Genomic DNA, 72,089 nt, shown 5'->3' with positions numbered 1-72,089 from the left:
TCAACATTTCAAAAAAAAAACCCTTAACAGAAAAAAAAAAAAAAAAAAAAAAAAAAAAAAAAAAAAAACATGAGAAGAAAACATAGCATGTACACATATATATAAACAGAAGGCTGCTAAGTCTTGCCTCATTCCACATATGTCAATAGGAGGGGTTTAGGTGGAACCAAAAGGAAACGTATAATTCACATAAGACAAAAGAAATCATATATATATATAGTCAAGTGAAATCTAGAGGAAACATAGACAATTGAAACAAAGATGGCAATGATTGCATCTACGTATGCTAATCCAAAATATCTCTCGTTCCGCCAACAATAAAATAAACGAGGGGGTCTCGCTGGTATCAAGGCTGAGGAGGTGGTGGTGGAAACACGGATCGGAGGTAAGCCATCATGTCCTCATGCTGACTCTCCTGGCGATCAAGCCTCTGGAGGATATGCTCAAACGTAGCCTACTGTTGATCCATGCGATCCTCAATACTCTGAAATCTCTGCTGCATACACTGGAATTGATCGATGAAGCCTGTTTGATAATGATCCATGCGATCCTCCATAGAGTAGAATCGCGTAGCGTTGACAACTGCAAGCTCCTCCATCCGAGTGCCAAGTGAGTTGATTTGAGCACCTAAATCCATCCAAGGCGCCTGACTAGGGCCGTATAGAGCTTGATGAGGTGATGTATGTGCGTGAGGTGGCTCAGTGAATGATGGCTGCGAAGATATTCCCACTATGTGCACTGCCTCAGACGTCATCCCTCCTGATAAAGTCACCCCCAACTGGCAACCCTCAGACTGCTGTGGATGGATATCAAACTCAATCTGTGTATGCTCATAATCTCTCTGAGGGGCGACCCCACCCTCCATCTCCCGAATCTCGGCCTCCTCCTCAACGGCAGGATGCACCTCTCTCTGTCCCCTAGGATGTGCTACTAGTCGCTCCACTTTCTTAATCCATGATCCATCGGGGCCCTTCTCAAACTTCATACGGCCCAACGATTGCTCATCATATGTATCATAACTACTCGTGGCCTCAAAGTCCTGCTCCCTACTCAAATCAACCCCCGCATCCTTAAATACTCGTGTCAAAAAGCATCCATAGGGGAGAACGCGTGTGGAACTCTCGCAGCATGCCATCATGTGCATCATCATCACATATCCAACGTCAATTCGTCTCCCCGTCATAATAGAATCAATGAGAAATGCCTCGAGATAGGAGAACTCATCTCGGTGGCCACCTTGTGGCAAGAGAATGTACAGGATCATGTGGTGAAGGATGCGACATCTCACTATTGGGCTATGTGCTGATGGTTTGCCCATCCCTTGCGCATCATCAAGGCCGCACATCCTCTATATTGCCTCTCTAGGCTCGAAACCCGCCAGAGTGGGCCAAGCCTTAGACTCATAGACCTTGAGTCCTACTTGAGCGATGTCTAAAATGCAGCATATGTTTTCCGGGTCAAGCTTGATCTGCACACCTCTAACGGTCGAAACAATCGGACCTCCATGTCCATATGTCACTCGTGAATAGAATGCCCTCACTAATGTCGAAAATATCGACTCTGAAATAGTCACTAAGGGCAGCCACCCCATACGTGCGAATAGTCCGTCAAAGCCGAAATGTTGTAGTTGGGAGAAATTAATATTTCTCCCTGGAACAACCTTCCTTTGGGCAAACTTCTGCTTGTACCTTAGATATTCCTCCATGGAAGTGAAAAGGTCGGTGTCAAACCTCGCCTTTCGACGAGCCTCCGCCTCACCGGGCTTAGATGGCTCAACAGGCCGCTTGCCCTGTCCCATAGAGGCAGTCGTATCTCTCCTAGGCGCCATTAGAGAGTCAAACTAAAGGGGACGAGGGTGGTAGAGAAATAAAGAAGCATATCAAAGTGATAACAAACCCAAGCTAAGCGGATTGGCGCGCGGGAACATGTGAGAAACCGCCTATGACGTGCATTGAATGAGGAGGCCTTCCAATACACACAACCGACATCCCAAATATCAGTCTGCACCCTTCGAAACCCACTCCGAATCCATGAAATAGTTACAATGTCGTTGAAAGTAGGTTTCCCAAGCTGAATACCCAAAACCCTTGAAGCCTAAGATTGTCAAAATATTGTGCAGGGTATTGCAAAAGACAACCCCACCAATAGCTCGACTGGTCCACCAGTGGTTGACTGCCTCTGTAAGTCACAAGCCGAACAGTCGCTTTGGCTTGAAAATTGTGAGAGTTGATTTGTCTATTGGAATTCATATAATCTATAACAATTAAATGAAAATGAATTTAACTTTCATTTGTAATTGATTTGTTTTCAATTGATGGTAACATTTTATTTTGCAATTAAAATTATGATTTGCCTCATGTAAAAATGGTGAGCTTAACTTTATTTTTTTTAGGTATAGAAACTTAATATTTTAGCAAATATGACACCTCTCAAGACATAATCAAACAAGTCTAATTAAATTAAATTATTTGGACAAATAATTTTAACTTATTTGATAAAACAGGTTATTATAAAAAATAGAAAAGAAAAAAACAGAGAAGATATTAATACAAAAAAATCATAGAAAATATGCTTTTATTCTTATTAAAAGTAAGGGGGAAATGGTATCTTCCACTAAAACCATCAACTAAAGAAACTGACATACAATTTAATATTATTTATATACGTAATTTTAAAATTGTATGGACTTCATTATGACAATTTATTTAAAAAATAAATTTGTTAAGAATTTATTAAAAGTAATAAAACTCTAATATTCAAAGAAAATTAACAAAAATATTAGCATAACAAAATATATTTTTTTAAAAAAATTGGAAGTTATGAGAGCGATGAAAAAGATTAGTATAAAAAAGTGATTAATTTTCAAATATGATATTCTAAAGTTTTGTTTTTTAGTTTGACTTTTAAACTTTTAGTGTAATAAAATAAAATTTCAAGTATGAATTGAAACACCTTGATAAGTGTTGTACTTAATCATGCTTCATATACAAAAATGAACAGCATGGTAAGCAGCACCATTTGGAGGGGAAGAAAGTGGGGTTCCTTTGGCTGAAATGAACAGTTTTAATAATATATACGAATTACTATTATGTTCTAATTTTTAAAAATAAACAATAAAAATTGGAAAAAAAAATATTCAACTAAACTATTCACTTTGAAAATTTATATATTTTGCGATTATTTAAACTTTACATTCAAAATTAACATAATTTTGCGAATAATTTATTAAATTTAAAAATAAATAATATATATAGAGGCAAAATAGCAAAAAAGAAGTAAATAAAACAAATTAAATTTAATAAATTATTTAGCTGATACTTAAATAATTTAAATATATATCAAATTTAAATTAATTTTAATTATATTTTTTTTTAACCATAATTTTATATTACAAAACTCAACTTGTGAAAATGATTTTACCTTATTATATTTTTTAAAATTGTATACTTATATAATTAGTTCTTTAAATAATAAAAACAAGTCCATTATTACAGAGAGTATGTGATTTGGACAAATTAGGTCGACTGGTCGAAGGTCCGCGCGACCGGTTGTTTAACCGGTCGACTGGATCACTTCGACCGGTTGACCATCGGTCGAAGAGTGCTCATCATACTCTCTCTCTCTCTCTCCCAATGGCTGTTTGTTCCCGGTCGAGGACGCAGGTCTCCCGATCGTGTGACGGTCGACAACCAGTCAAATATCGGTTGAGATAGTGTTTTTTACACACTCTCTCTCCCAATGGTTGTTTGTTCCAGGTCAAGGACGCAGGTCTACCAGTCGTGTGCCGGTCGCAAACCGGTCAAATACAGGTCGAGAGTGTGTTTTTACACTCTCTCTCATCCAATGGTTGTTTGTTCCCGATCGAGTGCACCCCCTGGCCGGTAATGGTTCAGTCAATAACCGGTTGACTACTGGTCGAGTGCATGTTCTATAACACAGGTCGACCGGGAAATGGTTTATGAACCGTTCAACCAGGTACTCTTTCCCGATCATTAACCGGTCGATCTCCGGGCGACGTGCCTTTACCATAAAATAGCTAACTGTGACCTCTATGGCCACTCAATGTACCATGCAGACCGGTGAAGGAATATGGAGGATGTGTTCGAAATAAGATGTGATTTAAGTAAAAAATGTAAACTGAAGTAGCAATGTTTGATCCATGCAATGACCAATCAAAGTACGACTCCTATTCTTATGCAATTTTGTATAATGTATATATTTGAAGTATCAATCCCAATTTCATTTGTGAATACTTTTGAAGTCAAGGGCTTTTGAATGCTTAACTTGTTTGGTCTAAACATGAATCGTACTGTTGTTAACCTTAGATGTGAATTCATCACTAACTTTTATATGCAATACATTGAAAATAGTTAGGTTTGACAAAATAATGTACAATCAATTGAAAATATCCTTGGCACAACCAATTTAATAGTGTCCATCAATCCACGAGAAAGCGATGTCGATGTGCATTATGTGAGGAAAGCAACAATCTCCCCTATATCTTCAATCTATACTTCTTAATCTTGCCCTGCATTCATTAATGTTTAAAAGGCATATTAGGAAATGTTAAATATTTTGGCCATGGAATGCAACTTTGATATAATCATGGTATATTAAAACTGTGTACGGACATACCACATCGATGGATTTCTAGAGTCCTCCATTTGACCAGTTGTTCATGAATTTCATAACAACTCCGCAGTCATTGCTAACACACAAAGTAACGGGTAATTATTTATTAGGTGTGACATGGCAACGATAATATACATAAATTGACTTGCAATCAAATTTAAATCTAGTCACGGATTGCAAAGTAAACACTAACTCATTTGGTTGACTTGGTACATCTGGCATGACAAAACAGAACATCTTCAAGTCTACATCCACCATTTGTTTCTTGTAGGCAACAAGCCATAGAACAACCTTGGCCTTAAATAATGAATGTAGATGCATTCAAACTTCCCATCTTAGGTACAATGGAAGCAATAAAGATTACGGAACTAACAACTACTTTACCAAATTTTGTTGTATCCCACTCATCCAGCTCCTTCTCCTTCCTGGTCGAGAATCCAAGAGCTGGATTCGTTTGTTAGGCAAGTCATAAACATAAAGCGTCCAATGGTTTTTGAGAAAAACCGGTAAGTAGACCTGCATGATGCCACTCAGAATGGATTACAACATATATTGGGTGAAGGAGATGACAAGTGTAGAAACCTCGAACAATGCATTTAAGCTGGCCTCATTAACATTTTGATACGAAACATCTAAGGGATACAAATATGCCTCAAAACGGCCAATTACTACATCGTGCATCAAATGTTTGGCATTGGAACGCATGACCATTTCCTGCATATGATATGAAAAAAGTTTAAGCTTTAAAGGGTAGGGAAACTTCTTAACATGTTATAACAACAAATAATTGAATTGTAGTGTCCATCAAAGCCCTCCATTATAGCTATGTATGGCGAAAGAAAGAGTTTGGTCCTTGATACATCGTCGAATTGCAACATTCTACAATACGCATCCACGGCCTAAGACAAGAAGTGATTAATATGTAAGCAATATTCAAAGCCACTAATGACAAGATTCTGCATGAATATTAAATTAAAAATATTGCAAAGTAATGGAGAAATTGATATATTAACATGATTGCCAATCCAGTTGTCTCCTTAGAAAGAGGCGAGGTTGTCTATGCTTAAACTTGTGTCATGCATTGAAACAAGTTCCTCACTGTCAACAAAACCATAAATATTAGGGTAATACCAAATATGTGGAGGTGAATACATTTGAAAGTGGCGTATTATATGCTATGTCAAACCTTAGGTCCAAGTCCCCATCAAAAACAATTGCAGCTGCTTGTTTGAGGTCCATCTTGATGGCAGACTGACGGGTTTGTGGTTGCACTATGAATGGCGACAATAGATTAGGAGCCAACCGACACACTCTTCGTGGCCTCCCACTCCTATCAGATGGGGCCACAACCATAGAACACAAAGGCAACTGTTCAAAAACGACTTCTTCTTCATCAGCTGTTAGTTTGGAGTAACAACAGTTAATTCGTAATGAAGAGTAATATAATATGAGTTATTATGTACACATTCATGCAGTAATGAATGTCCCCCATACTATTACCAATAACTGATGGATGCCGAATTGGTGTGTCAGGTACGTCTTCACTCTTCAGTGCCATGGGATGACATGTCATCTCTGCCATAGTATGAATGCGGTTCGGGCTCCGAAAATTCATGGGTTGCATAGCTTGAGTGACTAGCAGCAGACGAAGGTCAACTTCATTCTTTTCGGCCATCCAATGTATGCATCAAACCATGCATGATGCCAAGCTGTTGTTGAATGCCCTTTTGATATGCATTTATTGCGTGTTCTGCTGCATAGTATTTCTCCAATAGTTCCTGTGACATGTTAACGAATAGCTTGCACATAAATTACAATAAAAATATTGAAGAAAATATTTATAACCAATGATTTAAAACAATGTAGTCAGTAAACCTAATTGTAATGGCATTCAGACGGTGTTAATTCGTAAAGTAACAAACAGTATCCGTACATGACTACTTGTGGGGCCACTCTCAGACTCCACATGTGTACGGGGCGGTGACGAATTATCAAACCCCTACAATTGATTTCATGACGCAAATTAAGATCGTATAAACCTTCAAGGTATTCAATTTCCATGTCATCAAATTACATAACAAAATGAATGTAGAGTAAATGGCTACCTCGCCATGTCCGAAACTACCAAACTAACTGATCTTAGCAGCTAAGCGCTCATTTATCAACTCATCTGACCATGCGAAGAGGAGGGGCACTGTCATGGGAACATGAACCGAAGGAATCTTGAATTTAATTACGTAGTGGAGCTGCACAATGGAAATAAACATATGTGGATTCGTTACTTGATGGTAGTGATGTGAACAATTTAAAAGTGACCAAGTTATCAATGTAAAAGAAGGGCAATACCTGGAGGAAGAGGATGCAAGCATGTACCCAAACACTATTCCGTTGTTTAAATCGTCTAATACCCTCAACCAGCTGGTCAACAACAAATTGGCCCCAGTTGACATCGTTTCGAAAACCATCTTCATGGATGGTATGCCATAAGTTTCGGCATCCAACTATCCTTGACATTGGCGCCAATATTATCGCACATGCGTAGTAAAGGAAGCATCTACGGAACTCCTCCCCGACAAGTAAGTTGAGGAGCCTCTCCTCACAAGTGTTGAGTGTACCGAACGGATGCTCAGACGGGGTTGATGCAATTTGTAGAATCCGTCCGCTTGTTGGGAGGCCAAATACAAGGCCAACATCTGCAGTAGTCAAATCATAGCTTTTGTCGGATGATATGTCTATGCGTCTGAAGCCAACGTTAAAATGGTCGATCAGCCATAGACATATATTATGTCGTATCTCCTTGCAATTTAAGTTGAGAAGACCTCCAAACTGAAGGTTCGAACAACTTCCAATTTATCAACTGGCAGCCTATTGCATAGTTTTAAGAATCTCGAAGATGAACAACATGTGAATAATCTTGTGGGCTGCATTAAAAGTGTATGACATAATTACTATCTTACACATGCATTTTAGTAATCAACATAAAAATAACAAAGACAATATGAATACATAAACGTGGTGCAAAAAGAAATACAATTGAATGAACTAACAAACAAAATAATGTGGATGAATAATTTACAACTGGATGTTTCTGTGATAATGAATATGTAAGACCCATAACAAGTAATTGTGTTAAGTAGGTTAAAATATCAAGTATCCAAAATAAGTTATGAAAAATAATAACGAAGAAATAATGCAATACCTCCATAGTGGCCATTAAAGAATGAATTTATTGTTGGAGGTTTGAACCTTAGAATAACCGGTAACTTCCAAAGGGTGCTATAGTATCGATGACCTGGAGAGACTAATAATAAAGGGAAAGGTCATTTCACTATTCGTACCATTAATCAGTTGGATAAATTTGGTAAGGTTATACCATATTCAGATGTATAAGGTAAAAATAAATAAAATAAATAAAAAAACCATTTGAGGAAAGCGCTAACAGTTTGGGTGCAACACGTGTGTGAAGTACTATGCTACTACCAACAGATCATATAAATTACAAGATAATAACTGCAATGCTTACAATGTGTGTAACAAGTATATCTCATTGAAGACAAATAGAAAGACATTTTTTAGTAGGTGGAACCACAAATGCTTGATAATATAGACATACTGAAGGAATTAAATAACAACTTAAAATAAACCACATTCAAATTGCACTTTCAATTAAGTAGGTTAAGCAAAGCAACTATAAATCATGAAAATAACAAGATAGTGCATCATGCCTATAACCAGGCCAATACATAGGAACGAAAAACAATAATACCATACCATATACCCTACAATAGAATGTATGGGCTGATACAAAGTATGAGAATCGTACAAGCAAAAAAAAAAGCCACATGTCACGACAACGGATTATTGCATTTAGAGCGGTTGTGACCTATGCCATTGCATCGAGAGCAATGAATTGCTCTCTTATGAGTAAACTGTGACTCAATGTGTCTTTGGCGGGGTCTTCCTGGAGGACGTCTCACATGAGGGGGTTGGAGAGCAAAAAAGAAGTTGTCGGCATATTGTTGCAAACTCCCATCCTCACAAACTTTCGGCATATTGTGTGTTGGTAATGGTTGAAACTGGCCTGAGTAAATAAAATGTTGGGTGGAGACATTTAAACATGGGTCAATATAGTCATACACATCGTGTCTGAGTGTGCGGATGACAACACATACGTGTGAACATGGCAAGCCGAACATTTGCCATGTCATGCAAGTACACGTATGTTGATTGATATCGACAACCAAATTAACCTCCCCGGTAAACACCTTAAACGTCCCCCTCAAATATGGCAACACACTAATCGGACCAGACCTCATGATATTTGACATTAGCTTCTCTTCGGTTTTTGGTCCAACCACGCTCTTCCACTTTTGTGTACCACGCATATGGGTGTCCAACATGGCTACAAGCTTATCCATGTGCATTAACAATAACGTATAAATTGTTTAGTGACGCTCATCTCTTAACCACGCATTGAAGGACTCTACAATGTTACTTGTCATTTTATCCCATCGTTTTTTTAGAAACTTTGACATTGCCCAATGTTCCGGATTGTTTTCCGCAACCCATTTACCGAGGTTGTCATTGAAGCGCACAAGTTTTTCAAATGCCTCGTTGTAGTCTATCTCCAACCTAGCATATGCAATGCTGTCTAGAAGTAACAAAGCATCTTCTTTCCCTTTCTTTCCTCTAATGTTTTACTTATTCAAGAAGCTAGAAAAGTTTTCCTTAACATGTCGATAACAATATGCATGATTTCCTATCCCGAACAACTCGGAAACACTACGTAAGATTCCTTGATGTCTATCAGATATAATAACAACTTCTTTACCATCTAAGACCCCCTTTTGATTTCTCCAAAAACCAATACCAATCCTCATAATTTTCTGAACTGACCACACCAAGGGCAAGAGGGAACATTCCATCATCTGCATCATATGCAATGGCGGAAAAAAGAGCTCCCTTATATGGTCCGCTTAGATGGCAAGAATCAATAGCCAATACTGATCGACACCCCTTGATGAACCCTTGAATTGAAAATGCATGGGCAATGAACAATTGCATGAAGTGACCTTGATCGGAAGTGTACTCTTCAATTGTGTCGGGGTTGATTTCCCTTAGCCTATGGCATAACCAAGGGACAAACGTGTAAGACTCACGTGGAGCTCCATATATGCACTCTTTTGCCTTCTCTTTAAGGTGCCATGCTTGGTTATATGTCAATTGAACTCCATGATCACGTTCAAAATCCTTACAAATTTGATGGGGAAGATAGTTTGGAGTGGTTCTAAACACATCTTCAACAACAGTCGCGTCTCTCTTTGAAGAAACCTTGACCTTAGATGAACACTCATCCTGAGCTATATGATTATGATTCACTTGGTAAGTATGAACTCGCAAGATGACATTTCCCTGTACAACGTGAGTTGTTATCTTCCAAGGACAACCTCAACCGTAGGGGAATTTTTCTTGTACTTGTATTGAAACCTTCCACCTAATGACATCTGGTAAATTGCGTTGCGAAACTCCTTAGCATTTTTAAATGTATGTCCCGACCCTAATATTGCCTCATGAAAACGAATCGATTCCAAAGAGGTGTACTCACTATCTGCATAACGCGACGCAAAACCTCTTGATAGCATCATAGTATTAGGAATTGCATCGCATGATGCATTAGAGGAAGGAAACGGCGTAGATGGACCTTTGCATTTACATACATTAACATAATTAAACTACGTGATGCGTAAAAGTGATATTCACAATATTTTAAACAGACATTCATGTTAAAGTCCATTACCCAATTGCCAATTTTGTATTGCTTCAATGGCTTCCACACAGGGTAAGTCTACTAGGTATACATTTGCAAAGTCATCACTGTGGGAAACCACGTTATCCAAGTCATCCTCATCTTCTAAATCTTGGATGACTCTGGGGTTGAACTTGAGGGTGTAGTGCATCTTCATTGCATAAAAGGAGATGTCGAATTTCTCTAAGATATTTTTGGTGAATTCTTCAAATGACATTCCTTTATATATGTGAATACCTTTGCTTCTTCCACCCACGTATTCCCATTGCCCATCATTTTTTTGGACAAGTTTGCCTCCCACAAAAATGTAACAATATATCATATTAGTTGCGTCCATCAACCTATACAAACATAGCACAAATTTCATATTATAGAACAATCAATTATGCATATTATAGAAAATGGGGTTGATCTTCTCTCCCATGTGGCCTTTGGCTTTGAAGTTGACATTATTATTAGTCGCCATGTCAAGTATATAATAAATCATTTATACATATACTTTTCCTTTTGTTACTTCACTTATTATTTTTTTTTCACAAATTGGTTGACTCTTTCTCTATTTTTGCATACTGCTATGACCCTCTGAATCCCAATGGGAACATAACAGTTACTTTTGACACTCATAAATGGACATATGATGGCTATGTGGTTAGTGTTTTGAATCAATTCAACTGATTTGTTTCTTTATTTACCACTTATATTCATGTTAGCTACAGATTTCATGAAGTTGGAAATGATAATCTATCTACACATACTAAGTAGCCCACAATATCTCATACTATAGGGTCACCATAACTTGGGTTTTATTGAAGAAAGTTAACATACGAACTATCGTACTTAACTAGACTGCCACACGATGAAGTTAATATAATGCTGAAAGATTTGATTTCAACCAACGGAGGAAAAATATGTCTGCACTAATGCAAGGGGAAAAAAATAGAAAAAATATAACCAGTAAACATATGTTGCTTTTTGACCTCTTATTGGGCAAAGACAAGGAGGCGGTGGTGAGAAAAGCAATCATACTTATGATTTCTCACTAATGCTTCTAGTCCAATAGGACTCTTTACTTTTATCTTTCTTTTATAGGCAGTCCAATATGACTTGTATAACAGTATCAACGGCTTCATAATTTCTCATTTTTCTCTCTTTCAATGGAGCTTGAAGAAGGTGGTTGGGCAGGAAAGGAAGGAGAAGGAACATAAACCTCTAGTACCCACCGCTCAGTGTCCTCTATCCATGGCAAATGGCTTCCACTCTTTGCAGGCTCCTGCTCAGGGGTCATTTTGTCAGCAGAGCGATAAATTGGATCATCTCCCTTTTTTCTATAACTACTTGATTAGCCCCAGTTACACAACTATGCCAAGCTCTGACTGGTTGGTTTATTTTGTTTATCAACAGAGTTGAGAATATAATTGTCAATACCCAGTTTCTATATCCTATTTTCTTCTATTTTTATCAGGTTAATTGAATTTGTTGGTAACTGTCACGTACACATGCTAGGCTAGTATATTTGTGTCTATATTGTAGTAGATAAAGCTTTTAAGAAAGTAACTTAACATCATATCATGGGTGACCCTCACAAGGGAGTATACCTTATAGGTTTTGATCCTAATCTGGTTTGAAATAACGCTAAATATATATCTCAAAACGTTTTACCTTATGCTTAGAGAACCTCCCTCCTCAATTCAGACAGCAATGCCACCTCCACAAAGTCCCACCTAACATCAAATATCCAACAATGCTCACCACAGAGGGCACCGCTGGTGGGGATCGATCAGGGCATAATATATGGCAAACTGAAATGGCGAGATAAATTAGGGCAATGTATTTGGGCTGAAATCAAATGGTCCGGATAGCCGAAATGAAGCATAAAATGAAATTGATCAACCTACTAACCTCACCTATCAACTACTTTGCCACAGAGCCCAAATCCAGTTGTGATCGTCGACGCTAATGGATCAATAGAGATGAAAAACTCCATTGCCTACACCTAAAATCAGAAGGCCGGGAAACACGAGCTCGAGAGATAACAAGATTGGGACTGAGGATTAGGGCATTCTTTGGGCGGAAGTGAGGGACGAAGTTGGGAATGTGAAAACGACTCCAATTTGGGGAAAACAAAGGGAAATCCAACATGGATTTCAGGTTTTTTTAAAAAAAAAATTACCTAGCAAAAGGCATTTCCAGTATATTATAAATGTGATATCCTTCTTATCAATTTTGAGACTTTACTTGGGTGATGGGCTTAATTTTGTTAGATATATGGAACATTAGAAAGAGATTTATATATATTTTATTCATATCATTGATAGGAAATCAACGAAGTGAGACGTAATTCAATACTAATGGCAGTAAAAATAGAAAAGAGAGGTTGGTGTAGAAATATATTTTATATGATTGATTATGGCCTCCTCATAATGACCTTTCATCATAGCAAAAGTCAGTGGCAGTTGCAAATGGTTGGTGATATTTCTGACGTGGTGCCTAAATGGTGGTGACTGGTGAGTGAGTGTGTAGGCGCGGATGGTTCACTCATCCGACTTTTAGGCCCTGGTGGGGGCCTCCTAAAGACTAAAGGACCCTCGTCTTAATGTGACATTTTTGTGAGAGGACCTCACTTAACAAGAATAATAAAATTTCAAATATAAAAATTAAAAACCACAACTTCCCTCACAAGTTTTGGAAGCGGATTGGTCTTCAATTTTAAATTGTTTTTCTTTAGGATTGTACGTACGTCAGAAATATCACCAACCATTTGCAAATCTGGTGCGGATATTAGGTATACCGACTAAGGCCTTATCATGTCATTTTCCTATATTTTATAGCCTTAATAATGATATCAGAGAGAAAAGAGATGTGCAGATCTTTTATATGATTGGCTACGTCCACATAAAATAATTTCCTTATATTTTGATGAACTTTAGCTTTATCTCATTCACTGTACATGTTTATCTATATCTATATCATATTATAAAAGTCCGAGAGCTTATAAAACATTTCTGCCCAAAAATATCCTATAAAGAATTTAATTTCCATTTATAATGTGGAAGATGCCTATTCATATACTATGTAAATAAAATTTAATTTCCTTTCATTAGGTTGATGATACCTTTCTCAAATACTACATACATATCCATTATTCTACATTTATAATCTTTTCACATTTATAATGTAGAAGATGTCTTTTCATACGCGAACTTCCTACCTATTTTGTGCATTGACTTTTCTTATAACCTTCCTTTAAATGACCTTCCATGTCTCTTTTTTTTGTTTTTTTTTATATTAATTTCCTTTCGTGAAGACACCTTTTTGAAATACTACTTACCTACTAAGGTTTGTTATTCTACATTTCTACATTAGCTTTTCATTCTCCTGCTATATAATGGTCATTACCTTCTTTTAAGTGTCTTCTTATAAGTTGCCTTCTTTGTCTCCCTTTTTGTATGAGAGTAATGCTTTCTTATTAGTAGCCTTATGGGTCTCTCTTTTTGTACAAGAGAAATCTACTTTATCCCAACAAGTGGTCGTGGTCTTTATTTATTGTCCAAACCTCACTCTTTTCCTTCCCACTTTAGCAATAACAAGAAATTACAATATCTATGTTTTTTTTTTTTTTTTGTAATGTGTTCAAAGTCTATTTGGATGCCTAGAAAATAAGGGAAAAGAAAAGAAACCAAAAGTTTATTATCATTTGATTATCATTGTTTGTTTTTGTTTGATATTTTTTTTATTATTATATTGGAAACAAAAGGATTCAAAATTTTGTTTTCTTTATTTTATGATAGTTTCTAAGGAGTCAAATAGGGGTTTCAATGTTGGTAGGTCTCAAACAGAGTTCAATCATTCGATGCTCAAACTATTCTTATGACCCAAGGAGAAATGCAAATTTGAGAAAACAAATTTTACTTATTGAGATTATTTTTCTGTTTTTCCCATTACAATCTCTTTATATTATATAGACTACTAAATAAAAATAGAAATTGAATAAAATATAAATTAAATTAAATAAAATAGAAACTAATCTTAAGGATCATTTATTCTCTAAACTAAATAGAAACTAATTAGATATATAAATTAAGGCTGAGAGATCCTATGGATCCTTTAATTGGGACATAACATTCCCTTCTCCATCAAACGAAGCATTATCCTTAAGGCTAAGACTGAAATTTTTGTTGAATCTTGTAAGCATCTTTCCATGTTGCATCTTATGGAAACGAGTTGGACCAATGTAAGAGACATTAAATAATTGCCCTATTGTTTTTCAACTCTATTTTCCTCATTCCCTTGTATAGAGAAAATTTGAACTGTAAACCTAGAAAAAAATCTAAACTAAGAATAGGAATTTTTGACGAAGGTGTCGAGGATCATTATTATTTCGACACAAGAAAGGGATGTGGAAAATTCCTTTCTTGTGTGGAAGACTAGGAAGACGAATAACCCTTCCTAGAATCATTTGTTTCCCTCATTTCATTTATCCTTTGCTTTATATTCTACGCTTACTTATGTCTAGTATCTAGTCGAATTGGATTCTATTATTCTAATAGAAAACTATTAATGCATTCTATGACATTGACATTTAAATCTGGCAATAGTGACACAGTCACACCACTCCAATTTAGATTGAAAAAAAAAAAAGAGAAGGGGTAAAGTCAAATAATCTTCTTCACAATATACATACTATGTATAGGAATGCGGTACAATTAATTCCCGACATCTGGTAGAAAAAGAATATAAAGAAGAAAAAGGCTTTTCATAATTTTTTTTTTTTTTGATCATACATAATTGCCAACAAGAATTTGGTTCTTTTTACGAACTTGATGTTGATAAATCCGCGGATCTAGAAATTCATTTCGGACAATTGAACCTTCTCAAACTGTTTCTTTTTAAGAACCAAAAAGATTTGTGCCAAAATAACAGAAGACAAGAAGAACAAAAGGCCTTGAATACGTAATGGATAAATCCTTTTGAATTTGATATGTTGAAACTAACTTGGTGGGACCTATAATCGCACCTCATAACATGAATTTCCTTCCATCAACAATAAATTTCATTATCAAATTCTTGAAATCCCATAATATGGGTCCCAATTCAGCTAGCCATTGAATTCCTAATACCATATCACATTCACCTAAAGGTATGAGCCTCAAATTTTCATAAAATTCCTTCCTTTACATGTTCCATGTCAATTGCTTACAACTTGCATCACTAGTAATTCTAGTTCCATCTGCCACTACCACTTTCATGGGGTTAGTAGTTTATATTGAGCATCTTGTTCTTTTGGCCACTATAGGATCAAGGAAGTTATGGGTGCTTCTTGAGTCAATTAGTTTAGTTACAAGCTTCTTCTTGATGTTGCCATGGATCCTCATGGTCTAATGAGACACTGAACTAAATATGGCATTAATTAAGACCACAAGATCTTCCTCCCTGATATCATTTTTTTGCTTCACATGTCGCTTCCCCTTAACTTTCATTAGAGTCCTTGACTTCCTTAAGAATTGCCTCCATTGTCCCTTCCTACAACAAGGCTAACCCGATGGTTTAGGTTAGTGTGTTCGGTCGAAACATTGTGACTTGATTTTTAATTACCTCTTCTAAGCCACTAATAAAACATTAAATAAATTTTTTTTCAACAACCCATTAGTTTTGGTCATCAATGCTTCAAACTGCTCTTGGTATTGCTATTGGTATGCCCTTACCATAGAAACCTATTTCAATTCGGTTATTTTCTTAATAGTGTTATCATAAATACTAGGGACAAACCTAGAAACAACATCTATAGAAAACTCTATCCAATTGATTTCCTTATTACTAGAGTTGTACCCTTGAAACCATTACAAGGCCTTTCCTTCTAAATATAAGGAAGATAATATTACCTTCTCCAGATCCCCAATTCCATTAATTTTAAAGAATTTGTCACATTTGTAAATCCACCTTCTATGATTCTCACCATCAAATTTTGGAAAATTGATTTTGGAATACTTGGATTTAAAGAAGTTTGTACTGTGAGAGTGATAGCTTGTTATCTTCTATTGATTGAAGCACTGTCCCCATTACTTGACTCCTCTATTCTGGAAGTCATGTGCTTAAATTATATATTTATGGTTGCAACTATTTTCGAAAGTTTTGATATGGTAGCTACTTGTTTATCTTATGAGTCCAACTATTTAATAGTATCTTTAAGTCTACCTTTCCGTCATTAATATTGGTGCTAAGACCATGCTCTAATGCCAATTCTTATGACCTAAGGAGAAAATGTAAATTTAAGGGAACAAGTTTTTCTTATTGAGATTATTTTTTCATGTCTTTTCCATTACACTCTCCTTATTTTATATAAGCTACTAAATAGAAATAGAAATTGAATAAAATAGAAACTAAATAAAATAGAAACCTTTATTCCCTAAACTAAATAGAAATAGAAACTAATTCTAAAGATCCTTTATTCCCTAAACTAAATGAAAACTAATTAGAAATAGAAATTAAGATTGAGAGATCTTATGGATCCTTTAATTGGGCCATAACAACTACTTTTGGTTTAATACAAAACTTAGTATTATCTTTATTTCCTTTAGGTTTTGTTACAATTTTTTTATTGGTTATTTTTATTTTATCCCCTTTTCTCAAAATCTTTTGCAAAAATTTTTAGCTAACAACAAAAGCTAGACTTTTTTATTTTCTTAGGTGGCGATTTTGTTATGTTCAAATTACATCCCAGTTTGCAATTTATGAAAGGATTAATTAAATTTCAAATGGTGATTCCAACACCCTCATATCACAAACTCAACATCACATCCCAACCAATTGTAAAGATCAATATTCAAGGCTTGAATTGAGTTTCAAACATCGATGATGCACAAGTTGCATGGATGGATGATATAATTTTCTAAGATTGGGGCAAATTCTATTGTTCCAATGTTGGGTTTTTCATTTTTCATATTTAATTGAATCAGGAGGCTTATGATGCAGGAGAGGAAAGCAACAACATCGTGTGGATCACTCGTGTTGGGTTTTTCATTTTTCATATTTAATTAATATATGATTAAATACTTAAATCCAAAGTCTATGCATTAACATACATCACTCGTGTGGATCACGCCACCCATATGAATCACGAGTTAAGTAACATACCACAAGTAAATACAAAGGAACTCAAACACAGAAGAGGGAAGGAAGAAGAGTCTAAAAGTCGGTGAGATGGAACTTCAAATCGCCTTGCTCCTGCTTTGCATCACACTCTTCTGTTTCTGCCTCCGCCACTTTCTCTTGCCATCATACACTGCAAAGCTACCACCCGGTCCAACTGGCCTTCCCATCTTGGGCTCACTGCTTCAACTCGGTGAAAAACCCCACCACTCACTTGCAAAATTCGCGGAATCCCACGGCCCTCTCATCTCTCTCCGCCTCGGATCCATCACAACCGTGGTCGCTTCCTCCCCTCAAACAGCCAAACTAATCCTCCAAAACCATGCTGACAACTTCTTGGATCGTCCTGTTCCTGATGCTATCATGGCAATGCCTAATCCTGAATGCACACTTGCTTGGATCCCTGGTGACCATGTGTGGCGCAATCGCCGCAGAGTTTGCGCTTCTCACTTGTTCACTACTCAGAGACTCGACTCACTCCAACACCTGCGGCAGAAAAAAGTGGACCAACTCCTCCAACACATCACAAAACACTGTGTTTTGGGAACACCGGTATACATTACCGATCTCGCCTCAGCCACCATCTTGAACTTGATGTCAAACACCATGTTCTCCGTTGACCTTGTTGATCCAAGATTCGAGTCAGCTCAGGAGTTCAGGGAGCTGATGTGGAGAATTATGGAGGGTGTTGGGAAGCCCAACATTTCAGATTATTTTCCCATATTCCGGAGTTTGGACTTGCAAGGTGTGAAGCGTGGCACCGTTCCATCCTACAAAAGACTCCATGAGATACTTGATGGGATCATCCATGAACGCATGAAACTTAGAGCCTCCAGTTCCACCACCAGCATGAATGATTTCTTGGATGTGCTTCTTGATCAGTGCCAAGTGGATGGCTCTGATTTCAGTTCTGAAACTATCAAGACTTTACTTGTGGTAAGACATAGCCCTGTTCTGCATTTATTATTCCATATGTAGGTAAATTTGTAGCTAAAAAGGTAGCTTTGAACAGTAGGTAACAGCAGGATTAATGGTGGAAGTAGCCTTCCTCTGCCTGAAAAATGAATCTTCTTCAAGTTAAACTCTGACCTACGTCAACTATCTTAACCCAATGGGAGAGCCTAAATAAATTCCACCTGCTCTAAAACTAACACTAGACCTAGTTGATCATCCTTGACATACACATAAAGATTTAGCACATCCTTGACATAGACATAAAGATTTAGCACAGTTGACATGAAGGACGAATTCAGATAAGGTGAAAATAAAGGAGGGGATTTGAATAAGTCATGCGAATTGAGAATGTTAGGGATCCAGAAACAATGGGATGAAAGAAGTTAAACCAACTAAGAGATAAAGTGGAAGGCTAAGGGAAAATATAAATTAAGCAGCATAATGTTGAATAAGACAATATGCATGCATATTGACAAAGGCTAATTCTCTAATGCTTCAGCCTAAGTCTAACTTGAATTTGAGCTAAGGTTGGAAATGGTCATCTCTAGACCATCCCCAACTTCAAATATGTTTACCCAATCCTGCTCAAAGGTCAACTTAAACTTGGCTTATGGCTTAAAGTTTATGTTGCTCGCAACTGACAAGTTGCAGTTCCACTTGAAGCATGAAAGAAAGAAATTGCTAGGGATCTGCATTTCCTTCATACAAATATACATAAATATATATTTAGGAGTTTTATAGAGTTCCAGTATACCTTTTGATAAGGTGATTAGATTTGTGTTGGCATCTTAAAATGAACATATATGTAAATAATTACAGGAACTAGTCTTTGGTGGAAGTGATACTTCTTCAGTAACAATCGAGTGGGCAATGGCTGAACTTCTTCGCAATCCTCATGTGATGCAAAAGGTTCGAATAGAGCTTAGTGAGGTAATTAGCCCAGGGCAAAGTATAAAAGAATCAGATATTGATCGACTGCCATATTTTCAAGCGGTTGTAAAAGAGACAATGAGACTCCATCCGCCTGCTCCTCTTCTCTTACCATATAAGGCAAAGAATGACCAAGAAATATGTGGTTTCACCATACCGAAGGACAGTCATGTTCTAGTGAATATTTGGGCTATTGCAAGAGATCCAGGATACTGGGAGGATCCATTATCATTCCTTCCTGAAAGATTCTTGAGCTCTAAGATAGATTTTAGAGGTCAAGATTTTGAATACCTACCATTCGGAGCAGGTAAGCGAATCTGCCCAGGCATATCCCTTGGTCTAAGAATGGTTCATTTAGTACTAGCTTCCATTATTCATTCGTTCAGTTGGAAGCTTCCCCAGGGAATCACTCCGGAGAGCCTCGACATGAAGGAGCAGTTTGGAGTTACCCTGAAAAAGGTCGTTCCCCTTTGCGCCATTCCATTTATAGAAGAAAAATGCTCTCCATAATTCTATCTGTTTCTTTTGAACAAAATATCCTATGTATTGAAGTCATGGTCTTGTAGCCTTCCATTGGTAATAAAGGTTGAATATATTTGTCAAGCTTTTCACTTGGTAGTGATAGAAACTCAATAGTTACATATTTTGTGTATAAATTAACTTAAGTGATTCTATTTAATATTAAGTTGTAATTTCATAATTTCACCTAGTTTTTCTAACCCCTTATTTTGGGTTTAATGTGGTTTCTACAGTATTTTCCTTAAACTGTTTGAAAGGTTTACCTCACTTTTTGCTAGTCGCCAAGTTTCTATATAGCGACTGGCAGCCTTCTCCACAGCTGCTTCCAGATTTCTCTTTTGTTGCCTTTTTAAGCTCCCTTTTTGCTCTAAATGAGGGAGGTTAAGGCTGGCCATTAGCGACGTGTACAAGTAAAGAGTGAGAAATGTTGAGTAAAACTGGTAGTCATTCTCTTTTAAGAGACATCACAACAAATGTGGGGTTTTGCCATAAATTAATTTATGATTAATGGAGAGTATTTTATGGTAAAAGAATTTTTTTCACAAAAAAGTTATTTATGATTAGTTCGTTGCTATAAGTCCGTGAGCAATTATTTTTAATCATAACATTTAGAATTAAAGAAAAATAAATAATTTTTTCACAAAATAAAAATTATGGTAATATGCCATTTTTCACCACAAAATAAAATTTGTGACAACGTATCATTTTTCAACATAAAACAAGTTTATAATCACATGTTATTTTATTTTAAGAAAAAAATTCATCGTAAAAGGTCATTTTTTTGGCATAAAAAAAAATAAAAAATAATAATCAGGGTTGGTGAAACATCATCCTTTTACCTTAAAATATAATTTTTTGTGAAATACATTTTACTATAAAATATTGTTCCTTAAATTGTATGCCAAAAAGTTCAATTGAATTCGGCCTATTTGTGTTGGAGATCACTATTTCTATTTCCTTCCTCACATATAATTCATTATTTGTCAATTCTTTTTATTGGTTGGTCCTTAACATTGATGTGAAACATGAACAACAATAATGATACATGAGCAACCCCTTCAATAATGCGAATGCGATGCAAGATCTTTCTTAATTTACATACAAAATAAATATAAACTGATGTCAACACATAAGTGGTGAACAACAATGAATGCGGAAAGCTTTTTATTGAACTTAAGATGAATAGAAGTTTAGATATGTAGAAGATTACAAACCGAAATGGAAGACATCCATCCAAGCTTTTGTTGGGCATATACTCACAAATTAGTATCTTCTCATCTAGTTCAATGCAGTAGCCTAAAAGCAATGTTTTAAAAATCGGACCGGACCGGCCGGTCCAACCGGTCCGACCGTCGACCGATCACCATTCCGGTCCGGCCCGGCCATTTGGCCAGCAAAGAGGTTGAGCCGGAATCGAACCGGACGAACCGACGATCAAACCGCCGAACCGGACGAACCGGCCGGTTCCCTTCGAACCGTCCGGCTCAATTTTTTTTTTTCCTCCCAGCATCCGCGCAACTGTTCCCATTGTCGCCGGTCACTGGAGTGTCGTCCCGCTAGCAGCAGTCCCCACGCGTTGGAAAGCCCTCCCCCAAAATGCTGCAAAGCCCCGTCGCCGGCAACTCAACCCCCCATCCCCCGCGGCTGTTCCCATTGTTGCCGGCAGTGTTTGAAATATCGAAAAATTTTGGCGATATTTCTCAAAAATCGTGGAGTTAGGGTTCGTGAAATTTAAATCCATTCGCACAAAAGCAAAGAGACCCCTAGAACAGATCCAGAAAACACAGGGAGCAAAAAAAAATAACAATTTTCTTGGTTTTCCTTGGGGGTTTTGCATGGATTTTCTTGGAAATCAAACGAGGATGAATTTTCCCGGAAATCAAATGGGGAATGGATTTTCTTGGGAATCAAACAGGGGTTGCAAAGAAAAAAAAAACAAAAACATGATTAGATTAGTAACTGCAAGGATTGAGAGTGGCAGAGGAAAGTAGGGCTTTTTTATCTTTTAGGGATTGTGTCGCCTGGAGGGGAGGGCAACTTCAGAAAACAGAAAAGGGCTTCTTGATGCCTCGAGCGAGAGAATTCCTCCATATAAATAATTATTAATTATTAATAATTCATCATAATTTTTATTAAATCAAAACCGTGGCTTGAGTTGAATGTATGCTACCTTAGACTATGATACTCTTTGAATTTGTTAAGGTTCATCATTAAAAAAAATCTAATTTTAATTATTTTATTTTAGATTATATTTAATTGATTGATAAAAATATAAAAAATAATATTATAATTTTTTTAAATTTTAATAATATATAAAAATATATATTTATGATGTCACCGGTTCAACTGATTCGACCATCAGTCCGACCAGTGAACCATGAACCGGTAACTTTTCCGGTTCAATGACCGGTCCGATTTTTAAAACATTGCCTAAAAGTACTTCCATAAGATTCTAATGTTGCAGCTTGGCTATATATAAGCATGGCTAGCTTCATTTTATAACTCCTCCCATCCCTGTCTAGATCTTTTTGAAAGCCTTTTTCACAACTGCCTCGTATCCATTTTTTGTGATACTCCCTATCATGGGAAGTTCAAATGAGTACAATTTCACAAAGTAAAAGAAAATTTGTATATGCCTAGTAGGCCTTTACAAAGGGCAAATTGTAGAACAGTGAGAAGAATTTTCACATTTCTTAATTAGAAGCAATATTCCTAAACTATATATGTTTGGTTATTGGAAAGTTTGAATGAAAATACGGGCAAAAGAAAATAGAGAGGAAAAGTAAAAGAAAAATGAAAAATTAATTTAAAGTTAATAAATTATTTTTATATATTACTTTAAACTTTTTTCACTATTTAACTCTTTGATGTAAAGATTAAATAATTTAAAAATATATAAATTTCTTAATAATTTTAATTATATTTGATTTTCTTTTACATTTTCCATAGTAAACCAAACATGAGAAAATCATTTTTTCCTTAATACTTTCTGAGAACCAAACATAACTTTAGTAATGCTAATTTCACCTAAAAACCAAAACCTCCCTCTGTAAGTTTATTTTTAGTAGAGAAGGTTATCATAACCAATAAAAACTGAACATTGACCTCTGCCCTCTCCAAAATTTATTTGCCTTACTAAGTTCATGGTTGGAATCTTTTGAGGTCTTACTAAAATCAATCAGTAACAAATCTTCCCCTACTTAGTAAAGAACAAACATATATGAAATTCCATAACAATGTAGGAATTCTAACAAAGGAATGAACTGATTCATTATTGTAATTAGGAGATTGAAATCCTAATATGACTTTAATTATTCCACAACAATGCTACTGAACTCATTTCATACAATAAATCCTAATAAACAAACATTCCTAACAGCAATTTGAGAACAAATAAAACCTATAAGTTCCATTAACCAGTAGTCCAAATAAGGAAATTTAAAGAAGTAGGAAAAAATCTAGTCCATGAACATGGAAAAATTAAAAACAACAAAAAGAAAAAGAAAATCTCCACCAATATCTGATTATTCATTAAACCAAAAGAATAATTTTTTATGGTAAGATTCCTTTGTAAGTCTCCCTCTCTAAAATTTCATAAATTCTCTAAAAATGTACCCCTAATTAAATGTCACTATGTTGAAATGTTGTATATTTAATTCACTTTAAATTCATGACCAACAAATATGAATAAAACTAAAAAAAATTATAAATATGTTATTTTTTATTTTAACCACACCTCAATAGTTCCCATATTTTTAACAACATCAAGTAACAAGCTTAACCCTAATCAAATACTATTATATAACATCCCTAAAAATTTCAAAAATTTATAAAACGAAGACCATACTTATGAGCTTAGTAGATTCACTTTCTTCTTATGTTGGCAATTGGGATCACTACTTTATGACCATTATTTTAAACCTCTTTGGCTTATCACTTCAATAAACTCATTTTTTGCTTTCTTCTTGGAGATAGGGCATAAGACAACTTTACAAAAAAAGAAAAGAAATATAAATCTAAATCAAGAGAGAGAATGAGAAGAAGACGGTTTCCCATGAAGATGAATCTCACCAATGGATAACATCTAAAGGGGGAGTGAACAGATGTTTTTGCAACAATTAGAGGTGTCTTACAAATGTTTACTATTCCCCTGTTTTTCTCCTATTAATTGATCTTCTTTTTTAATCTTATTAACAAACAAGCAAATCGCAAGCAACAATGGATGCACCGATACTCTCCCAAACATGTTATTCAATACAAGTCACATGCAAATGAAATAGCACTCCTCAAACATTATATATAAGACATTGCATCAATACAAACACTCATTTTCACATACCCCTTGACATCAATCAAAAAAATGAAATATATCTTGTTCTTACAAAGCTCTAATGGTCAAATTTCAACTTATATTCCAATTAAACAATCAACATAACTCAATGAAAAATATCATAAGCTAATAAAATACAAACCAAAAGATAAGATAGAATAGAGAGACAATGACACTAATTTTTTTAATATAGAAAACCTCTGAAGAGATAAAAAAACCATGGACCTCAAACAATCAAATAATCCAATATGAAGAAAAATTAGCTGAGTACAAGGTTTTACCTAGCCCAAACCTTTCATCCTCTACCAAACCACTTGCCTAGAACCTTCAAGTTTTAGCTACCACATTTCTTTTTCCAAAAAAATACTTGGCATCCACTCCAAGTGATGATCTCAGTCTCTTCGTATGTCCACACAAGAAGAAACTTGGGTTTTATTACAAATATGTTGAATATGAGAGCAAAGACAAATAACTCAATGAATCAGCCCATTTGGAATAAAAATTTCTTACTCAAAAATTGACTTTCAACTAAACCCAATAGATTTTTTCACAAGGCAAACACTCCCCAATTTGGTAAGAAAAATTTGAAGCTCAAAACACAAGGTTTTTACTCTTATAGTTGTCACTCCTCTATTGGAAAAAGGGCCTAAGTATTAGTGTTTGGAAACTCATCCAATGGTTGAGAATGATTTGGAAAAAAAGTTGAAGGAATGCAAATGTGATAGAAGTTTGATAAATTAGAGCAAATTAAAAAGAATTGGGTACAACAAAGATTGTTCCCCTTAAGTTTGATTGATTAGAATTCAATCCAAATGATTTAAACGTTATGTTTTAGACTCCTTAAGCAACCACTCCATTTTTCAATAAAATGATAAGAGTTTAAAACAAGGTTGATCAATGTTTGTCATCATCCAACTGTTGGGAACCACGGATCACTCTGTTCCCATGCCCTAGATTGCGTAGGGTGCATGCAAATCTATGCTAGACCCTCTAAATCTATCGTAATGGATAAACGGGTATTCAAAAATCAATATCCATACGATAGAAAACATGGATTTAGATAATAATGTCACATATCTTTGATCCGAATGTTCTTAGATCGATTCCAACTGGTGTAGATTTCTTTAAAGTCATAAAGTATCTCATAACACCATAATCTTTTGCCCGATGACTCTTCCTTATGTCTAGCCATTGAGATGGTGGAGATCTCAAGGGTGGAGGCTAAGGTTTCCTTTCTAGACTGAAAGGGAGAATGGCAAGACATGGAAACCCTAACCTCTAAAGGGGTATTTATAGGCTTCCTACTATGTTTAAGTGACTTAAACTTACCATGGGTTTAGTTCACTTAATCTAGCCTAAAAAATGTTGCTAATTAATTAATTAACCATACAAGACCCTAATTGATCAATTAGCCCAGTCTAGAGAGACCACTCACTTATTCCTATGCAATCTTGTGTAATTACCAAAATACCCTTATGCATAAAAGTGAACTAAAAACTCATCTAACCCTCATAAACCGTGTCATCAAGGAATATGAGCTTAGAACAGGGGCCACTAGGACCTATAGGAGTACTAGCTCCCTTATAATTAAATTTTGAAATTGACTCAACATCTCACTGAAAGAGTCAATTGCACTCCAATATCATATCTATATTACAACGAGACACCAATTGCTTGAATCCATAACCTACTATCCACTTCATGCAAACTCCCCGTGAATTGGTCTCCATAATCTAACAAAGTAGTGTTATCACCTATTAAGATTACCTCTCATATGCTTGAGTAACAGATCCCACTTATTATCTAATCAAATGAAATAGTCTAACTCTAAGGAGCCTATGTCAAATTCCACTAAAGGAATTATTATGACCACTGATTTCATGATCACATGTCCTTTGGATCAACCAAGGGACAGATTGTCTTAATCCCATGAGATATCATGGTGTCTCTATTGAGAATACTTTTTGATGCCAACCTCCATCAGTAGTGACTCAATTCATAAGGATACATGACCACTTTAGCGTCTCACCCATAAGTTAAAGCCTCCTATTGATTTTGGAACAGTTTTAATATCCTCTCAAGATTGAGAATCCATGCAATATAGTAGCTTAGTAAATCAGGACAATTGATCGCTTTACGTCATGATTCACTATAGGTCCTGTCCAATGTGTATCACATACACTAGTGCACTCACCATAGGAAACCTATCCCAATGGCCAAGACAAGTCATCCTTCCAATTAAGATGTGATGCACAATAGTTTCTACTAAATGACCAAAATCCATGAACCGACTATGGACAACTTATCTACTTACAAGGAACCTATGACTTATATCTTCTGTGGAACTCCTAATGCACACAAGTCATGTACAATGTAAGACACAAGTCAAGGTTGAGAATTCATGTAGTATGGTAGCTTGGTGAATCAGGACAATTGATAGTCTTGCGTCATGATTCACTGTAGGTCCTATCCAATGTGCATCCCTACATCATATCCAATGAGTATATTGTCATCTACCTATAAGATCTTAAAGAATTGATGATTTGTAAAGATGTTTTATTGGTAATGATAGACCTTTGTTATACACCATGTATCTACTCTGTTATCACTTTAGATCATCATTATATAGGTGTGTTATCTTTCCTTTGGGACATTGAGATTTGTGTGATTGTTGGATGCATAAGTAAATAATCATTGTCGTTCATTCCTCTTGAGATTTACACATCAAGTGCCATACTGGGGTATATTCCCTCCTCATTAAAGAGGTCTATTTAGGGGCAATGGTCCATAGGTAGATAGTTTGTATTGATTGCTTACTTCATATGAGCATCATATATTATACTAAGGCATATTCCCAACTTTCATGAGATGGATAGTTTTTTGCCTTGTGTTTGTGATTCCCTGTTCTACTTAGGGGATTGGCTTCTCCATGATCAATCATTATTTTCATAGCTAGTTCACCTTCTAATTTTAAGTATATTCTTCAGTTTTCTCATGATTTGTGATATCACAATCAACTTCATTTTACTTTGTTTAAGATTGAGACAAGTCATATTAGATTTCACCCAAAAAGCATCGATGGACTCCCTAGTCGAGTGTTTATGAGATGATTTGTTTTCTTCATTGTCATTCTTCAATCGAACTATGATAGACATTTGTTGAGCTTTATGTTTGAGATCAATTGACAAAGAATTTGTTTAAGATATAGAACGATTTATGTTCATACCTTGTTAATAATTTTATCATAAAGCACAGTTTCCTTCTCACTACGATATATGTAGCTACTTGTTTCATTTGGGACTCTAGTAGTTTGACACACCTTTGATATTGGGGCTTATCCCTTCTTGGAGATTATCAAGTTTTGGTCAAACTTTGTCATTACTTAGTTTAGGTTTTAACCTTTGATATTAAGGCATACCCCCTTCTTTGTTTTCAAATTGACAAACATAAAAGTTGCAATTCTCATGGATCTTCATTCTCATGTTCAAACTCTGTCACACTGGGGCATATCCTCTATGTTGAGATTATCGAATTTTTTTATTACCGTCACCTTTCCCCTCATAGGTGTTTAAAGCCACTTTTTTAATTAGACGTTTAGAGCCACCTTCTCTGTTAGGCATTCAAAGCCATTTTTTTCAGTTAGGCGTTCAAAGCCACCACTTTCATAGGCATTCAGAGCCACCATTTTCTCCCATAGGCATTTAAAGCCATTTTCCCCCATAGGCATTCAAAGTCACCGCTTTCATAGAAGTTCAGAGCCACCACTTTCCTTCATAGGATTTCAGAACCACAAATGTTCAGAGCCACTACTTTCAATTTAGCCATTCAGAGCCATTTTTTTCAGTTAAGCATTTAGAGCTAGTTTTTTTCAATTTAAGCGTTCAGAGCCATTCTCTCTATTAGGCGTTCAAAGTCACTTTTTTCAATTAAGCATTCACAGCCACTTTTTATAGTTAAGCTTTCAAAGCCATTTTTTTTAGTTTAGGCATTTAGAGCCACCCTTCATTAGTTTAGGTGTTCAGAGCCACCACTTTCATAGGCATTCAAAGCCATAGGCATTCAGAGCCAACCCCATCGGATAGGTGTGTAGTTTCACTCTTCCCTTCATAGGTGCTCAGAGCCACAGGCATTCAAAGCCACCTTCTCAAGTAGGCATTCAGAGTCATCCCCCCATAGGCGTTCAGAGCCACCCACTTTCAGATAGGCGTTTAGCCTCATCCTCTTATTGGAGTTTAGAGTCATCCCCTTATTAGCGTTCAAAGCACCAATTTCCTTCATAGGCATTCAGATTCATAAGAATTCAGAGCCATTCCCCCCGATAGCATTCAGAGCCACTACTTTCCCTTATAGACATTCAAAGCCATTTCCCATAAGCATTCAAAGGCACTACTTTCAAATAGGCATTCAGAGCCACCTTCTTAGATAGGTGTTTAAAGCCACCCCCCCCCCCCCCCCCCCCCCCATAAGCATTCAGAGCCACCATAGCCATCTTTCTTTTAGATAGGCTTTCAAAGCCACTCTCTCTCATTCTTAGCATTCGAATCCATAGTTTTCTAGTGTTCAGAGATGATATTTTACACTATTTGTTCTTATCATTTCATCGTATTCGTCATATCTGTCAATTGATTGCTTAGATTTCTTGTAAACCTCTTATTTAAGGTATTTCTTCTCTTGTATTTGGTCTATCTTGGGGATTATTGCACCATGTGCTAAGACAAAATTTATAGTCCTTCTTAGTTCTTCGGTATAGTTCGTTTCGTTCCACTCATTACTCATATTTTCACTTGTATTCCTTACACTCATGATCCTTACCAAAAAGGGACATATTTGTAAACCCTCCATTTTGTCCTCTTAGCACATGCAATGTTAGGTGCTACCCTGTGTTTCTCTTTTGCCCTATGATCATCCCTTGGTAACTTATTGACACTCATAGAAATTCTTTTTCCGAGCCATCTTTAGGGACCCTTTTGTTAAGAGGCTCATCAAGACCCTCACTATGACCTTGGCTACTCTTCACGCTTAGTTTAAGTCACTTAGACATGCCCTAGCTCATGCAGGCACACCTATGCATCTTTTATACAAGCTCACTTTGCTACACTTCAGCTCATTCCAACTCACTTAGTTTCACTTTAACTTAGACCACTTGATTGCATTGTAGGTGCACTTTAAATTAATTAGTTTGGATACATATTAATTTTAACTTGAATTTTGGTAAGGTAAATTTTTTAAAGTGTTTTAACATAAAATCTTTAGTGGTATGTATGTATATAGAGTTTTGGTAAATTAATTTTTTAAATGTTTTCAATATTAAATATTTTTATGCCATGTATATAAATAGAGTTTTGGTGAATTAAGAATATTGCTTTTTTAATGTAAAATTCAATGGAAAGCTAATGGTGGTCAAGTGTGTAAATGGAATTTATTAGTTTTTTTTTAAAGTAAAAAAAAAATTATAAGTAAAAGTCGATAAGGATTCATAGTGGTCGTATGTGGAAAATTATGCATTATGAGAATATGTGGTGTTTGAATTAAAGAGAAAAAAAATGGAATTCAATGAAAGTGAGTGGTAGCCATGAGGATTTGGTGTCACGGATATATATATACTAAGAGAAGGATTGAAGAGTTAGTGTTGTTAATAATTTTTTTTTGGGAGAGTATATGAAAGCTGCCACCTTGGGAACAATGAAAATTTTTGGAGAGATTAAAAAGTGTGAAACCAAGGTTTGGTTAATCTCGGTTTTGATGATAACAAAACATTGTTTAGAACTAATGATTATATTTTAAGTGTGATTAGGCAAGAGGATTTCCAAAGTGGCAATTACAAAGACATATCAAGCCAAAGAGAAATCATGAAGAAGAAGACCACCTCAAAGAGAAGTATTTTTCAAGACCCAAGCTTCATAAGATCTCTTTGTAAGGTTGTTGGTGCACTAGGTTTTTTCATGCATTGCATTCTTTACTTATGCATCAAAATCATCCAAGAATTAATTCATTTTAAATCCTTTTAAAATTGGATGATTCCATGTTTTCAATTAAAACCTTGTGTCAAATATTTTCCAAACTTGTTTTAAAGGTTTTAAATTGAAAAAGTTGGGTGTTGAGCCAAAAATGGCTCAACCGGTTGAATCGGATGAACAGTAACCGGTTGACCCACAGCTCAACCGGTTGAGGTTATGAACAGTAACCGGTTGACCCTCAGCTCAACCGGTTGAGGGGTATGAACAGTAACCGGTCGACCGTTCGAAAAATGCAAAAATTTTCTTTTTCTTCCAGAACGGTTGTTCAACCGGTCAAGGTTGAACCTCGTCCGGTCGAGGTCCGGTTGAGGTCCGGTCGAGGCCCGGTCGAGGCCCAACGGTCACCTGCCAAGCATTAAATGCTAACGGCTAGTCAACCGGTCGACCCCTAGCTCGACCGGACGAACCCTAAACGACTAGTTTGGCTTTTTTCTTCTATAAAAAGGCTCAAATCTTCATTGTTTCAAGAGCTTAACCTTCCTAAATCATTCTTGAATATATTTGAGCCTTAGAAGAGTGTTTTTGAGTGCACCATTATTCCAAAACTTGCATATCATTAGTGCACCATTCAATCCTAGTTTCTTGTATCATTTGAGCTTAAAGCTTTTGTACTAGGATTTTGTGAGATCTTTAATTGTAAATCTCTGAGAGGAAGTTTTCCAAGAGTGTGGTATCTCTTGAGAAGTGTAAAGGGTGCTTGGAGCCAAAAGTCCAAAAGGGTGGATTGGAACCATAATCCAATTGTATTGCTTGAAGGCTTGGTGTGGAAGCCTTGAATCAGTGGAACCCTCACTCGGTTAGGAGATTGAGGAGAGTGGATGTAGGCCGGGTTGCGCCGAACCACTATAAATCTTGTGTTTGCATTCTCTCTTCCCTTACTCTTTTAAATTATATGCAATTGTGTTTATTTTGTTTATTATATATTTGCATATAATTGTCTCTTATTTTTACATAGTTTAAATTTGGGAAAAAGAGACCATCACCCTATTCACCCCCCCTCTAGGGTGATTACCATAGGTTGGATTAGCCTAAAATTCCTAACAAAAAGTTTTGGTGGAAAATGAACTGCATGGGGAAGGAGTAGGTTGTGATTTCCAAAGAGATAGAGAGAAGCCTTCAAGATGAAGGATTCTGAAGAGGTTCTAATTTTAAAGAAGAGCATAGAGAGAGAGAGGATTCAAAAGGTTTTGTGATGAAAAATGTTGAGATTGGGAGAAGTGAATAAGGAGTAGTAGAAGGGATTTTTCTTAGAAGGCATAGAAATAGAAAATGAATGACCAGATTTCTGGATAAAGGCACCAACATGCACCATTGAAAAGAAAAAAAAACTCACCGAGGCTAGGAAAGTGGGTTACAAATTTCAGAAAAATTATCAAATTTCTTCAAGAACACACATGAGTGATAGAGAATAGGTAATTAAGTCATTAGAGAGGGGCATGCGGGCTATGATTTAATATTCATTATGGGACTTGAGAGCCACTTGGATGGGGGGATCACATTATTGGAGTTCAAGGAGAATTGCGGATGCTAAAGAATTTGCGATGGGAGAGGACATCTTTTGATGAGCGTTTTTGGAGATGAAGAGCATTATGACTTTAAGGAAAAGAGGCTTCCAAATAATGAAGGACACAACTTAAGGAGTTAGGAGATTAAGATGATTCTTTGGATGATGGCATGGGAGGAAGAAATGGGGGATCTTTAGGTTTTGACTTACAGTTACATGAGGGGATTTGAGAAGAGCACCAAATTATTGTTAGAAACTTCCACCCTAGATTGTGTAGGGTGCATGCAAATCTATCCTAAGCCCTCTAAATATATCGCAGCGAACAAATAAGTATTCAAAAACCAATATTGATAACATAGAAAACATAGATTTGGAGAATAATGTCACATACCTTTTATCTAGATGTTCCTAGATCGATTACAATTGATGTAGATTTCTCCAAAGTCGTAAAGTATCTCATAACACCATGATCTTCCGCCCAATGACTCTTTCTTCTGTCTAGACATTGAGATGGTGGAGATCTCAAGGGTGGAGACTAAGGTTTTCTCTCTAGACTAAAGGGAAGAATCGTAAGACATGGAAACCCTAACCTCTAAAGGGGTATTTATAGGCTTCTTAATGGGCTTAAGTGACTTAAGCCCACCATGGGCTTGGGTCACTTAATCTAGCCTAAAAAAGGTTGTTAATTGATTAATTAACCATACAAGGCCCTAATTAATCAATTAGCCCAATCCAGAGATACCACTTACTTATCGTTGTGGAACCTTATGTAATTACCAAAACACCCTTATGCATAAAAGTTAACTAAAAACTCATCCAACTCTCATAAACCGTGTCATCAAGGACTATGAGCTCAAAGCAAGGACCATTGGGACCCATAGAATCAAATTCTGAAATTGACTTAACATCCTACTACAAAGAGTCAATTGCACTCTAATACTCTATGTATATTACAACGAGACACCAAGTGCTCGGGTCCATGACCTATTATCCACTGCATGTAGACTCCCCATGAACTAGTATCTGTAATGTAACAAGGTAGTGATATCACCTATCAAGATTACCTCTCACATCCTTGAGTTATGGATTCCACTTATTATGTGATCAAATGACATACCCTAACTACAAGGAACATATGTCAAATTCCACTAAAGGAATTACTATAACCACATATTTGATGATCACATGTTCTTTAGATCACGCAATGGAACACACTGTCTCAATCCCAGGAGATATCATAGTGCCTCTATTGAGAATACCTATTGCCACCAGCCTTCATCAATAGTGATCTGATCCATAGAGATATATGACTACTTTAAGGTCTCACCCATAAGTCAAAGCCTCCTATTGATTTTGGCACAAGTTCAATATCCTCTCAAAGTTAAGAGTCCATATAGTATAGTAGTTTAGTGAATCAGGACAATTGATAGCCTTACATCATGATTTATTGTAAGTCTTATCTAGTGTACATCACATACACTAGTGCACTCACCATGGGAAACCCATCTCGATGACCAAGACAAGTCATCCCTCCAATTATGAGGTGATACACTACAATCACTATTGGATGCCTAAATCCATGAACTGACTGTGGATAACTTATCTACTTATAAGGAACCCAAGAATTAAACCTTTTGTACAACTCCTAATGCACACAAGTCATTTACAATGTAAGAGATATGAGTTGAATGCTCAAATAAATGTGAATACACCAACGGGATAACAAGGGGACAGTTAAGTTTAATTTTGTTACACTTTTAGGGGCTCAATCCCAACACCAACACCTCAAATGCACTTACCAAATCCTTTATCCATCTTCAAACACGAATAATTTGGAAAAATGAAGGTATCCAAGCATTTGAAGAGTATGTGCTAAGAGAGATAAAGGAATTTTAGCTCGGAATTGCCAATACACAAATACGCTTACAATCTCCTTCTTTGGCAATTATGAGACAAAACCCTTTACAACACAGATGAGTACAAGTATACCCCACCCCACTCTCATATAGGGTACACACTAACTCATCCTCACAATCTAGATATTACACAACATGTTATCAAAGATCAAATAAAAAAATAAAATAAAAATTGGTTAGTACCACTTGCACAAGATGAGAAAAATATTCACATATGACATAATATGTGAACATAACATATATCTCCAATGAGTCCAAACAACCTATATCAAAATAAACAATAATCTATTAATATTGTCCTATAAAAATCTCTCCCCCTTTTTATCCCAGAAAAAGACAAAGGGAAGAAGGAAATTTGTTCAAAAACCTAAAAATAGGATCCTCAATAAGCACATGAATGAACCAATGAAAAGGAGAGAATATTCATATAGACCAATGATGTTCTAATAAAAATGGAATATCATGTAAAATATACCAAGAAAAAATAAATCAATATGAGCATCCTCCCCCTCAACCTTTCCATAGGATTAGACAAAAAAACTCAAATAGGAGTTATATGAAAACAACTTTTTAGAAATATGAAAAACCCAAGATTAAGCACCAAGTTCCAAACAAAAATACACATTCAAGCTCTAAAAAAAGAATATTGCAAATATTGAGAAACCGACACCAACACTACAAATGAGCACCAAGAACACCCAAACCAAGACAAAGCTATAAATAGATACAATGACTTAGGTGAACCAAGATATGGTAAATCAAACTTTAACACCAAACACAAGCATTATCCACCTAAGCAAGGGTATCTCAAAATATTGGATTGTAACCCACACCCTCTAACAAGAAGCTTCCTAGTACTCAACTTAGGAACCATAATAATAAGCTAAAAACAAGGGTGGAAATGAGAATGAGAGATAAAAACTTAAACACTAACTCAAGAGCAACAATCCCAATATCATACCCTTTGAAACCTTGAGCAATCAAACTAAAAAAATCAAGAAACCATTTAACCAAATGAGAGAAATAGAAATTAAACCTTGTAAAATGAAAGAGGGTTCACAAAACCCAAAGTCGTAATGAAGTGTAACCACACCTTGAGTCTAGGGCTTTATTGGATAAGAGATTTGAATGAGATTATCCAAAGATTGAGAAAACAAGAAGCCAAAACTCCCCATAGATGATGAATGGAGGAAGGTTTGAGTTGTTGGAGAAGACGATTCATAGAGGCTTGGTTTGCCATGGAGAAGATGAAGAAAAGTGGAGAGAAAAATTAAGGTTAAAATATATTAGGGTTCCCTAAAACGAATTGGGAATTTAAGACCTCCCCCTTTATTTTCTTTTTAATAAAATTTCCTTCATTTTCTATCTTTTTTTTTTTTTTTTTTTAATTTAGAACTTAAGAGGATAAGTTTGATTGATTGCATTTGGATCACATAATAATACTCTTAACCAAGCCAATAAAAAACGTAGTTGATCGAAAATGGATCAATCCAACTTCAATCACACAATATAACTCTCAACCAAGGTTAGAAAAAACACAGTTGATCGATAATGGATTGATCCAACTTTGATCACACAATACTATTCTCGCCCAAGGTTAGAAAATACAATTGATTGAAATTTGATTAATCATATTTCGATCACATTGCATAACACTCATTTATTCTTGAGAAAACAACTTATCGAAACAACCAATGATCAAGCTATGCCAAAAATTCATTTAAAAAAATGAGCAAAAAAGTTGTACAACCTCAAGAAAAATGAAAAAGAATATTGAAAACAAATTCATTAAAGCTCAAAATGAAAATTATTTAGCATTTGGTCACTAATATGCATAATAACTAAAAAATGCCACCAAGAGACTTTTGAATTGAATGACAAAACATGAATTATACATAAAACTCGTCATTTTGACATATGATAAGGAGAAAAAAAATGAGATTATTAACATCCTATTAAGCGTTTTTTTAATCTCAAAAAGCACACTCAAAAAGCTATAATTAACTAATAATGATAAATAATCTCCACTTACAAGGCTATAGATATGCATAAACCAAAAATCATTTTCAGATCACATTCATCCCTAAAGAAACTCAAATTTATTTTCCCTGAAGTCAATTTACATCTCCCTCAATCGAATTTATGTTTAAAATAGTCAAAATACATCCCTTAACACAAATACAAATTTCACATACCGTTTTCATTTCCTTCCTTTTTTTTTATTACATATTGACAACACAATTAGGATAGAATTTTGACTTTGAGATCACTAAAACATCTATTACAAACATAAAGGGATGTCTCACTTTTGCAATTGAGGTTTTTTACACTTGAAACATTGCTAAGGTACCATAACTATTCCCAAAATATATATATATATATATATATATATATATATATTCTTTGTGTTTTTTTCTTTTAGAGAGAGAGTGTAAACAATCAAGAGACACAAATACAAACTCTTAAGAAGATTCATGTGACTTTACTCAATCTTTAAGGCACATTGAATAGATATGGACTCACAATTGAAATTTAAGAATCATTTATCAATTTTTATGAAATTATAAAGCACTTCACAAACTGTTAGTCACTTAATAGGTATGAAATAAATATCTTGCAATTTATTAAAGTAAAGCTAAATAATAAACACCTTATAAGCCAACTCATTCACCAACACAAGAAGGATTTTCATATCTTAGAGAACTTTTGGGTCATTATGACACAAAATAACCATTTGCAAAAGGGGAAATAAAGACAAGTCCACATAAAAACATCAATCATGATTAAAACAAAGAAGAGAAGGATATGAGGAAATACCCAATAGACAAAAACAAAGAAATGAGAATCAAGAAGAAGCAAAACAACACATATACACTTCAAACTTGAAGGAATCTCTAAAATAAGAGGATATGTATGAAGGATGTCCTAGAAAGGTTTTAAGGACAATCAACTCAAAAAACAGAAATGTATAGAGCTCCTAAGTGACTCAAACCTAGAAACATCCAAAGGCTTAGTGAGGATATCAACTATTTGACACTTGGTAGGAACATATTTGAAGGAAACAAGTTTGTCTTCCACAAGTCATTAGTAATGTAATGTCTAATGCCAATGAGTTTGGCTCTAAAATGATAAAGATAATTCTTTAATCTTTCAATGATAGTGGCATCATCCATTTTCCTTTCCTTATCACTCCTAATCTTTAGAATGACACTCCCATTTTCATTTTAAACCAATCTATGGTGCCACAAGTGATCAACAAGATCAGATTTAAAACTCTCAAACACTAGAAAAGAGGACAAAGGAGTTTTCTAACTAAAAACTAATCATCACACAATCACCATTCAAGTTAAACATCTTGTACACATTTTGTGAAAATTGGACATTGAGCTTATTCTCACATAATTGGCTTATGTTTATTAAGTTAGATTTTAAACCTTCCACACATAAGACCTCTTCAAGATTAGGAATACCCAAGGCACATATAGAGCCTTCATCTTTCACTCTACCCATATTACCATCCCCAAAGGTAACATTTCCTCCATCAAAATTAGTGAATGTAGTAAAAAAAAAGATTTATTTGTAGTCATATGACGTGAACATCCACTATCAAAATACCATGGGTGTGACTTACTAACACTTATGTTCATTATTTTTCACACAAACTTGTTTGACATTTGAGGCCTTCTCATCTTTTCATTTGAAGTGCTCCTTTTCAACTCACCATTATAAGCTATATTTGAAGACTTCTTAGACACTCTCTTGTTTACATTCAACAACCTATCCTTCAATGCATGACATTCATTCATTAGGTTGATCAATTTCTTTTGAACATTATCAAACAATCTTGCATAAAAGCGTGTCCCATTTTTCCACAATTAGTGTAATGAAACTTGATATAAGAATGTGTTTTCTTAAGATGTTTTGCTCCACAAGGCTTAATAAAAATAGTTTTACCACAACTTGGAGTAAAAATTTCATCAACATATCCTATGCCCCTTTTATCAAATGATTTATGCTCTGAATTAATTAAATCATTAAGTCTCTTAGACCTAGGATGTGACTCTTCCTTCATAAGACTTAATTCATTCCTAAACATTTGATTTTCACACTTTTTCTTTATTTTGGAATGTTCATTTTCAAGAAATGCAATTTTATCAAGCAAACACTTCTTTTCTCCCTTTAAGACATCAATCTCATTGATCAAGCTCTTTTTGGAACCATTCCACTTCACTTGTTCCTTTTTAAGGGTTAAACACTCCTTGTATAATATTTCATAAGTTGTGTCGAAACTCATGTCATCATCATTAGAGTCACTTGACTCACTTAGCACACTTAAAACTTACTTTAAGGGAGTTCTTCATTGACACTTGCCACAAAGGCGATGAAGTTAGTGCATTCATCACATTCATTTGATTCATTTTCACTTGTTTGATTAGACTCAAAATCACTCCAAGTGACTTGTATGACCTTTTTATTATTTTTCTTTGAGGGACATTCAAATGCAAAGTGGTCTTTTCCCCCACATTTAAAACATTCAATTTTCAACTTCTTTTTCACACATTTCTCCTTCTTTTTTTTTCTCTCTCTTTTCCAATTGAGTTCTTCCAATTTTTATTATCTTTTGATTTCTTCTTGGATTTTCTAAATTTCATGGACTTCTTAAATTTTTTAGCAAACTTTGTAAATTCTCCCTTCAACATTTTCTCATCATCTTCACTTTCAAAACTTAGGGACTCTTCTTTAATAACATTCAAAGCAACTTCCCTAGCTTTCTTAGGTGATCCAAGTGTCATCTCAAATGTTTGGAGAGAACCTACAAGTTCATCTATCTTTAATGAATCCACATCCTTGGACTCTTCAATGGCAGTGGCTTTTGCTCTAAGTATCTCATGAAGAGATCTTAAAATCTTTCTAACCACTTTAGAGTTAAGGATGGTTTCACCTAGATTAAAGCTTGAATTCGCAATATCCATTAATTTTGCATCAAACTCTCTAAAATTCTCATGATCTTCCATCTTAATTATCTCAAACCTAGAAGTCAAAATTAGAAGTTCAGACACTTTAATAGCATTAGTTCCTTCATGAGTCATTTAGAGGATGTCCCAAGCTATTAGGATAGAGTTCTTAAAAGCATGACATGATGTAATAAATTTAAAATTTGTTATTTATTTAATGATATTCCAATTTCACTCTTGTCTATCCTTCTTCCATATATTATACTTTATGAGCACTTTTGTCTGCATCTTATACATTGTATGTGACTTAGGAGCATTAGGAGTTGCATGAAAGATCTAGGTCATGAGTTCTTTGCAATTAGATAACTTGTTCACAGTCAGTTCATGGGTATAAACAATCTATTAGAGGTTGTGAAACCAAGGTTTGGTTAATCTTGATTTTGATGATAACAAAACAATGTTTAGAACTAATGATCATATTTCAAGTGTGATGAGGCAAAAGGATTTCCAAAGTGGCAATCACAAAGACAAATAAAGCCAAAGAGAAATCATGAAGAAGAAGACCACCTCAAAGAGAAGAGTTTTTCAAGACCAAAGCTTCATAAAATCTCTTTGTAAGGTTGTTGGTGCACTAGGACTTTCATGCATTTCATTCTTTATTTATGCACCAAAATCATCCAAGACTAATATTGTTTTAAATATCTTAAGAATTGGATGATTTCATTTTTTCAACTAAAACCTTGTGTTAAATGATTTTCAAACTTGTGTTAAAAGGTTTTAAGTTGAAAAAGGTTGGGTGTTGAGCCAAAAAATAGCTCAACCGGTTCAACCGGTCGACCGGTTGTGCTCATCCAGTCGAGGACCGGTTGAGGGAGGCCAAAAAGTTTTTCTCTCTCCCAATGGCCTTCTCTTCCCGATCAAGGTTGAACCTCAACCGGTTGAGGTCCAGTTGAGGTCTGATTGAGGTTCGGTTGAGGCCCAACGGTCACTTGTCAAGCATTAAATGCTAATGGCTAGTCAACCGGTCGACCCCTAGCTCGACCGGTCGAACCCTAGCTTGACCGGTCGAACCCCAACGGCTAGTTTGACTTTTTTCTTCTATAAAAAGGCTCCAAACTTCATTGTTTCAAGAGCTTAACCTTCTTAAATCTTTCTTGATTATATTTGAGCCTTGGAAGAGTATTTTTTAGTGCACCATTATTTCAAAACTTGCATATCTTTAGTGCACCATTCAATCCTAGTTTTTCTTGTATCATTTGAGTTTAAAGTTCTTGTGCTAGGATTTTTGAAAGATCAATCATTTGTAAATCTTTGAGAGGAAGTTTCTCAAGTGTGGGGTATCACTTGAGGGGTTGTTCAAGAGAGGGATATCTCTTGAGAAGTGTAAAGGGTGTTTGGAGCCAAAAGTCCAAGAGGGTGAATTGGAACCATAATTCAATTGTATTGCTTGAAGGCTTGGTTTGGAAGCCTTGGATTAGTGGAACCTCAAGCTTGGGATTGAAGCTAGAGGAGAGTGGATGTAGGCCGGGTTGCGCTGAACCACTATAAACTCTTGTGTTTGCATTCTCTCTTCCCTACTCTTTAATTTATATGCAATTGTCTATATATTGATTATTATATACTTGCATATAATTGTCTTTTGCATTCACTTGTTTAAATTTGCGAAAAGAGACCATCACCCTATTCACCCCCCCTCTAGGGTGATTACCATAAGTTGGATTAGCCTCAAATTTCTAACAGAGGTTATAGTGCACCACCTCCTAATTGGAAGGATGGCTGGTCTTAGCTATCGAGATAGGTTTCCCATGGTGTATGAACTAGTGTGTATAGTTACACATTAGATTAGGCCTATAGTGAGTCATGACTTAAGGCTATCAAGTAGTCATCATTTCACCAAGCTACTTCATTATGTTGTCTCTCAACCTTGAGAGAATATTAATTTTGTGCTAAAGTTAGTAGTGACTTTGACCTATGGATGAGATCGTAAGTTGGTTATATATTCCCTATGGATTGGGTCACTATTGACGAAAGTCGATAATAATAGGTGCTCCTAATAGAGGCACCATGATATTTTATGAGGCTGAGACAGTGTCTCCCATTAGGTGATCCTAAGGAGGTGTGTTCATGGAAACTATAACTATAATAGTTTTTTAAGTGGAACTTGACATAAGCTCTTTAATAGTTAAGACATGTTAGTTAAACACACAATAAGAGGATTTGTAACTCTAGGATAGTAGAGATAGTCTTGAAAGGCTAATAATTTTCACCTTATTAAACTATGGACACTAGTTCATAAGGAGACTGAACACAATGGATATCACCAGGTCACGAACTCAAGCACATAGTGACTCATTGTTATTTACATGGGATACTTGGTTCAATTGAATCTTTGTAGTAGGATTCTAAGGATGCTAGTACTCCTATAGGTCTTAGTAGTCCTTGCTTTGAGTTCATATACATTGTTGGCATGGTTTATGAGGGTCAAGCTGGCTTTAGGTTCTCTTTTGTGTATAAAGGTGTTTTGGTAATTACGTAGGGTTGCACAGGGGTAAGTGAATCTGGACTCTAAATTGGGTTAATTGATTAATTAGTAAGCCTTGTTGGATTAATTAATCAATTAGGACCTAGTTTAGGCCAAATTAAGTGACTTAAGCCCATGTGGGCTCAAGTCGCTTAAGCTCAGTTAGAAGTTATACCATATGGGTTAGGGTTTCCATCACTTTTGTCTACCACCATCCAGGGAAAAAGAGAGTTATAGCATCCACCCTTTTGTTCTCCCCACCAGAAGTGTGTCAAAAACAAGGTTTAGTCACTGGGAGGAAGATTGTGAGTTTACAAGACTTTTAACAACTTCAAGGTCATCTTCAACATTTGGAATTTAAGGTTTGGGAACATTCAAACCTAAAGGTTAGTACTTTAACTCTAAAGATCAATTTTTAAAAATTGGTACTTTAATACATCAACATCATTGCACTTTGACCAACATCAATGATCAACATCATTGCACCCTGACCAACATCAATGACAATGTATGTAAAGTGAGGAATATAGCCATCAGACAACATACCCACATCAACTAAAAGTTAATTCATCAAAAAATTTCAGAAAAGAAAATTACAATTTACAAGAAAAAAAATTCATCAACTAAGAAAATTGCGAAGGAGAAAATTACAAAAAGAAAATTATGAATATGAGAATAAGCAACTTAAAAAAATTGAAACTCAATAATTAAAACTGCAAATAGGAAAATCAAGTCAAAACTTAGGGTTCTTTTACTTGAAAAAGAGGAATCCATACAAACTCTAACAATATGTTGCATTCGATCTAATTTTAGAGTACAAAGTATGGTTTTAAGACAAGAAATTGAGAAAACCTAAATCTTTTATACACCATCTGATACGGGTGAAAGGAACCCTAGATCTGGAAAAAAACTGAGAAACGATCATTCATATGAAAGAGTTTTGGTATTTTCTAATATTATAACAACATATCCAATTTGGCTTTTTAATAAATCGCCAAACCCATTCCATACTCGATTACCATATTCCCATTCAATCCTAATAGGGCGGGTAACCTGATTAACCCTCAAAATTCCCATCCCTAGTTCAAAGGGATCATCCTTCAACGAAATTAAAGGGAGACATCAACCCTTATTTAAATCCCTTTAACCAAATAACCCGATTTTATATGGAGTATGTACGGTATAGATAGGTAACCCAAATCAATTGCATGCGCTCTCGAAGAGAAATGGATGCCTGGGAAGCCCTAGACATAGACGATTCAGATCTTCCCTCACTCCTACGCCCTTGCAAACGCCAAGTTTGCACCATTTCTTCTTCTTCTGGATCTCCTCAACCCGTTGTCGGTTCTCACCCCCCTGCTTCCACAACCTCTTCGCCTCTCATTCCGGGCCCCGCCGGAGCTCTTCAGGCCGCTTTTATGCAGCGCAAAACCCACCTCCATTCTCCCTTACCCACACAGGACTATCTCCGCAGGGTGGCCCAAGAAGGCTTCCCCGACGACGATCATGACTTTAAGCACCACCATTGGCTTCTCGCTCTGGATTTTGTTCGGCGCCAAGGTAATCACTTTTTCTACCTCAGTTTTAGAATCTTCTATTATTCTTGGATTGGTAATTTTTTTTTTTTTTTAAATCTTTTCGATCTTCTCTCCCCCTCTCTCTCTCTTTTCTTCAGGTACTATCGAGGAAACACCTCTGAGTTTTATGAGGAAATGCCTTACTGCTGACAGGGTTCCTCTGGTATTTTCAAACATTAATTTTTCTTTTTCTTTTTCATCACTGCCAATTAGGGTAACCATTCAGAAAATCCTCTTTTTGACTATACCATCATTGAAATGCCTAATTCCTTTAATTCTGATTTTTTTTTTTCAAATATTGGGTTGTTGAAATGCACAATGCATAAGTGCTTCTGTCCTCTATACTCGTAATTTCTGCAGTTGATTTTTTATGATCAGGTTGTTGCAATTATCAAATCTTCTACCCCAAATGCGCTTGGTGATCTCATGGTAACTCTCAAGGTATACCGACTAGAATGTGGCTCATAATTTGGTGTGAGTTTCTTTATTTTCTTATTCAGGAGATGAATAAGTAGTTGTAACGCATGTGGGTTAAGTTTGATTCAAGGATCCGACTGGTACGATTGGCGCCACCATTCATCACAAAGTTCTCACCGAGGGAAAGTTTGGAAGGGACATATCTGTTGGCTCGGTTTTGATTCTCCAGGAGGTTCTGACTTTATTCTTTTAAGGATACTTATCTTCGTTTCTTGTTCCTGATATAAATTATGATTCAACACATTCTCTTTCAGCTTCAAATAAATTTTTATGGAATTTTCATCCATAAGACTGAATTAAAACATGGGGTTTCAGGTTACTGTTTTTTCCCCTACGCGCTCTACATATTATCTCAACGTATCACTGAGCAATGTCGTTAAGGTGCGTGTTCTTTTCTATGTATGCAATTAGAATAAGATGACATTTGGTAAAGCTAAAAACTTACCCTATGTATGGTTCTTAAAAAATTTGAGGAACAATGTGAGGGAAAAAAAGTGATGAAAATAAAAAATAAATTAAAAATGAATAAATTATTTTTACTTATTTCTTTAAAACTTATTTAACTTATTTTTCCTCTTTTATATAAAGATTAAATAATTTGAACATACATTATTTTTTATTTGATTTTAATTATATTTGATTTTCTTTCCATTTTTTTTATAAGTAATGATTAGATATTATAAACATGCACCAAAGAAGAGCACATCAAGGTACACATGAAACATACAAAGAGCGCTAAAGAAAACAACAAAAAAGCCAAGGAACAACTAAGTTGGGATTACTAGAAGATAACGAGCTCCCTTATCAAGAACCCAACAAATTAACAAAATCAGTTAGACATTCTGCCATCACCTATGTGCAACTTACCCATAGAAGGAAATTATTGAGAAAAGTGCTCTTCCTTGGATACATTGCTTCTCATTCTCAAATGACTTTCAATTTCTTTTTCTAGATAGTCCAAAAGATGCATAAAGGAGCTACTTTTTAAACCTTCTTGCACTTCTTTTTGTTAAAGGACCCATGCTATTCTAGTAGAGTCTCTCTCACTATGGTTGACAAAACCCAAGGAATACTGACCAAAGAACACAACAATTGCAAGGGAACCCTTGGTCTTGGGACAATGAGGGAGAATAAGATCTGTTGACTTCTCTTTCGCTTTGCATAAAAAGCATCTATTAACCAACTTCCATCCACTTTTTTGAAGTTGATCAAGAGTTGAAGCCTTTTCCCTACAAGCTTCCCATGCAAAGAAGCTTACTTCAGATGAAACTCAAGGGTTCCAAATAACCAACGATAGAAAGGAAGGTGGACTCCATGACTCTAAGGCAGCATAATGAGACTTCACTAATAAGGTTTCATTCCTTGAATACATCCACATATCCCTATCCTCCTCTTCATTCACTATCATTACTTGTAGTTAGCCAAATAATTGCTCCACATTATCAAGTTCCCAATCATTAAAATTTCTAGAAAAATAGAGATTCCACTTACCCCTCTACCTTTGCTGACCAATCCCATAAATATGCTACCGAAGCCTCTTTTGCAAAGGCTAAAGCATATAGAGATGGAAAATAGACATACAAAGGCTCCTTGCCACACTACCTTACTTTCCAAAACTTCACCTCTCTTTCATTTCCTACAATAAAAAGCAATCTTATATTAAAGGTATCTTAATACTTCCTTATAGCTTTCTGTAGCCCAATACTATTCCCACTTCTTACATCACAAGACCACTAGCCCCCTTCTTCCTCTCAGTACTTTCTACTTATAGCCTATTTCTAGAAAGCTCCCCTTTGAGAAAGGGAACACCAATTCCACATACATAACAACACTTTATGAAGCAAAGAGGGACTCCTTACATCCAAACCCCTTTTTCTTTTTTTCATGTAGACCAATGATTAGTTCACTAGATGTAGTTTTTCCTCCAAAGCGCCCCCTCCTCATAGGAAATTTCTTTGAATCTTCTCAAGCCTTATTCTAACATTTTGAAGGATAAAAACAAAGACATAAGTGAATGGGTAAATTGGCTAATGTACTCCGGATCAAAATAATCCTTCCCCCTTCATAAATATATTGTCTTTTCATAACACAACTTCTTACAAAACTGCTCTTTTATTCCATTCAAAATTGTCACTAACTTAAAAGATGCACCTAAAGACAACCTTAGATAAGAAATCAGAATTTCACCTACTCTCCTACTCTACATCCCATTTTGATTGACAACTCTAGATTGTCCACCCTCCCAACACTAATCAACTTGCTCTTATCAAAGTTAGTTTTAGACCCAAGATGACTTCAAACCACATGAGCAACAAACTTAAATGAACCATTTGGTCTTGAGAAGCCCCACAAAAGATAAGGGTATCATTTGCAAACAACAAATGAGATCCCTCACCCTAAAACCCAATAGATAACCACCATCCTTGTTCCTCTTTAAAAGGCTTCCATTGCTATCATCCTTTTTCCTCTTTAAAAGGCTTCCATTGCTATAACAAGGAAGTAGGGTGAAAGGGGATCCTCTTGCTTCAATGTCTGGATCTTTGAAATAAAGCAAAATGGGTGCCATTGACAGGAATCAAGAACTTTGCGGAATGAATATACCATTTAGTCCAACCTATACATTTTGGCCCAAACAACTAAAGGCTTCCATTGCTATAACAAGGAAGTAGGGTGAAGGGGATCCTCTTGCTTCAATCTCTGGATCTTTGAAATAAAACAAAATGGGTGCCATTGATAGGAATTAAGAACTTTGTGGAATGAATATACCATTTAGTTCAACCTATACATTTTGGCTTAAAATTCATCTTTCTAATAACTACTAACAAGAAGTTTCAATTGACATGATCATATACCTTCTCAATGTCTATCTTGTACAAAGCACCATTGGCATCATTCTTTATCGTAGAATCTATAGCCCCATTTTGCTACCAAAACTGTATTAAGAATTTGTCTTCCCTCTACAAAGGCGTTCTTATACTTAGAAATTGCTTTTTCCACTACCACCTTCAATTTGTTTGCCCAAACTTTGGCAAGGATTTTATAGAGACCTCCCACCAAGGTAATAGGTCTAAAGTCTTTTAGATCCTTTGTACCCCATTTCTTAGGAATCAACAACAAAAAGGTAGGGTTGAGGCTTTTCTTGAACCTCCCTAGGTCATAAAAATCCTTGAAAAACCCATAATCTCATTCTTTACAAAGTCCCAAAAAGGCATAGTGAACTCATTTGAACTTGGGGCTGTCCCCAATCAATTCTAACCAAGCACTAAACACCTTCTCTTATGAAAATGGATCCTCCAAAATTTCAGCTTCCTACCCATCCAAAGAATTAAAGGCCAACCTATTAATGCTAGTCTCTAATCATCTAACTCAAATAAGAGGTTGTGGAAAGCCATTGACACCCGTTCCTTTATCTCACTCTCCTCGATAAGCCACACCCCATTAATCTTAATCTTCCTACCATTGAATTATCTATGGTAAACCAAACATGAGAATCATTTTCCTAAGCATTTTCTTCCATTCTTTAGTATTTCCTTGGAATCAAACATGACCTTCATGTTTGAGAATTTATAATTATTTAATTTGAATTTTTATGAATTTGTTGAGTTAAAAATTATTGGCTAGTTATTTTTTAATTGAAGCATTAATTAAGGTTGTTTGGTAAAACCAACTTAAAGTTTTTCTAAAACTACTAAATTTAAGATATTCTTGCCTCATTAACATTAAGCAAAGAATTGATGTGAGAGATACAAAGGAGAGAAAAGTCAATGGTTGTGATAGAGACCGGATGAAAAGTTGAGAGTTTTTGTCTATCTAGGCATGAAATTGATTTGGATTTAGAATTTTTATTTATTTATTCAACATCTTACTTTAATTTATTTTCCACTTAAAGTAGCATTATTAAGTTATTTTACCAAACATGAATGCTTAGTACCTTAAATTAAGTCATTAAATTATTAAAATCTAAGTCAATTCACCAAATGCACTCTTAAGTAACATCATTAAGGCTTTTAGGAATTTGAACCATCCACATTTGGAATTGATATATTGGATATGGTAGAGGGTGTGGTAATTCATAATCCATATAGCTATAACATGGAATTGACTGGACTGTTACTCTTTGTAGCTTTGTAAAATCAGCAATTTCTCTTCATAATAGCCTTGGTTAGTCAAAACCTGATAAAAAGCTACTATGACCAATAGTAAGCCAAGTTATCATCCTCAAGAAACGAGATAAATGTGCTAAAATCTAAACAAAATTGATTTTATCATTAACCAATTGAAATTTGAAAATGAAATAGTGATCAAATTTAGAATTAAGCTAAAACTAATCAAATATAAAGAAAAACTATGCAGAAGATTACAAGTTAGGTTGAAAAACCTTGGAAAAGGGGCTAGATCATTGATCTCAACTTTGGATCACATCTAATCCAAGACTAATCTAATCAAGCAACATATTATGATCCACAAACAAGATTTTTACATTCAAATTTAGATTATTCCGATTCTTTGTTTCTTGATTCAATCATTCATGCACTGATTCGAGATTTGTCTTAATCTTCTGCACAACCAATCAAACAAAGTTATCCACTGATCAATTGATGAGTAAGCATGAATGGAACCAACATTGATTGTCCCTTGATTAAGAGAGAACTACTAAAGAGAATCTTAATATGAAGAAATAAAAAACTTGAAACAGGAGATAAGAATGCAATGATATCATCGATCTGTGCCACCTCTAGTGAGTGGTTGACAAGAAAATGAAAGAAAATAAAAATAAGAGGGAAAATTAAAGAGAAAAAATTCAAATTCAAATTCAAAATGATCGAAGTGTTTAGAAGAGTCTCTCCTTCCCAAAAGAGAAAGAAGCTCTCTAATAGTTATCTACAAAAATTTAAATCTACCTATTTATGCTACTAAAAATGCCAAGTGACACTTTCCTAACCAGGCCATGTCACTCAAAGCCAGAGCATCAAATATTTAATAGTCTTCTACCCCTGAAATTAACCTCTGGTTCCAAAAATTACAAAATTAAAGGAGAAATCGTCTCCGGCAGTTGTGAAATTGCAAATCCGAGTTCACATCTAGTTTTTTATATGAGCATTTGAAAATCAATGCCAAAATTGATATCAACACATGCCTTAGGTCCTCAAATCTGAATTTCAATATGATAACACTTGGTATTAGAATTTCAATACCAAATTGGATATGAGCACTGAAATCAATTCTGGCATCCAATTTGACATCCTATTCCGATATCAGCTTCAAGCTTGGTATCTCTTTGCCATCCTTGCCTCTTCATTTTCTTTAACTCTCCATCCCAGGTACTCAGGTTCTCGTCTCAGCCTTGCTTAGCTTTTAGGTGAATTTTCCTCTTTCAGCCTCAATTAACTCTTTAAAATGTCTTTTCCTTTGAATTCCCTTAAAAATCCTTAAATTTCCTTGATTGTTGTATTTTAACACGCAAGTACAAACATCAACTCCAAAAGAGGAATGACCATGAATTCAAGCCAAAAAAGACATAATGTACACTTAAAAGCATAAATAATTCTCTGTTTTAGCTGTAGATAATATGCATTTTTGAGTGTTAATCAGGAATATCTTGGTGGTCTCATTTGGGCCAATTTCTAATTGGTGGCCTATAGAGGTAAAACTAAATCTAGTTTTATACTAATAAATTTGGTCATTAGATGAACTTACTTGTCTAAGTCCTTTTAAGAGCTGCCTGTTCTTGATTGTTTTTTGCCATCTTACAATTAATCTCAGGCCAACTTAAGTTATCTTACTTCTTTGATGAAACACAGTCACTAAAGAGCTTTTCCATATGCAAAGAGATAAGTACTGCAAAGAGTCAAGATGTTTTCATGTTTACAAACTTCTACTTTATGCTAAGTTTAGCATATGTATTAATTTGTTTACATTGATGGGTGGAATTCAAAACTGCAACTTGAGTTGTATAAGATTTTTGAAGCTTAACTTCATGTAAACTATAGTCACTCTGGAACTTGTATCAATTTGTGAAGTTTTTTGTTTTTGAGGTTTAAAAATTAAAAATGTATAAACATTCATTTACTCAAAAATTCGAATTGTGAAACAGTTTTGCTTTTGCATTGCCTACAAAATTGACCACAAAGAAATCATGCTTTTCTCTTAGCTTAAATCTGAAATTGCATTTGGCTTAGCCTTGGTAGTGCAACTATGTCCCAGAGAAATGCATGCAAGATAAAGAATAAAAATAAATAAATAAAAAGAAAAATAAATTTTGGAGTGGGATGATATGAAAACAGCTTGGAAGCAGTCAATGAATTATATTGGGCTTTCATTGGTTTGAGTTTATCTCTGTTAATTGTATAAAAAGGAAAGCTAGAACCACAGTCCACTCCATGTAAAAAAATGGTAGCAAACAAAAGGGATATAAGGAAGGATAAGGCCATTAAGGGTCTTTCAAAAAGAGAGAAAATCAATACAAATAACAACAAAGAAAAGTTAGGATCTGTTTGGCTATATTTTTGAAATATTCCAACTATTCTATGTAACTACTACTAGGCTTGGCATCAGCAGTAGCTTAGTATAGATAACTCCTTTGAATTAAAACATAAAACTAAAACTTTGAAACTTAGTACAATTGACGAGTGTAACCACTGTGAGAGGAAAAGACAACAGATGAACACATGACCTTTTTTACTAGGGAGACTTTTCTAATGCTCAACAGAAGCAGCTAGATTATAAGAAAATTTCTTTTTGAGCCATTTTTTCATTTCCAAAGATGCATCACCTTCAAATAACTAGTTCTGCTGTGTACCGATATAGAATGTTCCCATTATATAGGTGTTCTCTACTGGCAGCGGCTCTCTGTCACAAAAAAATCATAGTGCATCAACGGTCACACACTGTCCAGCTACTGGCACTGGTGGGTGACGATAATCCTTTTTTTCTTAATTTCTTATTTTGCATTGTGGACATTTAGGTTTGGGGTATTCATCTCAAAACAAATGCATGTTGTGTCTACAGTCATGTGCCATTTGTGGTACAACTAAGTTATGAGATTCTCTTGCCAGTTTTGAGTGTTTGCGTTAGTGATGAGAAACTGCAGATTATCAATCTTGACATTGATCCTCTTTTGCATTTACAGATTGCAGTGATAAATCATGGATGCCCCAGAATGCCATTCCTCTATTGAAGAGAAGAATTGAAGAAATCATGAACAGTGTCAGACAAGATGCTAATGTGAAATGGAGTGTACGTATGGATCAACCAATTCAGAAAGGAAGTTCTGGACAACCAGAATGGGGATACTGCAGCAATGAAAGCATCAGAAACCTAAGCCCTGTGGTAGAAAAAGGACCAGTACTGGTGAGATGGGATGCTAACAAAGAAATCACAAAAGCAGCAGTTGGAGCTGATACTGATTGGAGGGCTGTGGATGATAATCATAAAAAGACTGAAGAACCTAATGATTTTGTTGTTGGAAGAATAGATGGAGCTAAGAGGAGGCAGCCCATGATTATTAGAGATTCACTTCCAGAGTGGACGGATGAGCAGCTGGATGAGCTTTTTGCACTTGATTGTGATCATGATGGCTCGCTTTTCTGATAGCTGACTGATATGCATGCATTAAAGATGAAATCAAACTGTTTTCCCTTTTTTATTATAAAATGCTTCGCCAAATCTGGCAGCTGTCGAAACACCTGGAAACATCTCAGCATCATCAAAATTGTCATTTAGATATCCACATTTTGCATTTGCTATCTGGTTGTACATAGGGTGTGTGATTGGAGTGATTGCCATAGTGCCATGGATTATTTTTAATTGCTAACTTGCAAGAAGTTTGTGATTGGAGTGATTGCCATAGTGCCAAATAGATGTTTTCGAATTTGTGGAAGGATTAGCACAAAGAACCTGGTTGTACCTGTAGTTTGTGTTTTACGCTTTGTCAAATTGAGATATTTTACGACTGGAGCTACAAAGTTGGCCACACAGCCCGCCAAGTTATTTTGGTCCGTATGGACATACCAACATTTGCAAGGCAAAACAAAACTTCTAGTATTACATTAACCAAGCAATCTCTCTTCAGAGGATTTTAAACCTCGATAGGGCATGTTAGAGAAAACAATTCGGATGTCTACAGTCAATGTGTATCCTTTTTTACCCTTTTTGCCGATCAATGTTCACTTGCAATCAGCCTTTATTATTGACGTACCTATTGAAATTTAAGGGAAGGGAAAAACTTGTAGCCAATTAAAGTTGATTGTTGGGTATGTCATAACTCATTGTAGTTCATGTCCAATGTATAACCATAATCACTAGTGTACTTACTATAGTAAGATAGAAATATGAGTTATATGATAGAGACCGTCAACAAATGAACTTGAGCAAATAAATAAATTATTCTTTCTAATAAAAATACCTTTATTGAAATAAATTGAATAATCACATCTATTTATACTAGATACCAAAACAAAGTTTTTTCTATACTCAAGTATATAAGGACATTCATTGAGTTCTAGATGACGAGTATTATCTAATACTAGGGTAACATCTCCCATGGCCTACAAATCTATCCTCACATCAAAAGGTAGAGGCAGGTACATGTCCCCTCCATTTAGCATTTTCTTTAGTTGAAACCTCTTTAAAGAATTACAAAGATGGTTAGTAGCCTCAAAATCTATCCACCAAGAATTGGCGGAATCCATTACTTGCCATGACTCGACTAAAAGTGAATGAAACATACTTTCCTTTTTCTTCATTTAGTAAAGATATTCCATTTTCTAGTGAACTTTCTTTCCACAAAGGAAGCACTTGCCTTTTCCTTTGCTCTTTCCTCTTCCAACATTAGGCTTTCCTTGTTTTTGGTGTTCTTGAAATACTTCTTATTCCTCTTAGAAGAACTTGAAGAATCTCTTACTATCGTATGAACACCTTTTTGATCCTTGAGAATCCCCTTAGCCATATGAAGTTCCCTTATCAACTTTGACAAGTTCATCAAATGGAGTAAAGGAGTTTGTCAAGGTCTCTAGGATTATGTTGACCTTGGTCTCATCGTCGATTTTAGCTCCAAGATTATACTAGTTGGACCATTTTAGGTGATTCTACCACTTTATTTCTATGTGTACAACCAAAATCCTTGACATCAATGTTAGCAATTAAGGAGTTCCATCTTTAGGGTTAGCTGCTCCGACTAACATATAGAGTTTAGTTAGTAAAGGAAAATCTATATCCCTTAATTCTTTGGACCAACTCATCCTTAGGATGATGAGCTCAAAATCAAGATGGACTTAATCTTGTAGGTTATGAGCTTACAAATGGCCACCTCATTCTTAATATTTTCAAATAAGAGACTTCAATTTAATTTTAGCAATTTCCTTAAAATAAATTATCTATCTTGAGTATTTCCAAATTAATTAATTTGTTTTAAAATTGGAGTCTTACACTTACAAGAAAAAGTCTTTTACAAATATTTGAAATTAAAAGGACTTTCTTAAAGTTGAAAATATTTTATCCTTAAACATCTTTAATTTGAAAAAAAAATTTGTATAAGATATTTTAAGGATATCTTTCATAAAGGAAATTGAATCCTCTTATTCTTTTTCGAAAACAAAAACAAAAACAAAAATAAAAAATTTTATTAAAATTTCCTTATTTAAATAAGAATATTCCAAAATAAATAAATATCTTAGTTGGAAACTATCCCATGAAAATTCACCTTTTATAAGAAAATCCAAAATTACCTTTAATTATTTTTAACCACATTAGAATTTCCAAAATTACATAAGTATGCATAAAAAGGAAATATATATAAATATGGAAAAATAACTCTTTTCCATGGCCTTAAGGGTCCGACTGGATAATTTTGGTAAGTCCAAAATATAGATTTTCCATAAAATCATTTTATGAAAAATACCCCTATAACACAAAAAGGGTTAGAAATTATAAAAAGCCTTAAAATTCCCCTAAAACCCTAAAATCTAATATTATATCGTTAGAGCCATTGTATGCACTGGTTGAGCGCTAAAAGCCCCCTTGAGCACTCAATGGTTGCTCGAGCATTAATATGGGTGTTTAAGTGCTAATTTGGGCGGTTGAGCACTCTTATTGTGGTAGCAAATCTAAGAATAAGAAATATCCCTCAATTATCTCTCTATTTGAAAACTTACCTTTTTTTCATTGGAAACTCCACCATTGATGTGCTATGATGGTCTAGATTTCTTCCATTCATCTCAAGGATTATATAGATGATAAAAAAACCGATTTTGATATATATATATACTTTAAACTAGAGTTTACATCCCATCTATGAAAGTAAAAATAGGATTATTTACAACCAATAAAAATCTTATACTTCTTATAGGGTTACAACCCATCTATGAGATAAAAGAAAGCAAATAATAACAATTATATTTATCACATTAAACCACATGATATTAATAATGATATTAATAATATATCCATATGAACATACATTCATCCCAGGGGCCATAGGATGAATTATCAAACCCTACAAAATAAAGTTAACACATCCTAGAAAGGGTTCTAGCATGCTCAAAACCTAACCAAGGGCTCTAATATCAGTTGTTGGGACTAGCTTGATATCTCCAATCCCGTCCCTAGACCAATTAGGGTGCATATTATTCTTCCTAGGCCTTTAGATCCTTATAATGAAAGCAATAAAGATATAAAAAAATGTTTTAGGATCTAATGTTTAGCTTTGTACCTTAAATTTGGATGTTCCCAGATTTGATCCCACTGGTAAAGAATTGCTTAAAGACGTTGTAGACATTGCAGATCTCGTAGTCTTCCTTGAATCTAAGCACAAAGATAATAGAGATCTTACAAGGGTGGTGGCTACAATTCTCTCTCTTTCTCTAAAGTGATCAAGAAACAAGATTGAAGCCCCATCCTTAAAGAGGGATATTTATAGGCTTCTAACGGGTTAAAGTGACTAAAGTCTATTTGGGCTTAAATCACTTAAACTAGCCCTCTTAGGGTCTAATTGATTAATTAACTCAATTAAGCTTTAATTAATCAATTGGCCCAATCAAGAGAAACCATTCATAAAGCTCTTGTGCAACCTTGTGTATTTACCAAAGTTCCCTTATGCACAAAATTGAATTAAAAACTTAAACAACCTTCATAAATCATGTCATCAAGGAATATGAGATCAAGGGGGGACTATTAGGACCCATACGCAAATAATAATTCTCTCATAAAAGTTAACTCAACATCTCATTGCAAAGAGTCAATTGCATTCTAATACCCTATTATATTACAATGAGCCACAAGTGCTCAGGTCTATGACTTACTATCCACTATATGTAGGCTCCCTATGAACTAGTGTCTATAATCTAACAAGTGCTCAGGTGAATGCTATCAATCTTTAAAAATTACCTTTACAATTATTGAGTCTCATATCCTCCTATAATGTGATCAACTAACATACTCTAGCTCACAAAGTTCAAATTAAGGAACTACTACAATCATATATTTCCTAAACACATGTTCTTAGGATCATGCAAAGAGACACCTTGTCTCAATCTCCATGAGATATTGTGGTGTCTCTATTAAGAATACCTATTGACACAAATTTACATCAATAGCGACCCAATTCATAGGGAATATATGACCACCTCAAGGTCTCACTCATAGGTTAAAGTCATTGAAAACTTTGACATGAGCTTAGTATTCTCTCCAGGTTGAGAGACTATATAGTATGACAACTTGTTGAAATCATGAATACTTGAAAACCTTACATCATAACGCATTATAAGTCTTGTCTAATGTATAATCATACACACCTATGCACTCACCATGGGAAAACCATCCCAATGACCAAAATCAATTATTCCTCTAATTAGGAGATAGTGTACTACAACCTTAAATAAATTGCCTAAGTCCATAAAGTAGTTGTGAACTAATCATCCACTTGTAAGGAACCCATAATTTGGATCTTTTGTTCAATTTCTAATATATCCAAATCTTCTACAATGCAAAAGATGTCAAGTCATAATGCTTATAAGATATAATGGATGAAACAAATATATTAAATGGTAAACTAGATTATTTAATAAATAAATAATATATTTATAAAAATGTTACATCATGTCATACTTTTAAGGGTTTTATCCTAACTATACTTACCTTTTCTAAGCCTCGAGGCCTAAAATATGTCTCTAAATGCTTTTCCCCTGCAATCTCCCAATTTATTCGTTGAAATGCAAATTGGAGCCTGTCGTTATGATCCTATCATTTGATCAAAACCCTAAGCCTCAAAATTCATACAAATATGTTTTGTCCTTCCCATTTCCATCCATTTTAGCCAATTATTAATATGACCTTTGATCACATGATATTGGCTGACAAAATCAATAGTCTCTAATCACCCTTATTTTCTCTCACGTGAAATATTTACCCATTTTAGGACGATTGAAGCCCATGCTAAACTTTTCCAAGTTCTGATACTTGAGATATGCCTCAAAATTCCTTTCTCACTCAATCTCCCTATTAGTTCATTGAAATGCGAATCAAAGCCCACTATTATGATCTCACTATCTAATCAAACTTCTAACCTTGAATTTTATGTCAATATGTTCCAAACTTGTCATTTTCATTTACATTGACCAACTATTGATTGGAATCATGATTGCTCAATATGAACTGTCTTTAATCACCCTCATTTTATCCCATATCAAACATCTGTTGGGATTGAGCCCCCTAAAAGCAAGACATGATGTAATAAAATTAGACTTAACTATTCCCTTGCTATCATTTTAGTGTATTAACATTGATTTGAGCATTCAACCCATGTCTCTTACATTGTACATGACTTAGGTGCATTAGAAGTTGCATAGAAGATACAAGTCATGGGTTCCTTGTAAGTAGATAAGTTGTCCACAATTGGTTCATGGATTTGGGCAATCTAGTAGAAACTGTAATACACCACCTCCTAATTGGAAGGATGACTTATCTTGGCCGTGGGGATGGGTTTCCCATGGTGAGTGCACTAGTGTATGTGATGCACACTGAATAGGACCTATGGTGAATCATGGCACAAGGCTATCGATTGTAATGATTCACCAAGCTACTATATTGCATGCACTATCAACCTTGAGAGGATATTGAGTTTGTGCCAAGATCAACAGGAGGCTTTGACCTAAGGGTGAGACCCTAAAGTGATCATATATGTTAGGATATAACCCTTAAAAGCATGACATGATGTAATAAATTTGGAATTCATTATTTATTTAATGATGTTCCAATTTCAATTTTATCTATCCTTATTTCATGTATTATACTTCATGAGCATTATTGCTTGCATTTTTTGCATTGTACATGACTTAGGTGCAATAGGAGTTACACAAAAGATCTAAGTCATGGGTTCCTTGCAAATAGATAACTTGTTAATAGTTGGTTCATGGGCCTAGGCAACCTATTTGGGGTTATAGTGTACCACTTCCCAATTGGAGGGATGGTTGGTCTTAGCTATTGGGATAGGTTTCCCATGGTGAGTATACTAGTGTGTATAGTTTCACATTGGATAGGACTTATGGTGTGTTATGACTTAATGCTATCAAGTATTCATGACTCCACCAAGCCGCTTCATTGTATTGTCTCTCAACCTTAAGAGAATCTTGAGCTTATGCTGAAGTTAGCAATGGCTTTGACCTACGGGTGAGATCGTAAGCTAATCATATATTCCCTATGGATTGGGTCACTATTGATAGAAGCCGGTAGTAATAGGTAATCTCAATATAGGCACCATGATATTCTTGGGATTGAGACAATAAGTCCCCTCGAGTGATCCTAAGGAGGTGTGTTCATAGAAACTATGGTCATAGTAATTCCTTAAAGGGAACTTGACATAGGCTCCTTGAGAGCTAAGATATGTCAATTGAACATCAATAGAAGGATCTATAACTCAAGGATGGTAGAGATAGTCTTGAAAGACTGATAGTTTTTCTCTTGTTAAACTATGAACACCAGTTCATGGGAAAATTGAACACAATGGATAGTAGGTCACAGACCCAAGCACTTGGTGTCTTGTTGTTATTTACATAGGATACTGGAGTTCAGGTGATTCTCTATAGTGAGATGTTGAATCGAATTTAGAATTGGATTATGAGGAAACTAGTATTCCTATAGGTCCTAATGGTCCCCACCTTGAGCTCATATACCTTGTTGGCATAGGTTATGAGGGTCGGATTAGCTCTAGGTTCACTTTTGTGCACAAAGGCATTTTGGTAATTACGCAAGGTTGCATAGGAGTAAGTGTACAAGGTCTCTGGATTGGGTTAATTGATTAATTAGTAGACCCTATTGGGTTAATTAATCAATTAGAGCCCATTTTAAGTTAGATTAAGTGACCCAAGCCCATGTGGGCTCAAGTCACTTAAGCCCACTTAGGAACCCTATAAATACCCCTTAGGGGTTAAGGTTTCCATAGCTTTTGTCTTCCACCATCCAAAGAGATTGAGAGTCATAGCCTTCACCTTCTTTTTCTCCCCACTGTAAGTGTCCCAAAATCAAGGTTCAAGTCATCGGGCGGAAGACTTCGGGTTACGAGACTTCTGCAATTTTGATTTTCATCTTCATCATGTGGATTTGATTTGGGAACATCTGAATATGAGGTATGGCCTTAGTTAGCACTTTTTAAATCTTTTTAAAGTATAAAAATGCTATTTTTCTATTGTGCATAGGATTTATAAAAAGCTTAGGATATAGAAAAAGCTTAGGATAGTTATGCTTGTTCCTAACTTGATCCAGACTTGGGAAACAGAGAGATACAGGTTTTTCCCTTCAACTGGTATCAAAGTCATACGTTAGTAATCGTGCTAGAACCATTATAGGGTGTGCTAACTTGTTTTTGCAGGGTTTTTGTTTATCCCATGGACCCAAGGATAATTAATGTGCGCTCTTTATTATGATCTTGTTATAATATGATGGTTATAATTGTGATTGCTTTTTATTGGGGATGTAATAATTACTTGGATTGGTTTTTACTTTTCCAAGATGAGTTGTAAGCCTCATAAGAGGCATATGATTTTTGTTCTTTTGTAAAAATCTATATATATATATATATATATATATATATCTTAGAATGACATTTAAACTTCAAATCTTTGGAGTATAGGATATTGTTATAAAACTCTTTTTTTCTTTTTTTCTTTTTTTATCATTCTTTGTAACCTATGGAGAGTATGGAAGCAATCCAAAGCATCATAAAGTGTTTGCACACATTTCCTTGTTGGAAAAGAGAAAAGAAGGCTTCTTGAAGTTTCTTTCATGAGTTTCTATGGTGATTTAAGATAAATAAAAAATAAAAAAAATCTTGGAAGTTCTTGATTTGAGATCCTTGGCAGTACATTTTTGTCATTTTTAACTTAAAATTGGGATGAATTCTCGTGAGTTTCTTAGAGCAAGACACCTATGTTTTTTAATATTAGGAAGTCACGAATCCAAGGCTTTAAACGGATCGCAATTCAGAGTTGAAACAAGCGAGTTATAGTCGATTGAATCAAGGTTGCATAGAAAGCATGGCAACATTGTAACGCTCACTTCAACTCAAAATCAGGGCTACCTTCTGTAAGATTTTTGGGGCAAACCACATATGGTTTTGAAGCTTAGGAAGTCAAAAATCCAATGCTTCAAACGGATTCAGAGTTGAAACGAGGGAGATATGGTTGATTGAAGTAAGGTTGCATAAAGGGCATGCAATTACGTGATTGAGTTCGGGCCAAATTGTTTTTTGATTGTTTAGGCTCAATTTTTGGGCCTCTTTTTGTGGCAATTGGGCATGTTGGTTTTTTTTTTCTTTTTTCACTAACCTTATCTTTGGTTGTAGGGATATTTTGGTAATTTGGATTTTATCCAAATTTTAGTTACCAAATTTGCAATAGGATCCCTAAGGCCATGAAAATTATTTATTTAATTTCCTTTTATGTCTTTTATGTTTTTAAATTTTGGTATAGAATATATTTTGGTATTCTTAAGTTAATGAATTTTCATATTTTTTTTATTTTAGATAATTTATTAAATTGAAATGTGCTATGAATTAGAAAATTTTTATTTTAGGTAAAGACAAGTTGGAAAGAAATAAGGAACCTACTTCCTTTTTAAAATTAAACTCTTAGAGATTTTTTTTTTCAAAATTAATCTTTTTAGATTTTAAATCTTTAAGAATCTTTTTATTTTATGGAAGAAGTTTTATTTTTCCAAGTCTTTATGAAATAAAATTTTTCCTATTTAGCACAAGATTCTAATTTAAAGAAATAAATTATTTTTGAAAAAATATATGATAGATAATTCATGGTTAATATAGCTTACCAATATATTGTTTCAAATAAAATAAATTAAAGTGGTAATTTTTTATTTTCTTAAAAGAATAAATTTTTGAGTTTTATTTCCATTAGTATTTATTTAAGAAATTGGTTGTTGTCTAGGCTCTCCCCCAAAGAGAAGGAGAATGATACCTAAATTGGTCCTCCAGGCTCTCCCCCCCTGAGAGAATGAGGAAACCGTTTAGTTTGAAAAGGAAAGTTCAAGGATAAAGAATATGAAAGATATCCCAGTTTGGCACAGGAGTCTCAATTCAAGTAATAAATAAAAGTTTTGAAAATTCTCATGATAGATAATTTATTTTAAGATAGTTACCAAAATTATCTTAAAGTCTCCCTTACAAAATATTAAGTGGGAGCGGACCATAGGCAAACCCATAGCCTCCAAGATCGAGCTCATCTTGATTTTGGGCCCATCACCATCCTAAAGATGGGGAGGCCCGAGGAATCAAGCGATATGGACTATACTTTATGGACTAAACTATATATGTTTGTAGTGGGAGTGGCCAATCCTAAATATGGAACTCTTCACTTAGTAACATTGATGTCAAGGATCTTGGACACACTTAACTTAGACATGAAGTAGTAGAATCACCTAATGTGGTCCCACTTTCATGGGCTAAGGGCTAAACATAAAGGTATGTTGATCAATGCCTTAGGATAACTTCAAGAGGTTTAAGGCAGGTTGATTAATTAGAGAGGGTCTCTACCTAGTAATAAGAGTCATGACTTGCCTAAAGTAGGCTTGATTCTTATGATACTAGAATACCTTGCATGGATTTATGTAGTTTGAGAGCACTATATATTTGCTAAATTAATTACCAACTTTCCTTGAATGCTTAGTTTTTTTTTTTATATTAATGCATGGAATTATTATATTTGTTACAGATATCATGTCTTTAACCTATCACCTATTATTTTTTGTTTAAATTGGACCTAATTATATATTGAAAATAATCTGGATATAATATTAATTGCATGGAAGCTAATTTTGGTAGAGTTTGTTATTTCCTTTGAAAAATCCTATCATAAAGTAAGAGAAACATATCAAAGGTGGCATAAGACGGATCAAAAGACTAAGTCTCACATACTTGGATCTTTACATAATGTGTTGCAAAAGCAACACATGTCTATTGCCATAGTATATGATATTCTCTTTAAAGTTGTAAGGATTATTTGGTGATAAGGGTAAGTCAACTAAACAAGTTGCTCTTAAGACTATTATGAACACTAGGATTCAAGTTATCTTAAAGATCTTACCAAATTCCATTGGGATGGGAAAGAAGATTCTCAAAGAATACAAGGGTGTACATGTGGAAGTCAAGGTTCTTTAGACTTTTCTGCCAAGAAGAAGAATAACAACACCAAATAAGGAAATTTCAAGAAAATGAATGAGAGAACAAACTCATGGGCAATGATTTCTTTGTGACCTTTTAGGACACTTAAAAAGGAATGCTTGGAGTACCTAAGGATAGACAAGTACACAACATGTTCTTGTTTTTGAATACATAGAGGCGGATTTCACCAATTATGGTGGATAGATTACAATACCACTATTTATAGTTCTTTATAGGGTTTTCAACAAGTGAGAAGGTCACATGATGGGATTGAACTTACCTTAGCATCAGTTGCAAGATTAGTTGTGCAAGTTAGTGGGAGGAATTACCTTTTTTATGTCAGACTCCATTATCACTTTTCCAAGTAATGAGAATAGTTAGATCTCACTAAAAGAAAGAATCTAGTACTAATCAAACATTTGGCTTCTAAAGCCTAGGTCATATTAATCTATATAGGATCCAAAGACTAATTAAGTTTGGACCTTCTTAATCCAAAAGATTTTTCAGTTTATGAATCCTATATAAATGGTAAAATGACCAAAAGGCCCCTTTATTTTTAAAGGACTTGAAACCAAGGAATGTTTGGAGTTAGTGCATACTTATGTATATGAACCTTTTTGTGTTTATATATGGAAAGTATGGGTATTTGATCATTTTATTGATAAATACTCTAGTTTTGGATATATATATATATATATATATATATATATATATATATATATAGATAGATAGATAGGAAATCTGATGCTTTTGATAAATTCATTGAATTTAAGGCAGAATCAAATAACTTATTGGGTAAACATATCAAGAAACTTCGATTAGAGGAGGTAATGTGTCTAATAGGTTTGATCCTTTCCATATGGAGCATGAGATGATATCTTAGTTGTGTGCACCAAGGACTCCATTACAAAATGGAGTAATTGATAGACATAGTGAGTTTGGTGATTGGTTTCTCATTACTTCCCATATTCTTTAGGGATATATCTTAAAGGATGTATAATACATTTTTTTTTCTAAAGAGGTGTATCACTTTATAAGATATCCAAAAGGATTTAGGGATTTTTACTTTATAGTCAAGATTATTAGAAGATGTTTGTTGTTACAAATACCAGATTTCTGATGAAGACTATATGATATGTAATAAGGCAAACAATGATATAGATTGGAGAATACTAAAAGATAGTCCCACTATACACAAGATACTATGGATCTAGTACCAACCATTCCCATTTCTAGTACACTGATACCTTGTCGTAGTGGGAGGATTGTTAAACAACCGGACTGATTCATGTATTTGGGAAAGTCTTTTGAGGCCATTCTAAAGGAACATGAGATCGATCCCATAGATTATGATAAAGTAATGAGTGATGTGAATGCACATCTTTAGCACAAAGCTATGGAGGCAAAGTTAGAATCCTTGTGATTCCAATGTAGACTGGGTTCCTGTAGAAGCACCTGAAGGGATAAAACCCATATGTGTGAGTTGGTCTACAAGAAGAACAAAGGAGTAGATGGAAAAAGTTGAGATTTATGTGGCTAGGTTGTAGTTAAAGGTTATAGTTCGAAACAATGTTTTGAATATAGGAAACCTTTTCATCAATAACCATATCAGATCCATCACAGTATTCCTACTTATTGCGGTGTATCTTATTTATGAGATATTGTAATAGGATGTTAATATATTGTTCTTAAACAATTATCTTGATATTGGTATCTATATGATGTAACTAGATATTTTCATAGTAAAGGGCCTTGTGAGTATAAGAAATTGCAGGGAAGCATGGTGGTGTTCTAAGATCTTATAGGTAGATGACAATTTACTCATTGGTAATGATGTAGGTTATTGCCAGCAGTCAAGATCTGGTTTTCTACTCAGTTCCAAATGAAAGATCTGGGAAACATTCAATATATTATTGGATTAAGGTCTTTAGGGACCACAAGAATAGGAAACTAGCGCTATCTCAAGCTACCTTCACAGATAAGCTTTTGGTCAAGTATGTGATGCAGGATTCCAAGAAAGGTTTGTTACCTTTTAGGCATGGAATTCCCCTTTCTCGGGATCAATGTCCTAAAACACTTGAAAAGAAAGAGCATATGCAATCAACACCCTATGCCTTTATAGTGGGTAGTCTTATGTATGCAATACTATGTACTAAGCTAGATATTTGCTTTGAAGTGGGTATGGTGAGTAGATATCAGTCTAATCTAGGTCTAGAACATTGGACAACTATCAAGTATCTTAGGAGAACAAGGAATTATGTGCTTATGCTCCAAAGTATTGAGATGGTTTAGAGGGTGACATGATGGTTGACAAGATACCTTCTGTGGAGAACTTGGTGGATCCCTTCATCAAGACATTGACAGGGAGATTCTTTGTTGGTCACAGGAATAACATAGGTTATAGATAAGTATATGGCATGCTTTATAGGCATGATGCTTTGAGGGTTAGTGGGAGATTATTAGGATATAGCCCTTAAAAGCATGATATGATGTAATAAATTTGGAATTCATTATTTAGTTAATGATGTTCTAGTTTCACTTTTATCTATCATTATTCCATGTATTATACTTTATGAGCATTATTGCCTACATCTTTTGTATTGTACGTGACTTAGGTGCATTAGGAGTTGCACAAAAGATTTAAGTCATGGGTTCCTTGCAAATAGATGACTTGTTCACAGTTGGTTCATGGGCCTAGGCAACCTATTAGAGGTTGTAGTGCAACACCTCCTAATTAGAGGGATGGTTGGTCTTGGCTATTGGGATGAGTTTCCCATGGTGAGTGCACTATTGTGTATGGTTGCACATTGAACATGACCTATAGTGAGTTATGACTTAATGCTATCAAGTAGTCATGACTCTACCAAGCTACTTCATTGTATTGGCTCTTAACCTTGAGGGAATATTGATCTTGTGTTCAAGTTAATGGTGGTTTTGACTTACAAGTGAAATCGTAAGCTGATCATATATTCCTTATGGATTGGGTCATTGTTGATGGAATTCGGTAGCAATAGGTATTCTTAATATAGGCATCATGATATCTCTTAAGATTGACACAGTGTGTCCCATTGGGTGACCATAAGGAGATGTGTTCATGGAAACTATGGTCATAGTAGTTCCTTAAGTGAAACTTGACATAAGCTCCTTGAGAGCTAAGATATGTCAACATACAATTGGAGGATCTAAAACTCAAGGATGGTACATGTAGTCTTGAAAAACTGATGGCTTTTACCTTGTTAAACTACAGACACTAGTTTATGGGAAAACTGAACACAATGGATAGCAAGTTAGGGATCTAAACACTTGGTGTCTCATTGTTGTTTACATAAGATACTGGAGTTCAATTGATTCTCTATAGTGGGATGTTGAATCAACTTTAGAATTAGACTATGAGGAAGCCAGTATTCCTATAGGTCCTATTGGTCCCCGGTCTGAACTCATATACCTTGTTGGCATGGGCTATGAGGGTCAGATTGACTCTAGGTTCACTTTTGTGTATAAGGGCATTTTGGTAATTACGTAAGGTTGCATAGGGGTAAGTGAATAAGGTATCTGGATTGGGCTAATTGATTAATTAGTAGGCCTTATTGGGTTAATTAATCAATTAGAACCCATTTTTGGCTAGATTAAGTGATCCAAGCCCATGTGGGCTCAAGTTACTTAAGCCCACTTAGGAACCCTATAAATACCCTAGGGGTTAGAGTTTCCATAGCTTTTGTCTTTTACCATCTAGAGAGATTGAGAGCCATAGCCTCCACCATTTTTTCCTCTTCACTGGAAGTGTGCCAAGATAAAGGTTTGAGTCATCAGGCGAATGAGTTTGGGTTTATGAGAGTTTTGCGATTTCGATCTTCATCTTCATCATGTGGATTTGATTCAGGAACATCCAAATATGTGGTATGGTTTTCGCTAGCACTTTCTAAATCCCTTTAAAGTATAAAAGTGTTATTTTTCTACTATGCATAGTATTTAGAAAAAACTTAGGATAGTTATGCATGTTCCTAACCCTGATTTGGACTTGGGAAATAAAGAGATTTGGATTTTTCCCTTCAATATATCCATATGGATTAGGACACTACTAATGGAGGTTGATGGCAATATGTATTCTCAATAGAGGCATTATGATATCTCAAGGGATTGAGACAATGTGTCCCATTGGGTGATCCAAAGGACATGTGATCATGAAATCTATGGCCATAGTAATTCCTTTAGTGGAATTTGACATATGTTCCTTGGAGTTAGAGTATGCCAATTGATCACATAATAAGTTGGATCTGTAACTTAAGGATTTGAGAATTAATTTTGATAGGCGATAGCACTACCTTATTAAATTATGAATACCAGTTCATGGGGAGTCTACATGCAAGGGATAGTAGGTCACAGACCTAACCACTTGTTGTCTCATTATAATATAGATATGGTATTGAATTACAGTTGACAATCTGTAGTGGGATGTTGAGTCAATTTCAAAACTTAATTCTGAGGGAGCTAGTACTCTTATAGGTCCTAGTGGTCCTCGTTCTAAGTTCATATTCCTTGATGACACAGTTTATGAGGGTTGGATGGGTTTTTAGTTTACTTTTGTTCATAAAGGCATTTTGGTAATTACACAAGGTTGCATAAGGATAAGTGAGTGGTATCTCTGGACTAGGCTAATTGATTAATTAGGCCTTATATGGTTAATTAATCAATTTGCAACCTTTTTGGGCTAGATTAAGTGACCCAAGCTCATGGTGGGCTTAAGTTACTTAATCCTAATAGGAAACCTATAAATACCCCTTTAAGGGTTAGGGTTTCTATGTCTTGCCAGTCTCCCCTTTAGTTTAGAGGGAGAACCTTAGCCTCCACCCTTGAGATCTCCACCATCCCAGTGCCTAAACATAAGGAAGATTCATTAGACGAAAGATCATGGTGCTTACAAGATCCATTATGACTTTGGAGTTATCTACATCGATTGGAATTGATCCGGGAACATCCAGATCAAAGATATGTGGCTTTATTCTCTAAATCTATGTTTTTTATATATGGTATCAATATTATTTTTGAATACTTGTTTATCCACTACAATAGATTTAGAAAGCCTAAGATAGATTTGCATGCACCCTACACGATCCAAGGCATGGGAACGAAGTAATCTAGGGTTCCCAACAACTGGTATCAGAGCCCTAGGGTAGGTTCTAGCATGTAAGATTTTTTTTAGGGTGTGCTAACTCTATTTTACAAGGTTGTTTTATTCATCCCATGGCCCAAAGGAATGAATGAATGAGATGTTTTTATTTGTTCAACTGAATGAATGTCAATACAGTGATTATAATTGTGATTGATTGTTAATTGTTCATATGAACATTATCTATGCCTTTTTTACTCTAGATTGGGTTGTACACCTCATAAGAGGTATAGGATTTTTATTTGGTTGTAAAAATCTTTGTTTTTCAATAGATCAGTTGTAAGTTCCATTAAAGTAGCACAAGAATTTTTATTTGTAAAAATTTTAGTCTTTTCATGTCAATCTATGGTTACCCAAGAGAAAAGAAGGAATCTTTAAAGTTCTTTTTGAGATTCTATGGTGGTTAAAAAAAAAAAAAAGGCATTCTTAGAAATTCTTGGTTTGAGATCCATGGCAACATAGTGATGTTGAATTGAACTCAACATTGGGACTATCTCCCAGTAGTTTCTTGGGGCAAGCCACATATGGATTTGAAGCTTAGGAAGTCACGAATCCAATGGTTCAATTGGATTGTAATTCGGAGTTGAAATGAGAGAGATATGACTTATTGAAGCAAGGATGCTCAAAGTGCATGGCAGCACAGTAACATCAATTTTGAGCCAAAATCGCGATTACTTCCAATAAGTTTCCTAGGGCAAGTCACCTATGGCTTTGAAGCATAGGAATTCAGAAATGTAATGCTTCAAATGGATCACAATTCAAAGTTGAAACGAGGAAGATATGACCAATCGAAGCAATGCTACGCAAAGAGCATGTTGTTACGAAATTACATACGAGTCTCATTCCTTTTGGTTGTTTAGGATAAATTTTGGGCCTCTTCTTGGGCTCAATTTTTTGTCACAATTGGGCCTTTTGGGCTTTCTATTTTTACTAACCCTATTTTTTGTTGTAGGGATATTTTTGGTAATTTGAATTTTATTCAAATTTTAATTACCAAATTTGCAACAAGATCCCTAAATTTATTGTATGCTCTTGATTAATTGCGTTTGTGGCCTCAAGATATTTTGGTATTTGTAATTGGAAATCAATTTTCATGTTTTTTTTTTCAAAATTGGAAAACTTATTTAAATTGGAATGAGCATGATTTGGAAAATTTTCTTTTAAAGAAAATGTAATTTAGAAAAATGATTAACAACTTTCTTACCTTTTTAAAATTAATTCTTAGAGATTTTAACTTTATTTAAAATCTTCTCAAATCTTTGAGATCTCTAAAAATAAAATCTTTTTGTAGACCCTCCATTTTGTCTTCTTAGCACATGTCCTAATTTAGTGTTTTTTCATTAGTTCTTGGTGGGTCATTGCTACTCATATGGCTTACCTCTTTGAGCTATTCTAGATACTCGATACACTTTTATGACAGTTTGCTTAGACATATTTATGCTCATTAGGCACATCTGACCCGTCTAGGTGCACCTAGTCCACTTAGGCTTACCCCAACACCCCTAAGTCATTTGCATGGCTTACGTAGCTTGTATGCTTTGCATGACTTACATGGCATACGTAGCTTGCATGACTTACATGGCTTACATGGTTCGCATGGCTTACGCAACTTGCATGTTTTCTTTATGAATATGTGTCACGTACTTATACTTATTTATTTATTTATTCATTTTCTTATATGTTATATATATATATAGTCATTGTATATTTTTGTTATTTTTATTTTTATTATTATCATCATTAGAATTGTCTTTGTTACTATTGTTTCCATTATAATTATTATAATTATGATTATTATTATTTTATTGATATTATTATTATTATTGTTATTCTTCTTTTTCTTCTTCTCATTCTTCTTCTTCTTCTTTTTCTTCTCCTTCTTCTTTCTATTATATTTTATTTTTAATTTCATTTTTATTTTATTTTCATTTCTTTTTTCGAAAATACTTATTTATTGATTTTTATTTTATTTACTCGTTTATTAAAAAAACAAAAAGAATTTTTGGTGTGAAAGTGAAAAGGAGACCATGGAAAAAGAGAATAGGTTGGATTTTTTGGAGAATTAAAAAGTTTACATGGGAAAGTGGAGAGGGACCATCAAGAAGGAGAGGTTAGTAGATTACAAAATGAGATTCAAAAGGTTTTGTTGGTGAGGAGTAGAGCAGATATAGGAGGGATATAAGATAAGACATGGAAGCCTAAGGGCAATGGGGGTTTTTAGGAAGAAAGAGGAAAAACTAGAGAGAGAAAAAAAAAGAGGAACAAAAAGAAAAGGAAATTAGAGAGAAGAGAGAACTAGAGAACCAGAGAGTGGAGTAGAGGATCAGAGAGGGGAAGACCAGCTTGAAGCCAAACAACTCCTGTTTTAGAGGGGAGGTATCTGATAAGACTGTTTGGGCTCTTCATTTACTTTGTTCATTATGATTCTTTTATCTTTTTCCTTTGTTTCCTTTGCATCATTCGTTGAGTTGTTATGGATTGATTATTGTTGTTTCATCCTTTATCTTTAGTTTGTTCAAGGGTTTTCTGATTGCGTTTTGGTTGTTGTTTCACATTCGGGGTTTTAATATATTCTACGCTTTCTTCTTAATATTATTTCCTGAATTAATCCACTAATTATGAAACCTATAAGTAAATTAATGAAATGGGTTCTGCATGTTTGGTGAGTGTTCATGCTTTGCACCTCAAAGAAGCCAGAAATAGAGGAACACAGAGAAAGAACTAAAGAAAAGAAGTAGGTGCAAACTTCTTTTCTTTAGTTCTTTCTCTGTGTTCCTCTATTTCTGGCTTCTTTGAGCAAGTTTGTGATGTCATTGTTGGCAGGAGGGGTTAACCTTGTTGAACATTAAGGCTGACCCTATTACGAATATCCATATAAAGCCAAAATATAAAAGAGCAAAAAGACTAGTGTACACTTAAGGTTCTAGGACTTGAAAATCTATGTTGATGCATTGGAGGAGGATGACCATGGCGACATTTTATTAAGAAAGAAGGCCTCCACATGCACCAAAAAAGAAAGGGAACTATACCACAAATTTTTCGGGGAAAGGCTATGGCTTTCCAATGACACTTTGTGGTGCCCTTATAAAAGAGGATTTTTTAAGACATTAGCCATGCATTCATAAGAGTAAAGGAGGCAACCATCTCCATTCACACTGGCACGTTGTTGTAAAAAATAAAAGAAAATAAAAATAACAAAATAAAAAATAAAAATAAAAATTTGGAGGATTAAACAGCCTACTGGACTAGGATCTTTGGACAACTTACATGCATTTTTGGGAAGAGAAAGTTGGAGTTGGCATTGTTAGGTTTACAAAAAGGATAGAAAAATGAGATTATATTATTCCTTTGTGATTCATTGTATTATATATTGGTTACAAGAAATATGTGTGAGTTGTAAATTACAACCAAGATTGGTAAGAGATTGACAAACAATATGGGTTGTGTTTGCTACCAAAAATATATAGATAAAGGTCAAAGGTTTTTCCTTTCATGCTCCCACAAGATTGAGCTTCCATCATGGACGCCAATCTTGGAACAATGATTTAAAAACTAAAGGTGAGGTAGGGGCTTTGTGAAAGAGTTAGCGAGTTGGTTAGAAGTATGAATATGAGAGTTCTTAGACACTTAATCATGAACAAAGTGGAAATCAATGGCAATGTGTTTCATGCGAGAATGAAAAATAGGATTGGCACACACATATGTGGCTCCCACATTATCACAGCAAATTGTTGGAATGGAAGGAGATTGGGCATGGAGTTCGTAAAGTAGGTTCTGTACCCAATTGATTTCAGTTGCGGTGGTAGCAATAGCTCAATATTCCGCTTCAATGGAGGATCAAGCCACTATTTTTTGTTTCTTAGATTTTCAACTGATTGGGTTACACCCAAGAAACATAACATAGGCTAATGTGGAAGTGTGATCATTAGAGTTTCCCACCCAATCAGCATCTGCAAAGGCATAGAGAGTGAGTGGCGAGTTCTTTTGAAGAAATAGGCTAAGAAGAATAGAACCTTTGAGAAACCGAAGAACCTTCTTAACTGTAGACCAATGAGTAGTGGATGGGCAGTGCATGAACTGAGACAGCTTGCTCACTACAAAAGAGATGCCAGGTTGAGTGAGGGAGAGGTACTGCATAGAACCAATGACTTGATGGTATTTAGTGAGATCAGTTGGAAGGGCCCCATCATACAACTTAAGGGACATGGTGGAGATGATTAGGATGGAAATTCATTACCACCAAGAATATTGTGTTTCTCTAATAGGTCACAGATGTACTTGTACTGAGAAAGGAAGAGGTCGAAGGAAGTATGTATGGCTTTAACTCTAAGAAAGTATGCCAAAGGACTAAGATTGTTGTGGGAAAAGCGATGAGCCAAAGTGGTAATAAACTGTTGGACCTGTTGAGAGGATGTGCCAGTGATGATGATGTCATCCACATAAACAAGAGGGAACACAATGAACTTTTTTTTACTATGAATGAAAAGTGAGCTATTAGACTTGGACATGATGAAACTAATCGATAGTAAGAAATTTTGGAGTTTTGTGTACCATGCACGTGGTGCCTAACGAAGACCATAGATAACTTTCTGTAATTTGTAGACATGTTGTGGGAATTTGGGATCAAGAAATCCTTGTGGTTGCTATATAAAAACATCTTTAGTTAATGTCCCTTACAAAAATGCATTGTTAACATCCAATTGGCGTAAAGTCCAACCATAAGTGATAGCTAAGTGAAGAAGGATTTGAATTGTTGTTGGCTTAACCACTAGACTAAAAGTGTCTGAGAAATCAACTCTAGGTCTTTGATAAAATCCTTTAGCAACAAGACGATCTTTATATCTCATCACTGAGCAATCAGGGTTCTGCTTAATACAAAAAATCCACTTGCAGCCAACAATGTTTTGTGTGGGATTGGGGGAACGAGGGTCCAGGTAGAGTTACAAACTAGGGCATCAAATTCCTCTCTCATTACTTGTCACCGGTGAGGAATTTTTACTGCTTGGGAGACAATTGTGGGTACAAAGGATTCATTGTATAATGGGGGGGTGGCACTCAAATTGAGAATTTGTTTGGGTTTAAAAATATTGTTTTTGGCTCTGGTAATCATGTTGTGACCATGGTGTGGGGATGAGGAGTTGTTTTGGTGAGGGAGATGTAATAGAGGAGAATTGGGGGACTGAATTACCTGTGAGGAGTCATGCAAGTGGCCAACATTGGTACAAGATGAAAGAGTGGATTCCGAGTGAACCAAGTCATTAGGTGGATAGTGGGTTATTGAAGGGAAAAACTCGGATCTCTCCGTTTCCCAAGTTTGGATTAGGTTAGGAACATGCATAACTATCCTAGGCTTTTTCTAAATCCTATGCACAACACAAAAATAATATTTTTATACTTTAAAAGGATTTAGAAAGTGTTAACGAAAACCATACCTCAGATTCGGATGTTCCGGAATCAAATCCGCATGGTGAAGATGAAGATCAAAATCGTAAAAGTCTTGTAAACTTGAAGTCTTCCACCCGATGACTCAAACCTTGATTTTGACACACTTTTCGTGGAGAGCAAAAGAGGGTGGATGTTATGGCTCTCAATCTCTCTGGATGATGGAAAACAAAAGCTATGGAAACCCTAACCCCCAAGGGTATTTATAGGGTTCCTAAGTGGGCTTAAGTTACTTGATCCCACATGGGCTTGGGTTACTTATTCTAACCCAAAATGGATCCTAATTGATTAATTAACCTAAGGGGGCCTACTAATTAATCAATTAGCCCAATTCAGAGATTTTGTTCACTTACCCTTATGCAACCTTGCGTAATTACCAAAACAGCATTATGCACAAAAGTGAACCTAAAGGCCATTCGACCCTCATAATCCATGCCAACAAGTTATATGAGCTCAGAGTTGGGACCATTAGGACCCATAGGAATATTGACTCCCTCATAATCCAATTCTAAAGTTGATTTAACATCCCACTAT

The 72,089-nt window shown here is 35.1% G+C and overlaps 2 protein-coding genes across 2 annotated transcripts; both read left to right on the top strand.

Moving 5' to 3' along the window:
* The first annotated feature begins 17,591 nt into the window (after positions 1-17,591).
* Positions 17,592-20,079, top strand: LOC117928574 (geraniol 8-hydroxylase-like). Its single transcript, XM_034848491.1, has 2 exons — positions 17,592-18,520; positions 19,358-20,079. Exons 1-2 carry the CDS (start codon positions 17,636-17,638, stop codon positions 19,976-19,978), a joined length of 1,506 nt encoding a protein of 501 aa, XP_034704382.1. The 5' UTR covers positions 17,592-17,635; the 3' UTR covers positions 19,979-20,079.
* A 22,107-nt stretch (positions 20,080-42,186) lies between these two features.
* Positions 42,187-51,163, top strand: LOC117934451. The gene is made up of 7 exons (XM_034856142.1): positions 42,187-42,790; positions 42,906-42,970; positions 43,186-43,248; positions 43,355-43,456; positions 43,600-43,665; positions 50,110-50,191; positions 50,414-51,163. The coding sequence occupies exons 1-7, from the start codon at positions 42,439-42,441 to the stop codon at positions 50,872-50,874; spliced, it is 1,191 nt and encodes a 396-aa protein (XP_034712033.1). The 5' UTR covers positions 42,187-42,438; the 3' UTR covers positions 50,875-51,163.
* The last annotated feature ends 20,926 nt before the right edge of the window (positions 51,164-72,089 follow it).

This window comes from Vitis riparia, chromosome 2 (assembly GCF_004353265.1).
Source record: "Vitis riparia cultivar Riparia Gloire de Montpellier isolate 1030 chromosome 2, EGFV_Vit.rip_1.0, whole genome shotgun sequence".
Classification (NCBI taxonomy): domain Eukaryota; kingdom Viridiplantae; phylum Streptophyta; class Magnoliopsida; order Vitales; family Vitaceae; genus Vitis; species Vitis riparia.
The sequence above is the reverse complement of the archived record's forward strand: the minus strand, read 5'-3'. Positions and strand labels throughout refer to the sequence as shown.

Excerpts from the sequence above, each read along its gene's own strand:
- LOC117928574 (XM_034848491.1), top strand. The coding sequence starts at position 17,636 with ATGGAACTTCAAATCGCCTTGCTCCTGCTTTGCATCACACTCTTCTGT. Across the intron at positions 18,521-19,357 it reads CTATCAAGACTTTACTTGTG|GAACTAGTCTTTGGTGGAAG; the intron begins GTAAGACATAGC and ends AAATAATTACAG.
- LOC117934451 (XM_034856142.1), top strand. The coding sequence starts at position 42,439 with ATGCGCTCTCGAAGAGAAATGGATGCCTGGGAAGCCCTAGACATAGAC. Across the intron at positions 43,249-43,354 it reads ATCTCATGGTAACTCTCAAG|GATCCGACTGGTACGATTGG; the intron begins GTATACCGACTA and ends GTTTGATTCAAG. Across the intron at positions 43,666-50,109 it reads CACTGAGCAATGTCGTTAAG|GTGTTCTCTACTGGCAGCGG; the intron begins GTGCGTGTTCTT and ends CCCATTATATAG.